This window comes from Myxine glutinosa, chromosome 11 (genome assembly GCF_964187855.1).
Source record: "Myxine glutinosa chromosome 11, kmMyxGlut1.1, whole genome shotgun sequence".
Lineage (NCBI taxonomy): Eukaryota > Metazoa > Chordata > Myxini > Myxiniformes > Myxinidae > Myxine > Myxine glutinosa.
In genome coordinates, this window is record NC_136271.1 from 72,047,073 (window position 1) to 72,119,161 (window position 72,089).

Genomic DNA, 72,089 nt, shown 5'->3' on the forward strand with positions numbered 1-72,089 from the left:
TCCCTCAGGTGGAGAGCCAATTTGACATTTGGAGAATTTCGACATTTGGGAGCCTGGTGTTGGCTTAGCGGTTAGGGTGCCGGCTTGGGATCCTAGGATCCTGGGTTCGAATCCTGGTCGATCGCTGAATTAATGCTAGGGGGGTTGACTCAGCCTGTCATCCTTCTGAGGTCGGCAAATTGAGTACCAGTTCACTGGTAATTCCCTGCGTGTCGCAAGAGGCAACTAACAGGGTTGGTGGCAGGAAGGGCATCTGGCCATTAAAGGTGGCAGGAAGGGCATCTGGCCATTAAACATTGCTTCAAAAAAAGGGACCACGGTGCCCGAAAAAGGCCAACCCCTGCTCTGCGGGGGAAAATGGCCTCTAAAGGAAGTTCCTCAAGTGGAGAGGTACATGGTGGGAAAAACCTTGCATTCAAGGTTCTCTTGCTCTTGGAACAAAGCTCCTGGCCACCTCGCAAACCTGGACGTGGCTCACCCAAACATCGAGGTGATCTTACTGCAGCCCAACACCACCTCCCTCATCCAGCCACTCAACCAAGGTGTAGTTTCAACGTTTAAAATGTATTACACCCGTCGCACCTTTCGCCGCATTTTGGATGCAATGGAGGGCTCACCCAGGGCTCACAGTCGGACAGTGTTGGAAGGATTTTAACATTTCCCAATGCATCGGCACCATCAAGGAGTCGCTGGATGAGGTGAGAGCCTCCACCATCAACGTGTGCTGGCACAACCTGTGGCTACAGGCAGTCAGAAAGTTTACTAGCTTTGCCGATAAAACTGAGGAGAGGCACGTGATTGCACGGCAGTTGGGAGGGGAAGGGTTTGATGACATGCAGCCTAAGGAGTTGGAGGATCTCATTGCCTCACATGGTGACAACCTCATCGAGGAGGAGTTGGAGGCCATTATAACGGTTTCTAGGGAGGAGGCAGGCAGTGATGAGGAAGAGGTGCTGAGGTCTAACCTCACAGTACAGTTCCTGGGCGAGTTGCTGCATGACATGAGGGTGCTTGTCGACAAGTTGGAAGATGCTGACCCAGGCATGGAGTTCAAGAGGGGATTGGATGATTTGTTTCTTCCCGACAAAGAGCTGCATTGAAACCTGCGGCAATCTGCCAGGCAGCTCTCCATTACCCATTTCTTTCACCCTTTCACCCTGCTCCCTCCACCTCAACACCACCAGCACTCTCTTCTCCAGCCGCCCTCTCAGTGTCCTCACCAACATCCTCAACTCATGCCACTCCTGCCTGTCCTGCCTCTCCCCAGTGCACGACAATGCAGGACTATCATTTGGGTCATCCTCAGAGTTCAGGGGAATTCATGGGATTTTAATTCATCACCGTAATCATCACCATCATCATCATTTGAAAGTTGCACGTGTTTGTAAAACTAGGGCATGCCCGTACTATATATATATCTAAAATTATATCCCCCCCCTCTATTTACATGAAATGGTTTGGTCCATTCGCAAAGCCAAAGCGAACGGCTTGCGAGTACGGTGACAATCCCCCCCCCCCCTCTATTTACATGAAATGGTTTGGTCCATTCGCAAAGCCAAAGCGAACGGCTTGCGAGTACGGTGACAATCCCCCCCCCCCCCCTCTATTTACATGAAATGGTTTGGTCCATTCGCAAAGCCAAAGCGAACGGCTTGCGAGTACGGTGACAATCCCCCCCCCTCTATTTACATGAAATGGTTTGGTCCAAAGCGAACGGCTTGCGAGTACGGTGACAATCCCCCCCCTCTATTTACATGAAATGGTTTGGTCCAAAGCGAACGGCTTGCGGAGTTTGGTAAATAAATCGCCATAGCTCGGTAACTACTTGTCCGATTAATATGAAACCTTGAAAAGGCACATCCTCGGGTCCCCAGCAATATACCTGGCAAGTTTCAAGTATATCGGACCCGTGGTTGTCGAGAAACAGCGGTCACAGACAAACACACAAACACACAAACACACAGACACACAGACACACAGAGATTACTGGAATTATAGATAGATAAAAATTTAAAATGGGACATCATGGTGTTGCGTTTTTTTTTGTTTCACGGTGCGGTATGGGTTAAGCTTATTAAGCACTTTTAATCAACTGTAAGCACATTCCTTCAATAAATTGGAAATGGTACATGGTGTTGTGTTTTTTTTATTTATTCGTAAGCATTTTTGGTGAAACTGCAATCATGTGCATTTGCAGTAGAAAACATTTTAAACTTCAAAAATCTCCTATATTAATCAGGAACCGCTAGAAACCTATAATATATTTCACCCTTTCACCCAGGAACAGCCAGAAACGGTTTTCATCGACCTTCACGGAGTTTCATCGACCTTCACGGAGTTTCATCGACCTTCACGGAGTTTCATCGACCTTCACGGAGTTTCATCGACCTTCACGGATTTTCATCGACCTTCACGGAGTTTCATCGACCTTCACGGAGTTTCATCGACCTTCACGGAGTTTCATCGACCTTCACGGATTTTCATCGACCTTCACGAAGTTTCATCGACCTTCACGGAGTTTCATCGACCTTCACGGAGTTTCATCGACCTTCACGGATTTTCATCGACCTTCACGGAGTTTCATCGACCTTCACGGAGTTTCATCGACCTTCACGGATTTTCATCGACCTTCACGGATTTTCATCGACATTCGCGGGATTTTCATCGACATTCGCAGGTTTTGTCTTGCCATTTCCAGGACTTTCATTGACCTTCCCAGATTATCTTCGACATTCTCGGGATTTGCGTCACCATTCGCGGATTTTGCCTCACCATTCGTGGTTTGGTCCTCTCTATTCGCTGATTTTTGCAACTCGGGAACCTATACACCCTTTTTCCATTGAAACAATGCCCCGCTATTTGCGTGTTTCGCTATTCGCGGATTTTCCAGGAACGTATCCCCCACGAATATCAGGGTCCAACTGTATATTTACCGCTGGGATGGCACCACACGCAGCTTCATGCAGGCTTTTCATAAAGTCATGGTCGCCGTCTTCCCAGCCTGAAATGCCACGCCTCCTCACCCTCCGTCAGGTCCGCTCCTCAATGGGCATGGCCAACTCTAACTCCAAAGGTACTCTGTTACCTTCCGGTGCTAGTTGACGTTTTACCACCCGGTTACATACACTACATGGCCAAAAGTATGTGGACACCTGAACATCACACCTGTATGTGCTTGGCGAACATCTCATTTCAAAATCATGGGCATCAATATAGAGTTGGTCCCCTCCTTTGCTGCTATAACAGCCTCCACTCTTCTGGGAAGGCTTTCCACTAGATGTTGGAGCATTGCGGCGGGGATTTGCTTCCATTCAGCCACAAGAGCATTAGTGAGGTCGGGCACTGATGTTGGGCGATTAGGCCTGGCTCGCAGTCGTTTTTCCAATTTATCCCAAAGGTGTTCGATGGGGTTGAGGTCAGGGCTCTGTGCAGGCCAGTCAAGTTCTTCCACACCGATCTCGACAAACCATTTCTGTATGGACCGCTTTATGCACGGGGGCATTGTCATGCTGAAACAGGAAAGGGCCTTCCCCAAACCGTTGCCACAAAGTTGGAAGCACACAATCGTCTAGAATATCATTGTATGCTGTAGCGTTAAGATTTCCCTTCACTGGAACTAAGGGGCCCATCCCGAACCATGAAAAACAGCCCCAAACTTTACAGTTCGCACTATGCATTTGGGCAGGTAGGGTTCTCCTGGTGTCATCCGCCAAACCCAGATTCGTCCATTGGACTACCATATGGTGAAGCGTGATTCATGACTCCAGAGAACGCTTTTCCACTGCTCCAGAATCCAATGGCAGCAATGTGGCAACCCATTTCATGAAGTTCCCGACGAACAGTTGTTGTGCTGACGATGCTTTGAGAGTCAGTTTGGAACTCGGCAGTGAGTGTTGCAACCAAGGACAGATGATTTTTACGCGCTTCAGTACTTGGCGGTCCCATTCTGCGAGCTTGTGTGGCCTACCACTTTGCGGCTGAGCTGTTGTTGCTCCGAGACGTTTCCACTTCACAATAACAGCACTGACAGTTGACCGGGGCAGCTCTAGCAGGGCAGAAATTTGACGAACTGACGTTTTGGAAAGGTGGCATCCTATGACGGTGCCACGTTGAAAGTCACTGAGTTCTTCAGTATGGCCCATTCTACTGCCCTTGTTTGTCTATGGAGATTTCATGGCTGTGTGCTTGATTATGTATACCTGTCAGCAATAGGTGTGGCTGAAACAGCCGAATCCACTAATTATAAGGGGTGTCCGCACACTTTTGGCCATGTATTGTATGTATGACTATTGGAATAAAATTGAAATTCAGCATTGATTGTTTTTAAGACCTCCACTCTTTCATTTCTCTTTTCTCCCGCTGCTGAAACAAACTCCCACACTCTCTTCAATCCCATCCCTCCTCCCTCCAGGTCTTTAAAACAGCTGTTCACCACCATCTCATATCTTCCCCCATCCATACCCTTGATCTTTTCTACCCCCGTTAATCCACCCCAAATCCACCTCCTTCAAATTACGTTTTCTTTCCTGAAAGTCCTTGTGGTGTTCATCTTGTTTATCCCATGTACCCCACCCCATCCCTCTCCCTTCCACAGATCTCCCCCATCTCCCTGTTCCCTGCTGTTGTTGAACTTCCCTCTTCCCCCTCTCCCCCCTCTTGTTTCCCGCTCCCTTTATTATATGTACTCTGTGTTAGCTCTTATACGAGATTCGAATTAGGATACAAACAAAAAATTTGCCCCACTGTGATTTTGTTAACCTACCATCCTCGGCCTTTTCTCTCTTCCATGAACGTCAACTTGTGGAGACGAAAAAATGTAAAACTACTTTGTACTTATCTGTTACAATAAACAAATAGAATACCAACCGTTTCCCCTAAGTACTTGGTATGGAAGGAGGTGCTCATGCAGTGTTGTAATATGTGGAAGTAAAGTTAAAATGTGTAAGAATGTTAAAAGGGTGAGTGGGGAAAGAGGGGAGACATGGGCAGCGGAGAGCATAACAAAGTGTACATTTATTACAAATTAATGATTACTTTAGCTCTTGGGCAATCCACTAAGTCAAGAGAGCTAGATGCGAGGGAGGCCCAACTACGGTATCTGTCACATTTGCGTAAATAATAACTAGATGGCTCTAAAACAAAATTGGCATCTCAGGCCCGTAAGGTCAAATGTCACTGACCATGAGAGTGATGTGGAATGCAACCTTAACCAACAACACAATGACGTCATCATGGTATATATCATCGGAAAGCCTTTACAAAACACAAGTTGAGGTCAAAATTATTGATCCACCTTTTAAATACAGCTCATCAAATTTGCTCTTGCATGCGATTTTCAGAATGGCATAGTCTCTGAAAGCGATGGTCAAAAAAAACATAAAAAGTTGTATTTGCTGCACTTCCGCCATATTAACTAACTGTGATAAATTACTCTTGGAATTTTAGGAGTGAATGCCCGATGTGTTGGATTATCTGACGGGGAATGACCTAAGTCTCCTGTATATGGAAACTCCTTCCAGGGAGCATTCTTTCCCACTCCTCCCTCCAAGGCTTCAAGCAGGTAGTGCTCTGTCACCTCATGTCATCCCTCATCCTGCCCCCATGATCTTCATAACCCCCAATAACCTCTCCTAGCCCAACCACTCTCTCTGATGATAATAATAATAATAATAATTCATTTATTTTGTATAGCGCTTTTCAAGAAGCCCAAAGGCGCTTTGACAGAGTGGCAAACATAATGCATAACAAAACATGAAAACAAAAATTGCAAAAAGACAAGAATCAATAGGGAAATATTTAAAGGAAAAGGAGGGAGAAGGAGAAGAGATAGTCAGGGGTTAAATGCTGTGGGTTGAATGTTGAATGCAGTGCTGAACAGGTGGGTCTTGAGTAATGTTTTGAATGTGGTGAGTGAGGAGGAGTCTCTGATGGTGTGAGGTAGTGAGTTCCAGAGGGTGGGAGCAGCGATGGAGAAGGCCCTGTCCCCCCAGGATCTGAATTTGGTCCGGTTGGAGGGGGTCAGGAGGTTGGTACCAGCAGAGCGGAGGTTGCGGGTGGGAGTGTGTCTGGAGAGGAGGTCAGCCAGGTAGGATGGGGCCAGGTTATGGAGGGCTTTGTATGTCAAGAGGAGGATTTTGTACTGGATTCTCTGGGGGATGGGGAGCCAGTGAAGCTTGTAAAGGACGGGGGTGATGTGGTCACGGGTCCGGGAATGGGTGAGTAGACGGGCAGCGGAGTTCTGAATGTATTGGAGTTTATTGGTGATTGTTGAGGGTGAACCATAGAGGAGGCTATTGCAGTAGTCCAGACGGGAGGTGATGAAGGCGTGGATGAGGGTTTCTGCAGCCGTGGAGGAGAGGGATGAGCGGAGACGGGCAATGTTTTTCAGGTGAAAGAAGGCTGACTTTGTGATCTGTTTAGTGTATTTGTCGAAGGAGAGGGTTTGGTCAAAGATGACGCCAAGATTCCGGATGTGAGGGGAGGTGGATGATGATGATGATGATGCTGACGACCATACTGATGATGACCATGATAATGCTGTTGCCCATGATAATGACCATGATAATGCTGTTGCCCATGATAATGATGATGACCATGATAATGATGGCCATGATAATGATGATGACCATGATAATGATGACCATGATGCTGATGGTGACCATGATAATGATGACCATGATAATGATGACCATGATGATGATAACCATGATAATGATGACCATGATAATGATGACCATGATAATGATGACAATGATAATGATGACAATGATGGTGATGGTGACCATGATGATGATGACCATGATAATGATGACCATGATGTTGATGATGACCATGATGCTGTTGATGACCATGATAATGATGACCATGATGATGACCATGATGCTAATGACCATGATAATGATGACCATGATAATGATGATGATGACCATGATAATGATGCCCATGATAATTAATGATGACCATGATGATAATGGCCATGATAATGATGGTGATGACCATGATGATGATGACAACCATGATGATGATTACCATGATGATAATGATGATGATCGGGATGATTATGACCATGATAATGATAATGATGCTGACACCCATGATGCTGATTATGACCATGATAATGATGATGATGCTGATGCCCATGATGCTGATGATGACCATGATGCTCATGATGACCATGATAATGATGATGACCATGATAATGATGATGACCATGATGCTGATGATGTCCATTATAATGACTATGATGATGATGACTACGATGATGATGATGATGACCATGATAATGATTATGAACATGATGATGATGACAATGACGATGATGCCCAATACCATTATATGGAGTTACCTTTTATGGTCTGCTGCTTATGAACGATTGCACTTTTACACGGTGAGGTCATGGTATAGGGAGCATGAGGGGGTGTGGAGGGAAATCATCCGTTCGGGTGGAAAAACGATTGAACCCGCGTCCAACAGAAGCAGCACAAGAGGAGTGGAAGCACGAGGTAAGGAGGAAAGTGATTGGACGATTTCTGGTGAATAATTGATGGTGAAGGACGGTGCTTTATCATAAACCTGGTGAGAGTGACAAGGTGCCGGGTCACCATGATGTTCAACCCTTTCGTACTAGTTCTATTATTCGGGATCGTCTGGCTGCTCTCAAGGTGGCGAAGCAGAAGCAGGTACCCGGTGATGACTACTGCATTCTTGTATTCCCCTTTGAATTGTCCCAGTTAATTGCTAGGAATGTCTACTTTATGGGAATTATTTTTCATGCTGTTTATACAAATCTTACCAGTAGTCATCTGGAGATCCTCAGATTAAGGGCATGGTAATCTGGAAAGAGTTAAACCTTGTAAAATGCGAGCTCGGTGGCATCCGAAACGAACTTGTCTCTGTGCAAACTTTTTCATTCCCTGCGATAAGGTGTTGCTGACAAAGCTACAACAGCATTCCGTAGAGAGCAAAGCTCCGCCATGCTGAACAATTTAGATTTCGTATCCACTGATAGACCAGATCTGGATGCGACGTGAAACAAAATCTAATCAGCTTGTTCGTGTTGCATAACCAAATCATCCACAAAGTTTTGTCATAACTCGTCCACAAGTTTTAGAGGTATCATGCTGTATATCGTTTTAGGCCCTATCACTCAATGGTGAAGAATCACTCAATTAATTTAAAAATTCTCGTATCCGGATCCGTATTCAGATGTTCACGAAAATCGAATCGAGTTGTCCTTGTCACATACCCGAACTCTCCACCAAATTTCGGCCGAATCCGTCCCCAACTTTTTAAGATATCCTGTTGACAAACAGACAGACAGACAGACAGACAAACAGACATGGATGAAAACATTACCTCTATCCCTTCTGTGGCGGACGTAATGACCAGACTGTCTGAGGTTGTGATAATTAAAGCATACAGTTGCTATGAAATAAGTCGTCGATATTGGAGAAGCCAAAGCATTTTTTGAATAAAGGAAAAAAATAATGAAGAAAATACCATAGAAAGTGACAGATATTTCCCAGGTGAACATTATAGGGCACAAAAGTTAAATGAAAAGGACTTTGTTATGTTTGAGGCTTATCAGAATTTGCTAGCCTTGTAGCAAAGTCCAAGGTCTTTGACATTTGGCATTAGATATTACCTTTTTTAAAAATTTTGTATACAAGCTCGTGTAAGAGCTAACATCAATCACAAAAAAAAACAATCGGACAAACAAACATACAATAAAGGGAGTGGGAGACAAGATGGGGAGAGAGAGGGAAGCACACAAGTACAACAGCAGAGAACACGGACATTGGAAGATCTGTGGGAGGGAGAGGGCTTGGGGGAAGGAGGCATGGGAAGACGGGGTGGGGTGGGGATGGGGGAGGGGGTGGGAGGGGGAGAGGTATCTATAGGCCTTCTATAGATTTAGAATGTTTTTTTTTTTGTACAATGTGTAAAGGCTTATGAATGAGCTAGAACATAGAACAACCAGGATATAATGAAAAGAGAAGAGCAGCAGAAAGAGTGAGAGACAAAGGAGAGGAAGGCAGACACACCAACAGCAGGATTGAGGGACAAAGAAGAGGGGTATGTGGGGAGGAGTCAGGACAAGGGGGGGCCACAGGGGGTATAAAAGCACCTACGCTTTTATATATTGGTTTATACGGTTTATATATTTTATACGGAGATATATACGGTTATATATACGGTTATATATACGGTTTATATATTATATATATTGGTGGCCCCCCAAGAAACCTCGCACAGGGGGCGCTTCTATCGGAGGACCAATCAAATGACAGATCTTCAGGTAAAGAATACATTTGGGGCAAAAAGTCATTACGCAAACACATAACTATCAACGACGTGTGCAATTTCACCTTTCTACTCTTTCTGGACAAAATTGTCAACAACAAGAAGAAAAATACATAAAATGTCATAGCCCCAACCATGGTTTTAATAATTTTGCTGTGCAGCATTAAAGGCTGTCGGCCATATTTAGTCAGATGACAAAACAAAATCGTCTGAATATTATACTCTCATATATTGCCTTTGTACCACGTTTGAACAAAATCGGTCCATGCTTGTCTGAGTAATGGTTGGGGACATATTCAAGTAACAAAATGGCTGCCAGTCAGCCATCTTGGATCTGAACTCGAAAAAAAATGAGGCTCATGTGTAACACATCATTCATTTTCTGTGTGCAAAGTTTGAACAAGATCGGTGAATGCAAGTCCGAGAAATGGTTGAGGACGTGGTCAATATCGTTTTTTTTACAATAAAATGGGCACCAGTCGGCCATCTTTGATCAGATCGCGAAAAAAAATGATGTGCATATGTATACCGTCATGTATTGTCTTTGTGCCACGTATGAACAAAATCGGTCCACTCCGAGATGTGATTGCAGACGCACGAACAGACAGACGTTCGGACAGACCAAATCCATAAGTCCCCATTTCAGACTAAGTCCAACGAGGGCTTATCATATCAAAGGTTGATTGTGCATCCTGAAATTTCCCCACAATACCAAACCTACCTCCGTTACAAAAGAAACAATAGATTTATTCTTTCTCTTATATATATGTGTCAGAATTTTGAACGAGGTACAAATCCCAAAAAACACACATCGATTGCTTTAAACCTATATAACTTTGTCCCAAATGTTCTGAATTAGTACATTTAGGTGTCATCTTGTAGAACACAATCACGGCTTTCAGAAAATGTATAGTTGTATATACTTTTTTTATCAATTATCTACATGTTATAAGCCTCTGAACCTCAAAAAATGGTGAAGAAGGGCATTTTTTTAGTATTTCGTTACCCTTCAAAGCCATGCATTCATTATAAAAGCCTTTTTCAGATACTTTTCACAGCTGGAATAAAAGTAGATCTATATAACTACTCTACTGAATGTGTTTTTGTGTTACTCATGTCAGTTCCTGAGTCACAGCTCCTCCTCATATAGGATGAAGCAGATGAACCGTAACGTAAGAGATATTTATATAAGCCCTGTTTTACACATATCAGGGTGTTCCATAGTTCTTCTTTAGGGCGCAACAAACAGCACTTATACGTATGTATTAACTCTGTAAAAATCATTGACCTCCTTTGTTTCTCTGAGACACAACAAGCTTGAGTGTGAATTTAGAAACCATAACGGTCTCTTACGTTACGCACCGGTCATGCTCCCTGTAAGCCAGGTAAGTGCATATCGAAGTGAAATATACCATCAGACCATCACATTAGCTTGAATTCTATGCCATTTCAAAAGATCGGGACGCTCCTGGTGCGTTAAGTACGCAAAACTAGCCGAAACAGCATCTTCGGGAAGAAGAGGAAGGAATTCATATATCTTATTTTGGTCTCTTACGTTATGCTAACAAGGAAGGGAAACTTTGACCATGAATAAAAACGGAACCTCTGGGCCGATCGGTGTCAGTTTGGCTGCGTTTGATAGCCCAGGCTTAGGGCTTTAAGGATATCAAGGTGATTTTTAGCTATTCCAAAAAAAAAAAATTTGACCCCTGGGAGGCCCAAATGTACCTCGTTCAAAATTCTGACCCATGTATCCTTTCCTTTGTGATGCCTACACCTTTGCGTGGCCTTTGCCTTTGTGGTGTGCGAAATTCCATTAAAAAAATACCTTAACAAAATTCGTCCTAAGATTCGTTCCGGCGTTTTGGTGTAAATTCATTATTCACATGAAGATCTTTCTTCATGCGATTGGTCCTTCGATAGAAGTGCCCCCACCTGAGGATTTTAACTCCGCCACCAAAGGTGGGCAGATGTTATGCTTTCACCCCTGTCTGTCTGTTTGCCTGTGAGCAAGATATCTCAAAATGTTGTGGACAGATTTGGACAAGAAATTTGGTGGAGAGGATGGATGTGTGACAAGGACGAAATGATAGGTTTTGGTGAAGATCCAGATATGGATCCGGTACTAGAATTTTAAGTGATTCTTCACCATCGAGAGATATGGCCAAAAACGATATTTATCAGGATATCTCAAAAAGTTGTGGACGGATTATAACAAAACTTGGTGGATGAGTTGGTTAGGCGGTAAGGACAAGCCAATTTCATCTTGTGCTAGGTCCGAATCCAGATTCATCCCATCAGTGGATACAAAACTGTTGAGCATGGCGAAGGTGTGTGTGCACTACCGAGTGCCGTTCTAGTTTATGTTGTTTGTGATGGGGATCAGCCACCAAGTAACGGAAACGCCATAGGGATGTAGTAATAACACCCATGTACTGGCATCAAATGTTTTTTTCGATGTAATAATACAGCTATACTCCACACTATTATCGTTTATCAGGATTCGGAGTCAACCTTCATCCCGCTTATCATGATCATCATGATCATAGTATACAATGATCATCACTTTTGGCTTCATCACATCACAGTTTACCATCATCACAAGCAATGAAGTGTTTGTTTGGATCATCAGCCATGCATACACATGTTTCTACAGGCAAGGCAATGCACTGGACATGTGCAGTCATGGCAGGAGGCAGAGTTTGCACAGTGACAGGCAACTAAATCCATACGATCTCTGGTTCATTGGCCATCATTTCAGCCTGAAAACTGCCATCTTTGATTTCCAATCCACATCCTGCCTTGCTGTTATTGTTCCTCTCTATACTAGCCTCTAGTAGTTGGCCCATCCAATATGAATGGCCAGAATGTCAGATGTTGGTGGGAATCCTTCATTCCTCGGCTTCTTTTGTCAGAAAACCTGGTACCTGCCATTATCAGTCGTGGTCCTTGTCTTCTTTGCACGTTTGTTGAGGCAGCACACCAACTTCTCACATTTTGCATCTAGACTGCTTCTAGTACAGATAATGTCCTTCCAACTTCTGAAAGTGTTTTCTGATGCTCCTTGATGATTTTGAGAATGTTAAAGGACTTCTTTTTTTTTTTTACAAACTCCTGATGGGGAACTTGTGTCGCATTCTGTGAGTGCATGGTCTGCAGGGAGTGCTGCACACAATGTTGGGCCGGTATTCGCTATGATAGAATGGATGGCTATATGAACCTTCCCAATTGGTGGTCCACGGTCATTTATCATGACCTTTGCCAGTCCATGGTGAGAAAAAGGTTAACAATCAATGATCTACATGATAACATGCGTGTCATGCAACATCATCATGGTGTCAGCTTCTTCAATCGTACATGCATCAAATGTAGGGCAATACCCACCAAAGTTTTGCAGGGAATGGCAGAAATGATCAAGCATGAAAGCCACTCTAGCTGGGCACTCTGTGCCCATCAGGATCCACAAGCTCCACCAGAGATATGTCGACACCAAAGAGTTCAGTTGGACATTGTCTAATAAGAACCCAAGCAAGGGCCATGTTGTAGGAAAATGAATGCAATGAATCCATAACCAGGAACCAGTCTAACAACACCTAAAGAAAGTCAGTAATCTTGGTCCATCATGAAAGTGTCAAAATACCTCCATCAGAATGATTTGCTGTCCAGCTTGGCCCTGGAGGTGTTCCAAGCTGTTCTTTAATAAAATACATAACAAGGCTTGCTGCATGTGTAGTAAGTACAGTATAATTGCCATCCAATGTCAATAATCAATAAACCACGCTCGGAGGGCCGAGGTGGTGGAATTGCTGTAATACACCGACAGGACATCAAGACCAGCCTCATCTCCATCTCATCTGCTCCATCATTTGAACACCTGGCTTTTAAACTTTCTGGTTACACACAGTCAGTCATGGCAGTTGTCTACCGCCCTCCCAAACCACACCCATCATTCCTGTCTGACTTCTCTTACTTTCTGACCCAGCTCTGCTCCTTCTCCCCCTCAACCCTCCTCCTCGGTGATTTCAATATCCACATGGACTCCATTGACTCCACAATAACCGCTGACTTCATTGATATTCTTAATTGCTTTAACCTCACTCAACATGTCAACTTTCCCACCCATAACCGTGGTCACATTCTCGACCTTGTCTGTTCTATTGGACTAAATCTACACCATCTCTCTGGCTCTGACCTCACCCTCTCCGATCACTTAGCCATCACTATGACCATCAACATTCCCACCCCAGCACCAAGGCAAAAACGCATAATCAACTTCCGTAAGCTAAACTCTCTTTCACCTACCTCATTCTCATCTTCCCTCTCCGAAAAGATGTCCACCTCTCCCTTCATTGATTTGCACAGCCCCTCTGACCTCACTGACTACTACAACCACACTCTCTCCTCCTGCCTCGACCAGCTTGCGCCTATAAAAACCAAAACAGTTTCCTTCACCCATTCTGCTCCCTGGTTTACCCCTGAACTCCGCCTGATGAAAACCCGTGCCCGCCAACTTGAAAGACTCCGTAATAAAACAGGTCTCACAATCCACTCCCAAGCCTACAAAGACGACCTGCAGCACTACAAAGATGCCCTCTCCCACGCCCGCTCCACCTACTACTCTCAAATAATCCACTCTGGCTCCGGTAACCCAAAAGCACTCTTCTCCACAATAAACAAACTCCTCAGCCCCCTGGATACCACCACCCAGTCATTCACAGTAGACAACTGCATCTCCTTCCTTTCATTCTTCCAAAGCAAGATAGACAACATCTACAGCAGCTTAACCACCACCTCACCTGCTCCCCCTCAAACCATCTGCCCCCCCTTATCCTGCCAACCCCGATCTCGGTTTTCCCCAGTCTCCCCTACTGACCTCTCTGAACTCCTCACAGGAATGAAAACTGCCACCTGCACTCTGGACCCCATCCCCTCCAGCTTTGTTAAGGCTTGCCTTCCTGCTCTTTCTCCACTTATGACTGCAACGATAAACTCCTCCCTGTCTACTGGCATCGTCCCACCATCCCTCAAAGTCGCTGCTGTCACCCCCATTCTGAAAAAACCTGGACTCAACCCTGACACCCCAAATAACTTCAGACCCATCTCCAACCTACCCTTTCTGTCAAAAGTTTTGGAACGCGCTGTAGCCACTCAACTCAAACATCACATCTCTGCCAATAACCTGTATGAAACATTCTAATCCGGATTCCGCCTCAACCACAGTACGGAAACTGCACTCCTCAAAATCACCAACGACCTTCTCCTCTCCTCCGACGCCGGTAACCTCAACATTCTCATCCTTCTCGACCTCAGCGCCACCTTTGACACCATCAATCACATCATCCTCCTTACCCGACTTGAAACCACATTTAACATCACTGGCACTGCCCTTTCTTGGATCAAATCATACCTCTCCGACAGGCACCAGTTCATCTCCATCAATAACTGCAAATCCCCCCACCGCTCCCCTCCCCCAAGGTGTCCCCCAAGGTTCAGTTCTCGGGCCCCTCCTCTTCATCCTGTACCTGTTCCCCCTTGTTCACTTAATCCATCGTCATGGTCTCCAATTCCACTGCTTTGCCGATGACATCCAGCTTTTCATTTCCGCCAAGTCAATTTCCACCGTCACCCACTCTATCCTGACAAACTGCATCACTGAAATAAAATCCTGGCTTCAAATCAACTTCCTCAAACTAAACTGTGATAAATCCGAAATAATCATTATTGGACCAAAAACGCTCACCAAATCCACCCACAACTTCACCCTCAACATCGACGGTATCCCAGTATCCACTATCCACCTCCCCTCACATCCGGAATCTTGGCATCATCTTTGACCAAACCCTCTCCTTCGACAAACACACTGAACAGATCACCAAGACAGCCTTCTTTCATCTGAAAAACATTGCCCGTCTCCATCCATCCCTCTCCTCCACAGCTGCAGAAACCCTCATCCATGCCTTCATCACTTCCCGTCTGGGCTACTGCAACAGCCTCCTCTATGGTTCACCCTCAAATATCATCAATAAACTTCAATACATTCAGAACTCCGCTGCCCGTCTACTCACCCACTCCCGGGACCACATCACCCCCGTCCTTCACAAGCTCCACTGGCTCCCTATCTCCCAGAGAATCCAGTACAAAATCCTCCTCCTGACCTACAAAGCCCTCCATAACCTGGCCCCATCCTACCTGACTGACCTCCTCCCCAGACACACTCCCACCCACACCCTCTGCTCTGCTGCTGCCAACCTCCTGTCCCCCCCTGTCTCCCCCTCCCCATCCGGACCAAACTCAGATCCTGGGGGGCAGGGCCTTCTCCATCACCGCTCCCACACTCTGGAACTCACTACCTCAAACCATCAGAGACTCCTCCTCACTCACCACATTCAAATCATCACTCAAGACCCACCTGTTCAACACCACATTCAACCCCTGACCGTCTCTTCTCCTTCTCCTTCCTTTCTGTTTGGTTATTTAATTATGTATTTTTGTCTTTTTTGTCTTTGTTTTACGTACTATGTCAAAGCGTCTTTGGGTTTCTTGAAAAGCGCTATACAAAATAAATGTATTATTATTATTATTATTATTAATGTTTCCTCAATTATAACATTGTCACTGGCAATCTGAACAAATGCACCAGGACAAATATAACCTGGTATGACAATCCCACGTTCTTCTGTGCTAAGAGTTCCTTGGCTGGACTAGTATCCATCACTTCTGTCTCATCATAGGAGGAACAATACCCCATTCTGTGTGGCAAGGTGATCAGTTATTTTGAGCCTGATACAGTGCCTTCAGAAAGTATCCACACCCCTTGACATTTTTCACATTTTGTTGTGTTACGGCTTGAATTTAAAATGTATTAAACTGAGATTTTTTGTCACTGATCTCCACATAATTCCCCATAATGTCAAAGTGGAATAGTTTTATTAGAATTTTTCACAAATTAATTAAAAATGGAAAGCTGAAATGTCTTGAGTCAATAAGTATTCAACCACTTTGCTATGACACTCCAAATTGAGCTCAGGTGCATCCATTTTCCTTTGATCATCCAGGAGATGTCTCTACAACTTGATTGGAGTCCACCTGTGGCTAATTCAATTGATTGGACATGATTGAGAAAGAAACAACTTTTGTATAAGATCCCCCAGTTGACAGTGCATGTCAGAGCAGAAACTCGACCATGAAGTCCAAGGAAGTGTCCGAAGAACTCCGAGACAGAATTGTGAGGAGGCATAGATCTGAGAAAGGGTATAAAACACTTTCTAGTGTTGAATGTTCCCCAAGAGCACAGTGAGCTCCCTCATTAGGAACTGGAAAGAATATGGAACAAAGACTTTTCCTAGAGCTGGTCGTCTGACCAAACTGAGCAACCGGGCAAGAAGGACCTTGGTCAGGGAGGTGAACCAGAATCCAATGACCACTCTGACAGAACTACAGAATTCCTGGGCTGAGATGGGAGAACCTGCCGGAAGGACAATTCTCTGCAGCACTTCACAAATCTGGGCTTTATGGTAGAGTGACCAGATGGAAGCCACTCCGAAGAAAAAAGCACATTACAGCATTCCTGGAGTTTGCAAAAATGCACGTGAAAGACTCTGAGAGCATGAGGCAAATATTCTGTGATCTGATGAGATGAAAATTGAACTCTTTGTCCTGAATGCAAAGCACTACATCTAGCGGAAACCGAGCACAGCTCATCACCCATCTAACACCATTCCTACCAAGAAGCATGGTGGTGGCAGCATCATGCTATGGGGATGCTTTTCAGTGGCAGGCACTGGGAGACTTATATAGATAGAGGGAACAATTATTGGAGCCAAATACAGGCAAATATTTGAGGAGAACCTGCTTCAGAGATCAAAAGATCAAAAGACAATGACCCCAAGAATACAGCCTGAGCAACACTGGAATGGCTTCAGAACAAGAACATGAAAGTCCATTTGTGGCCCAGCCAAAGCCCAGACTTGAATCCCATTGAGAATCTGTGGAAAGACTTGAAGATTGCTGTTCACCAATGCTTCCCATCCAACTTGACAGAGCTTGAGCAAATCTTTATGGAAGAATAGGAGAAACTCCCCAAATCCAGATGTGCAAAGCTGATACAGACATACCCAGGAAGACTCAAAGCTGTAATCGCTGCCAAGGGGGCTTCTTTGAAGTATTGACTCAGGTGGATGAATAAATTTATGGAAATTACATATTTCTGTACTTCATTTTAAATATTTTTGTAAAAATTATTTTTAAAATTTCACTTTGACATTTTGGGGTATTATGTGTAGATCAACAACAAACCATCTCAATTTCGTCCATTTTAAATTCAGCCTGTAACAACAAAATGTGAAAAAAAATCAAGGGGTATGAATACTTTCTGAAGGCACTGTGTGTGCTTACGCGTCTTGATCCTTGCATATGAAGCACAATGTGCATATCCTGAGCCACCATAATCATTCTTCTTTAGTCTGATTGGTTTTTACGGTCTGGAGAGAACTCATTTTCTCTGGTATCATCAGATGAAATGATCCATCTTATAAGTCAGTACAGACTATCATGAAATGATCCATCTTATAAGTCAGTACAGACGTGTGTGTGGCTTTCGCTGATATGAGACTTGATCTGTTATCTTTCCGAGTCTGGGACCAATACCTTCACATTGAGAAATGTCACCTTTGATCATCAGTGCTGTCTGATACAAAACTTTTTGATCATTTGTCTATTAAGGAACTGCAGACTGGTCACCTATAAGCTTTCCAGACATAGAATGAGACGTTGTCTTCCTGAAACCTGCATTGAGAACATCTTTTAGGGGGAATGAGCTGGTACATCCCAATTCTGTTACCAAAAAGTTTCAACATCCGGAGCTTCAGATATCACTTCCTGCAGCAACCAGCTTTTCTGAGGGTCGTGCACTCGTTAAGAAGTTCCGTTCATGTCCTAGGATCTGCCAGCTGAATATTTTCAACTACATCATTGAAAGCTTTAGCATACCGGTACTTGTCTTGTTTGTCTTCCTTGAACATTTGAAGCTCCAGCTTCACTTTATCCCAAAACATTGACCATGTTTCAACCTTCCTTCTTACAGATTACTGTTTCCTTCCCTCCGATCTCCTCTTCCTATTCATTAGTTTCCTTCCTTGTTGCGTCCACCCGTTGTTCCATTGTCAGTCGGTCGTCTTTGTACCCTCGGTCGTATTTTTACCCTCGGTCGTCTTTGTACCCCTGGTCGTCTTTGTACCCCCAGTCGTCTTTGTACCCTCGGTCGTCTTTGTACCCTCGGTCGCCTTTTTACCCTCGGTTGTCTTTTTACCCTCAGTCTTCTTGTTACGCTCGGTCGTCTTTTTACCCTCGGTCGTCTTTGTACCCTCGGTCGACTTTTTACCCTCAGTCGTCTTTTTATCCTCGGTCGTCTTTGTACCCTCAGTCGTCTTTTTACCCTCGGTCGTCTTTTTACCCTCGGTCGTCTTTTTACCCTCGGTCGTCTTTTTACCCTCGGTCGTATTTTTACCCTCGGTCGACTTTTTACCCTCGGTCGTATTTTTATCCTCGGTCGTCTTTGTACCCTCGGTCGTCTTTTTACCCTCGGTCGTCTTTTTACCCTCGGTCGTCTTTTTACCCTCGGTCGTCTTTTTACCCTCGGTCGTCTTTTTACCCTCGGTCGACCTTTTACCCTCGGTTGTCTTTGTACCCTCGGTCGTCTTTTTACCCCCTGGTCGTCTTTGTACCCTCAGTCGTCTTTGTACCCTCGGTCGTCTTTTTACCCTCAGTCGTCTTTTTACCCTCAGTCGTCTTTTTACCCTCAGTCGTCTTTTTACCCTCGGTCGTCTTTTTACCCCCTGGTCGTCTTTTTACCCTCAGTCGCTTCGCTCTTCTATCAGTGTAGAATTTGTGTACAAAATAATGACTTCTGTTTCCAGGAACTCAGGCGAACCACCGTTGGTGTCAGGATGGTTACCTTACGTTGGTGTGTCCCGAGAGTTTGCAACTAAACGCCTGGCTTTCCTGCAAGAATGTAAGCGCCGCCACGGCAATGTGTTTACCTGCCTGTTGTCTGGCCAACACATCACCTTCATCACCGACCCGTTTGCATACGGTCCAGCCTCCCGCCTTGGGCCTTTCCTGGATTTCCATGCGTTTGCAGGGAAATTGTTGCGCAAGGTGAGACGGCACTGACTGTTAGAGTTGAAATCAATTTGGATGTTATAACTGGGAAGGATTTAAGTTGAATATCATCAGAAAGATAAATTTGAAAATCTATCAACTTAACACAATCTTTAGTTTCCAAACACGTTTGCCATCAATCACGGTTATCTCCTTCGGTCCTGGATGTTAATCGTCTTGTGTAGGAACATTTCAATTATATAATGCGATGTATGGTCTCCGTGCATTTTGGCAATCAGGTGTTTCCCATTTCTGGCGGCCACTTCCGGTGCTGCTTTTGAAAAGTTCCCCATGAATGCAAATCTCAACATTTGACCAGAATAAAGGCATGATACCAAACGAGATACATTTTACATGCATAGATACAACATGGAGTCGCAGTTTGTTAATTACCTCCACCGCTGAAGGTGGACAGAGGTTGAGTTTTCACCCGCTTGTCTGTTTGGTTGGATGTGAGCAGGATATCTCCAAAGGTTGTGGATGGATTCGGACAGAATTTGATGCATAGGCTGGGTGTATAACAAGAACAAATACATGCAATTTTGTTGAAGATCCAGATACGGATCCGGCTCCAAGAATTTTTAAGTGAGTCATCACCATTTGAGAGATAGGGCTAAACACAACATACGTATAGCACAATATCTCAAATCGTGAAGGACGGATTTGGATGAAACCTGGTGAACAGGTTAGGTGTGTGACAAGAACACATTGATTCAATTTTGGTGAAAATCCAAACAAGAGAAGCTTTTAATTTTTAAGTGATTCTTCACAATATATATATATATATATTGTTGCCGTTTTGAGAACCCACACAAGTAACATCATTAAAGGTTAAAGGTTGCACCCCATAGTTAGGCCACAAGCAACACGTAGGTCACCTTAGAACGTTAGTATGTGTATGTGTTTAGGATAAGGCCATTTCCAATAGTTGCATCTGCGTTGTGTAAAACAAATAAGAGTAGGCCCCATCCATTTTGCACCCTCCCTCCAATCGACTCCATTGAGCACTATCCAGTCTGCACCCCATTGCCCCTCGCAGTTTGTTACGCTTTGGCTGCCAGCAGCGTTTGCTGCTCTTGGTTTGCTGGTTTGCTGGAACTAGCCCAGCCACGAGGTAAGGCCCATAAAGGGGGTGGAGTGGCAGCGAGGCTGAGATCGGATCGGCAGCAGGAGGGACGGTAAGGGCCACCAGCCAATCAGGGCTGAGGCGACATCGCCTGACAGGGTGTGGCTAGAGATTCCAGAGGGTTCGCTGGGCGTGGCAATAAAACCCTTTGCGCGAGGCCCCCACCTTAGTTATGAGAAGGGAGAGGTGCTCGTCAGTTGCAGTATCAAGATGAGAAGAGAGAGGCGCTCGTGAGTTCACAGTGACAAGTTATGAGGAGGACATGCGCTGAGTGTTGAGCTGAAGTTATGAGCCGGGGTCCTCTGTTGAACGAGTTATGAGAAGGGAGAGGCAGGCGCTCGAGTATTGAGAAGGACTGCAGCGTTGTAAAGGACGCGTGAGGGAAGCAAAGCATTGGCATTCGTGGAAGGCGCCAGTATTGAAGGACTTTTGTGGAAAGGCGCTTTGGTGACATCATTGGGGAAGTGGCGCATTGTACATAGCGATACCGGGAGCGTGTATAAAGGCGCCGGTACAACTATTATGTACGCAGTATAATCGCCAGCCTACCTTCCCCCCAGTATAACTGTCCGATCCGTGCCACCGACCCGCGGCGATCTCGCCTGCCGTCTGCCATCTACCATCACCAGCTGCTTCGTGGTATGAGTCGGGGACCGGAGCGAGCTGTGGACGCCATCGGTGGACCCTCAACCCGACCATCTACAACCCTGTGTGAGTGAGTCTGAGAGTGAGTCTGAGTGCGAACGGGCCCGTGTCCAGGGATAAGTATAAGACTGTATAAGGCTGCCTGTGTATCTGCTTCTTCCTCTTCCCTGTACATTGCTTTTTCTTCCTCTTCTTATTTGTACAAAGTGTGTACATCTCTTCCTTCCCATACAATTGTAAATAAATTACCTGTTCTTCCTGTTTTTCCTCTTAATTCGACCGTCTTAGTGATTTCTCCATTGGGTAAGCGTGGCACGATTGACAACCGCTCGAATCGGGTTTAGTGCCTGTTAACGGCCCGAATCGCGGCTCGCTTCGCTCGGCGTGTCCACTAATGCCGTGGTTTGGGTGGGGTTATTTCCTTGCTTCACGGCCGGTGTTAGTACTTAGGTAATAAGACTAATTCGGCTTACAACCCTATTTAACACCGACCGGAAGGAACGTGATAGCCCCGGGATCGCGTCGGCTCGTAAAAAGACAAGAGGATTAATCCCCCCTTGATAAGGGGGAGGCCGACGTTAGAGATCCGCAACAATATATATATATATATATATATATATACAGGGTGGGACAAAAGTAACCATACATAGGGAAAATAAACACTTTTATGAAATTACTCCAATAACGTAAGTTTTGCCGATTAACCTCTCCATTGACGTAAAAATTGGCTTCATCGGTAAACAAGATCCCAGATGAGAAGTTTGCGTCATCGTTCAATTTGCTTAATGCCCATTCACAAAATTCCATCTGTCTATCCGGGTCGTCTTCACTCAGATGCTGCGCCATATGCAATTTGTATGGATGCCATTTGTTTGCTTTCAAAATGCACCTGATACTCGATCTGCTGACACCGCTTTCTGCAGACAACCGTCGTGTACTTTTTAGGGGACTCCGTGTAAGCTTTGTTAGTATTTATTTTATTTTTATTTTTTTATTTTTTTGTATACAAGATCGAGGCTCGTGAAAGAGCGAACATTAATCACACAGAAAGACAAACCGACACATAAAACATATAACATAGGGAGCGGTAGACAAGATGGGGAGAGAGGGGGAAGGACACAAACACAACATTTGAGAGCAGGGACCGAGAGACATGGAGACATCGAGAGATCTGAGAGAGGGCGAGGGCTTTGGGGCGGGGGGGGGAGTGGGAAGGGGGCGGTGGGAGAGGTATAAAACATATGGACACTGCCAGGACTTCCAGGAAAGAAGTTGGAATTTCAAACAAGGTGGATCTGGGGTGAATTAGCGGGGGTAGAAAAGATCAAGGTTTTGGATGGGGGAAGATAAGAGATGGTGGTGAACAGCTGTTTTAAAGACCTGGAGGGAGGAGTGGGATTGAAGGGAGTGAGGGAGTTTGTTCCAGAGGCGGGAGAAAAGAGGAATGAAAGAGTGAAGGTGAGCAGAGAGCCGAGATTTCGGCAGTTTAACCATCAGAGGGTTGCTGGCAGATCTTGTGCGACCTGTAGGAATATTTGGGGGACAGAGCACAGAGAGAGCTGGGGGTGCAAGGTCGGAGAGGAGTCGGTAGAAGACAGAAAGACCACCTACCTGCCTGCGGTGAGTGAGTGAAAGGCCCTCAGAGATAGCTTCATCGCGGGAGATTCCAATAATTCTGAAAGCTTTGGTTTCAACAGCGTGAAGCCGAGCTAGGTGTGAGGCAGGAGCACCGGCCCATAGGGGAGAACAGTATTCCATTGAGCTGCGGATGAAAGCCTTGTATGTGGTGAGGAGCTCAGGTGTGCCGAGGAAGGACTTCGCACGACGGAGGATGCCCAGTCGGCGACTGGCTTTGGAGGCCAGCTTGGAAATGTGGTTTTCCCAAGAAAGATCATGGCAGATAGTGAGACCCAAAATCTTGAGCGACAGAACTTCTTGGAGAGGATTGTTGAGAAAGTAGATGGGAGGGTTGTCCAGTCGATCTTTTCGGAGAGACATAGTAAGAGTGTGAGATTTGTCAGGATTGAAAGACATGTTCCACTTGTTTGACCAGTCTGTGATTTTGTCCAGGTCTTCAGAGAGTGAGGAGGCAGCAGACTGCCGATCTGAGGGAAGAGGAATGGAGCGGCAGAGAGTGGAGTCATCAGCAAAGAGATAGAGAGGATTTTCGAGAGAGTCAGAGAGATCATTGATGAAGACCAGAAAAAGCACGGGGCCCAGAACACTGCCTTGGGGAACTCCAGCCTGAACAGGAAGAGGAGATGAGAGAAACCCATTCAGGGCCACACGTTGACGACGACTAGAGAGGAAGTCCGCCAGCCATGCGTGGAGATTTCCATGGATACCAAAGGAGGAGAGTTTGGTGAGCAGAGCGGGGTGCCAGACCGTGTCGAAGGCACGTGATATGTCGAGGGAGACAGCTCTAATTTCCTGTTTGGCATTGAGGACCTCCATCCATTGTTGAGACAGCAGAAGCAGCATGTCCAGAGTAGAGTGACCTGGTCTGAAACCAAATTGATGATCAGAGATCAAGCCATTGGAGAAGAGGAAAGATTTCATATCCGAAGCAATGATGGATTCCATGACTTTGCTGATAATTGGTAGAAGGCTGATTGGTCTGTAGTTGCTAGGATCTGTTTTTGCACCTTTTTTGTGCAAAGCGGTGATGTTGGCTGATTTCCAAGCAGATGGCAGTTGACCTTGAGCAAAAGAGAGGGTGAAGAGAACAGAGAGAGGGTGAGATAGAGCAGCAGAGCAGGATTTTAGGACCCGTGGGCTGATGCCGTCGGGTCCAGTTGCAGAATCAGAGTCGAGGGTTGACAGAAACTTTTCCACCTTGTCAGGAGGAAAGGACACGGAGTCCAGGAGCAGCAGGGTACGACTGGGTATGGTGGGTACAGAGAGGGATGGGTTTGGGACACAAGATTTAGAGGCAAACACAGAGTTGAGGCATTCAGCTTTTTCACGTGCGGAGTCAGCTGTGTAGCCGTTTGAGGTAAGGGAGGGGATGGAGGGGGAACAAACACCAGAAACGGATTTGACCAGATGCCACCAGGATTTGGAAGAGGGAGACAGATAAGAGAGTTCGGTCTTGAGAACGGAGAGATATTGTTTCCTGGCTCTCCTGAGGGTGGACACACACTTGTTTCGGGCTTTGTGAAAGGAAATGAGATTTCCTTCCGTTGGATTTGCTTTCCAGGAGACGAAGGCAAGTTGTTTCTGGGCAACAGCCTCACCACAAGATTCCGTGTACCATGGACGGGAGGAAGGGTATGACAACTGAAGACGAGATGGGATAAATCTGTGCATGAGAGAGAGCAATTTACTTTGGAAGAATTCCCAGGATGAGTTGATGTCAGAGGTATTCTGTCCGTTGTATCTTCATTTGTGGCTGTGCGTCTACGACCACTTTTAAAAACCCTATGTATGGCTACTTATGGCCCACCCTGTATATATATATATATATATATATATATATATATATATATATATATATATATATATATATATATATATATATAGTGGTTTTGAAATAAAGAATAAACCCCCTCGTAGGTAGATGCACCACAACATGAAGCCTCGCGATAGTTCAGTTATTTCTTAGTGAATGTAAGTGTAGTCCCGTCCTGTGTTAGTTTTGCGTTGAGCAGGCCCGTGAGTAGGGCAGTCTTTTGGCAATAGCATGCCACGTGGCAGGCCTGAACAAGTCTGGCGAGGCCGAAGGGAGGCGCTGCAGGAGGGAGTGGCCGGTAAGCAATGAGCCGCCAATCAGGGCTCGAGGGGAGTGGCTAACCACGACGATGAGAGGTGGGGTTTTGGAACATTCGAGTAGGGCCGGGGCAGAGCCATATAACCCTGCTCCAAGCCCCCCCCCCCCCACCTCAGTTCCCTGTGAGAGTGAGTGGAGTTGAGTTGAGCATGAGAACGCACGAGAATGCGCCGCCAAACGAGTGCATTGAATTGCCGGTTATCGAGATTGTACACGAACTTTCCCCGTGCCCCGTGCCCTGCGCTGTATTAATCGTGCGCTCGAGAGGAGACCCGTGCCGGGCCACAGACGCGCGATTTCCTCCTGCCTGCCTTCTCCTGCATACGTGCCGTGAACATCCGAGAGCCACGCCGGGCGAGCTGCCCCGGAGCGACTGACGACAAAGCGCGTTTGGCGCGCGAACTTCTTCTCTTCTTCTCCCCGTGTGCGTGAGTGGGCCCTGTGTCTGGGTATTAGTTAAGATTGATTAAGCTTCTGCTCTGTGTCCCCTTTCCTTCGGCGAATCATTGTACTTAAATAATAAATCGTGTTATTCCTCTGATTTGACTGTTCCCGTCCCTTCCATTGATTGGCCTCGCATGGTACGACTAGAACCGCTCGAATCGGGTTCCATAAAAGTAACGGCACGAGTCACGTGATACGCATACCGCTCGGGCGTACTCAATTAAGCGTGGCTTGTGTGAGGTTCGGTCCCCGCTTTCGTGGCAGCGTGGGTTAAAGGTACGTGTGACGTTGACCCGATACCCTTTTTCACGCTTGCTCCAGAAGTGGTGATTCGGCCTCGTGGACACGAAGACCCAGGGGGGGAAAAGGGGTTTAATCCCCCCTTTGTAATGGGAATGGGCTTCGGGTGATTCGCAACAAATTGGTAGTCAGGAGTGGGATTTTAACCCTGAAATTATTTTTGGGACAAATTGGCCGCAACAAATTGGTGTCTGGGAGAGTGGGATAATTGGACCTAGAGTGCGCTTCACGCACTCAAAAATTACGAGTGGATAAAATTTAGTGTTAAAATCAAAATTTATATTCGTACTATGGCTGGCCAAGATGGTCAAATGCCGGTGGGGGTAGTAGAAGAAGAAAAATTAATGGCTCAGGACCAACAGGGACAGTTGGTAGTGGAGGAAGAAGTTGAAGTAGGGGCGGCAGCAGGGGAAGAAAATGGCGGCGCCTCGCACGTGGCGGCGGAAGCCGAGCCCGCGGTGCCAAGGTACATGCAATTGTTTATGGCGCAAATGACAGCATCCATGAAAATAAAGGGGGATCGATTGGCTCAAATAAAAGCATCCTTGGACATGCAGGGGGACAAATCCACCCGGGAATTGAAAGAAATGAAGGAGAGATTGGAAAACAAAATGGACACCCAGAGGGACGAAGCAAGTTGTAACATGGAGGGTTTGGAAAACAAAATGGGTGGTGAAATGGAAAAGATGATGGCAGAGTCAAAGAGGGACATGAAAAAGGCAGGGGAGGACATTGGGCACATGTTGAGCGGGAAGGTCGCGGTGGTGCGCGACGAGGTGACGCGGTGTGGAGAACGCGTGGGGAGCGAGCTTGAGCGAAGCACAGCCAAGTTGACTGGGGCTATGGGAATCGCGACGCGGGGTGTAGAGCAGCCGGCGATCGTCGCATTGGAAAACCAAATTTTGGGGGCGCTGGCCGAGTTGGAAAAGAGAATTTCAGGGGTGCCGACGATCGTCGAGGAAAAATAAATAATTGGGGCTGAAGAGACGGGAGAGAAAGTGAACAAATCGCGGGAGAAAGAGATGGAATGTGAACAAAGTCTGTATTTGCACCGTGATGCCGGGCTTGCTAATGAAATAAAAAGTTTGCAGGTGCCAGCGGAGAAGGAGGGCCCGTCCGAGCTGAGTAGCGAAAATGGCGCGAATGTGTTTGGCACGAACGGGTTTTCGGCGCGCATGGGAGAAAGGCGAGACCCGGGCGTTCGTGATGGGCCCATTGTGCGGTATGAGAGGGAGTCCATACCCGAGTGTGTGAGAGAAAAGTGTGCGCCGGAGTGTGCAGGAAAAGAGTGTGTTACGCAGTGTTAGTAACGGGAGAGTGCGCACCTGGGGGTGTGGAAAAAGAGTGTGCGATGGCTGAGTGTGTTACGGAGTGTGTAACAGGAGAGTGCACACCTGGGGGTGTAGAAAAAGAGTGTGCGATGGCCGAGTGTGTTACAGAGTGTGAGGGAGAATGCACACCAGACTGTGTGCGGAAAGAGTGCATAACCGAGTGTGTGAAAGGCGTGAGTGCGCCAAGGTGTGCAGGTACGAGTACGGAGTGTGAGGGAAAGTGCACACCTGAGTGTGTAAAAAAGAGTGCATAACGGGATGTGTGAGAGGCACGGGTGCACCTGGGTGTGCGAGTGTGGAGTGGGTCGCGAAGTGTGAGGACGCGGCTCAAGCATCGAAACCGACCGGGGTAGCGCCTAGCGGGACGGGTAGCAGACGCGAGCCCCCGGTGAGTTGTGTGCTGCAGGGACTGGAGGGGATCGGTGCCGCGTCGGTCTCACATGGACCGGCGTGCACGATTCGTACCGGCCCCCTCACTGTATGGTTGGTGCCGTATGGCGGCAAGGGTGATCGGCGAGGTTCAAGGGGAGGTAGAAGTTTTCGGAGCCGCGCACCTTGTCGGGTGCGGTGCTCCGACCGTGGCCGGCTGGGTCACCGTGCGTGGGACCGCGAGGCCCCGCACAGGGATGGAGCCCTGCACCTCGGCCCATCAATCCCTCCCCGCTTGGATCGAAAATGCCGGACGGACATCCCATACAGGCGACCAACCACCCGCATGGATCGCTCAGGCCCTTCGAGGCCGAGCTGTGACAATGAACATCCACTTGAAGAGGCTCATAGTGTAGCGGACTGTGAGAGTAGTGTACTACGCTGCAAATTAAATAAACCACACGGAAAACTGCGTTCAGATATATGCAGAAAAATAATACAAGGGTTTATTTTACAATGAATAGTGGGACAGGAAAATCACGCGCCGGTAAATAGATGGCCTAATCGGGACGTCCACACTCACAGATTTCGGATACAGACAAGGGAAAATGAATTAAGGAAAATAAAACGTTCGTTATGTATGGGGAAATGTGGTGTGCGGCCTTATCTGTCTGTCGTCTTGTCCACACGCGGGTCCAAGCTCTGGCGCGAAGAAACCCTTCGTCCGCTTGCATGCTTCGCCAGGCCCCGACGTTACTCGCTCCGCTGCACACCAAGAGGTCCTGCCCGCTCAGCACCAACACTCGCTCCCTGCACCAACAGCACCGCGAAGGGCGGAGCACGACTCCAAGCTCTGGAAGGACCGCTCCAAAGCACCACTCCACACCAAGAGCAAACCGTCAGCACGAAGAAGAGAGCGCAGAGAGCAAAATATGTCGTGCAGCGCCAAGAGACCAGCGAAGAACCAAGAGCAAGAGGGAGAGACAAAATGTCGTGCGGCGCGCCCTTTTATCACCTTCGTCGACTCTCCTCCAATGTTCTCTTTTGCTGGTGCCCTGTCATTGGCCGAGTGCCTCCTGCACTGGTGTTGCTCGCCCCTCCCCCTGCCCAATCAACAGACCTCCTGGGTATGGCTCCCGGCCTTGCCACGAGGCTGTTTGCTTGGCTAGCTGGTGGTGTGGCTGGCTGCGTTTCCATCGGCGGCGCCCCGTTCTGGCTTTCTGCCTGTTTTCCACAGTCTTTGTAAGGGAAGGGAATTTAATTAATGTGTGCACTAAAGGACCTATCTAAGTGTTATAGGAGTGCGTTGCCATTAGGGACAAAGGAATGATTTCCAGGTCTGACACACAGGGGTTTATCTTAGTCCCTACACTATTTAACACCCGAACATCCTTGTATGTTCACAGGTATACTCTTATCCCGACAAACCGCCTAAAAACACAGAACTTATTACAAGGTAGATTCCCTATCGCGACAGTCGAATACCTACCTATACAGATCTACCTGGCTCTAAACATTCCTTTACCCCCTGACAAAACAATATATATATATATATCTATATATACTATATATATATATATATATATATATATATATATATATATATATATATATATATATATATATATATATGATTATGTCTATTTTGCAAAATCCTGATAACACTCGAACACAATCTTAAAAAAAATAGCTCACTACAGGTAAAAAGTAAGTACACCCCATGTAAAGTTTTGACTTTTTCAACATATTTCAACATACAGCTATTTGATCTTCATTTCAACAATATTGATAGATAAAGGTGATGTAACATAACAAATATCATGAAACATTTACATTTTGTAGTCCATTGTATAATTTAAATAAACATAAATGCAAATTTCGCATGTGGAAAAAGTAAGTACACCCTTGGCTCTAATAGGTGGTATTGCCCACTTTGGCAGAAACAACCTCAAGTAGGCGTTTCTTATAACTGTTTACCAGTCTCTGACATTGACCGGGAGAAATTTTTGCCCACTCCTCCATGCAGATTTATTTCAGCTGTGCGATGTTTGAGGGGTTTCATCGCATGCACAGCTCGTTTCAAATCCCCCCACATCTCGATGGGATTTAGATCCGGGCTTTGACTTGGCCATTCCAGAACCCTCCATTTCTTTCTTTTCAGCCATTCCTTGGTGGATTTATTGGTATGTTTAGGGTCATTGTCATGTTGCAAGGTCCACCTTCAGTTTAGCTTCAACTCTCCGACAGATGGCCTCACATTATCCTCAAGCACCCTCTGGTACAATGAAGAATTCATAGTGGATTCTATGATGGTGAGCTGCCCAGACCCTGATGCAGCAAAGCTGCCCCCAATCCATTATATTTCCACCACCATGCTTTACAGTTGGTATCAGCTTCTTGTGGTCAAATGCTGTCTTTGGTTTTCGCCAAACATGTCTTCTGGTACTGTGGCCAAATAGCTCTACCTTTGACTCATCTGTCCAGAGCACATTGTTCCAGAAGTGCGGGTCTGTGCCTAGGTGTTCATTGGTAAACTTTAGTCTTGCCCTGATGTTCTTTCTGGACAGCAAAGGTTTCCTCCTGGCACACCTCCCATGTAGATCAAATTTGTGCAGCCTCTTTCTCATGGGAGACTCGTGCACATTGACATCAACAGTGGCAAGAGCTACCTGTAGGTCCCGTGATGACATTCTGGGGTTCTTCGAGACTTCTTTCAGCATCTTGCGGTCTGCTCTCAGGCTGAACTTGCTGGGGCAGCCTGGCCTGAACAAGTTGGCAATTGTTTGGAATCTTCTCCACTTGTAGATGATCTTCCGGACAGTCGAATGATTGATTTCAAATTGTTTGGAGATCTTTTTAAATCCCTTCCCAGACTCGTGGGCATCTATAACCTTCTTTCTGAAGGCCTCAGAGAGCTCTTTTGATCTAGGCATGGTGACCCCGCACACTTCAACAACGAAGAGCAAACCAAACGAAATGTCTGAGGCTTAAATAAGACAGGTTCCTCCAAGATCCTCTCTAACGATGTTCTAATCATTTGCACCTGAGCTGGTGCACCTGATTCCAATTTTAGATATTTGAAGTAGTGATAAATGTAGGGGTGTACTTACTTTTTCCACATGCAAAATTTACATTTATGTTTATTTAAGTTATACAATGGACAACAAAATGTAAATGTTTCATGATATTTGTTATATTATATCACCTTTATCTATCAATATTGTTGAAATGAAGATCAAATAGCTGTATTTTGAAACATGTTGAAAAAGTCAAAACTTTACATAGGGTGTACTTACTTTTTCACGTGACTGTATTATATACAGACTTGGCATTTAATATGGAATATATATTTTTTCTTGACTTGGGTTTACTTTCTGAACTCAGTGTATCAATCTGGTGAGTTTCCTTTACCCTTCGGTGATGTCTTTGTTGAAAGAACCATGTCACTGATTGTCTTTCGCAGCAAGAAGTCAATAACAGGATTATATCACAGGTGGCGTGACAAAATGTAAGGACAGGTACATTTGACGATTGGCTTCACAATCGGGTATATAAGGGTTGTTGCATTCTGTATTAGTGGAAAACAACTGCTGCACGTCTACAATAGATATTGCCGCTTCCTCTGGAGATGGTCCGTCAACTTGACAATCCTGTTTGTCATGGAGTGGTGGCTTTACGAAATTCTGGCATGAAACAGCGTGCTATTTCTCGGCAGTATGGCATCACTCAAGGTCAGGTGTCAAAGATCCTGAAACGAAATGCTCAGAGGGGTGTCCCTACTCCAATACCGAGGCCAGGACGTCCACACAGAATCACAAGGATGGATGATCGCCAGCTGCACCGGTTAGTCTGCAATGGCCGTACCAAGTCAGCTAATCGGCTTAGGGCTGAGTGGCAGCAACTGACAAATGTGCCTGTATCCAGAAGGCTAGTCAACCAACGACTGGTTCAAGCAGGCTATCGTGCCAGGCATCCCCTAAGAAAGCCACGCCTGACCAGACAACACAGCCAGCGCCGATTGCAGTGGGCCAGAGAGCACCGTCAATGGCAGCCAGGACACTGGAATCACATGACCTTCAGTGACAAGTCTAGATTTCTAGTCTATCATCAATATGGCCGCGTCCGAGTGCACAGTCAAGTGCATGAAGCCCACAACGAAGATTGTATAGTGCCAAGAGTCCAAGCTGGAGGTGGTGGGGTGACCGTTTGGGCTGCTTTTCATGCAGGGGGCAAAACTGACCTGGTTGTTCTGAATGGAAACCTGAACCAGTTCAAGTACAGGGTCATTCTGGAAGAAACATTGCTTCCATTTGCTCGTGCAGCCTTTCAAAGAAACTTTGTCTTCCAAGATGACAATGCACGGCCTCATCATGCTCGCATGATCCAACACTTTCTTGCTGACTGTGGTGTCGAGCATATGGAGTGGCCTGCCATGTTCCCGGGTATGAATCCGATAGAGAACTTGTGGGCAGAATTAACGTGTCAAATCGCCAACTTGGACCAGCAGCCTACCTCTGTGCGTGAATTGCAGCAGACTATTGTTACTGCATGGCAAGCGATTCCTGTCCAAACCTTGGCAAATCTCATGAACAGCATGCCTCGACGTGTACGTGCTCTCCTGAATGCTCGTGGGGGTTACACAAAGTACTGAACTGTAATTTTACTGTCCTTAATCCCAGTCATAATTTAGCTTTTGTTTTTGTTGAATTTTTTTTTGGCTAATGTGCAAAATAAAGAGATACGTCTGGAAAACGTACAGAAGTTTAACACAGTACTGTCCGTGAATTGAGTTCGATATCAGTTTACATCACTTTCAACGATCAATTTAATGGCTTCGAAATGTCAAATGTGGTTTTTGTTTCTTTTAAAGGTCACATTAACAAAATCTAGAATAATTTCAACATAATTCCAATGAACTTTTGGTTCTATGTCATCTTGAAAAGTAAGTTCACCCCCACAAAAAAAATATTCCATATTAAATGCCAAGTCTGTATATTGATATTTCAAAAAGTTGTGGACGGATTATGACAAAACTTGGTGAATGCGGTGGTTAGGTAACATAAACAAGCGGATTTGGTTTTGGTTGAGTGACGGATGCAGATCTGGCCTGTTAGTGGGATACAAAATGTAAACTGTTCAGCCTGGCGGTAGTGGCAGCAGAAACAGAAAAAAGTGCAAAGGTGCCAATATTTTTGGCCACGACTGTATCTGTGAGAGGATTCTCTTTAAAACATGAATGTCTTTGTTCTTCCTCAACCGACAACCACGACCCTGCCCCAAAGTAATAAGATGAAGTCCTGGTGATCTCTTTGTGCATGCTCCACTGTTTTTCCACCCATCCCCGAACCTCACGTTCTCACTCCACACAGTGAAATTGGGTAAAGAAAATGAGATTGAATTGATGTGCTGTTGATCCTCCTGTGTCATGTTCCTTGCATTTCCTTGTAAAAGTAGTCATGTTTTTTTGGGGAATTTCATCAAGTACAGTTTCTCTACAGGTATTTGCCATTGTCGACTACTCTGATCCAAAGTACAATATATCGGAGCAGGAACTGCATCGCCTCAACGCTCGCGCACTGCAAGGAGCAGCACTGGCAGATCTCACAAAGAGCGTTCGGAAAACATTACACAGTGTAATTCAACAAGGTATGGCTTCGATTGATCTTTTTCATGCTTATTTTAATAATAATTCAGCATCATTTTTACTGATGTGCAACTCTTTCACCACGGTGTGTTAGTGTGTTACTCTCAAGAAGGATATTTAGGATCTCCATATTAAACAAGAGGAGCAGCTTGTAAGGCCTTGTTGCATTTCCCTCACAGGTGTGGTCTGCATTTGTCTTAAGTAGCAACTTGGCCAAGATCACCGTTCTAGCCTGAGGAAATGTTCACAACATGTCACGTGCACTCCAGGTAGTCTTAGGCACCACCACCATAACCTTGTTGCACACACAATGTGGTGTTATGGGTTCATCCTAGTGACTTTTTCCCCAGGTTGAGAGTTTTTATTATTTAATAAATGCAGGGGCATTCATTTCATGTCGTCATAAAGATGTGTGATGAGAAACGATAACATAAACTAATCCAAAAAGCCGCATGAACTCCCCCTGCTTTTTACGCTCCTAAATACCCCTTATCGACCGCATCCTCAAAGTACTACATGGAAGTCAATGGCAAACCACCCAGTATAACCATTGCAAAGAAACTGCTTCAGCAGAACCGACGCTCTGCAACAGAGTATGGTACATCAGGATCAGGAGTCGAGTCCATCAGGTGACTCTTGTCCAATCAGGGAAGCCATTTCTCTCGTGGCCCAGCATGTGATAACAGAATGTGCTGGAAACATCTAGTTTAGTTAGGTTAAGGAACAGAATGAACAAGAGAGGTGTGAGTGCTTGTGTAGTGTGTCGACCTACGATGCGCCCCAGCCCCTAACATGATATACAACATGGAAAATGTTAATTATCTGCCAAATTCCATGTATTTTTTTTTAACACTGTGGTGTCTTGTGCACGTTTCTTTTAGAAATGGAGGAATTGAGGCAAAGATGCAGCCATGATGGTTGGCACGAGGAGGGTCTCCACTCCTTCTGCTCCAGGATTATGCTCCACGCTGGATTTGTGACTCTGTTTGGTCACAATAAATCTCTTTCCTCAACAACCATGAAAAATGCCCGAGATGACTTTCAGACATTTGATGACGCATTCTCAAAGGTCATGGCAGGGATTCCACTGTGGTTATTACGCGGCGCGTTCAAGGCCCGAGTCGCACTGGAACAGCGTTTTCTGCCCGAGAATGTGGAAACGTTGTCAGAGCCGTCGGCTCTCATTGCGGAACGGATCGCCATATTCAACCGATGCAACACCCTCAGTGAGGTCCAGAAGGCCCGCGCACACTTGTCTGTCCTATGGGCAGCCCATGCCAACACTTTGCCCTTGGCCTTCTGGGTCCTCTTCTACCTATTACGGTATGGACCTACCTTGTTCAAAATAAACGAGTGTTCTGCTAATTGAAGTTATGAGATGTAAAGGGATAGCAAATTCAAGACCATCTACCTATTACGTATGCACATGAGGGGAGGTGTTGTGATTCGAATCTAAAAAAAAAAATCGCAATACCCCTGGGTGCTCACTTGGTAGAATAAAACAGTGCACTACACCGACTTAAGGTATTTTATACAGTATTACAGTATTCTTCAAAGATGATGAGCTTTATTGTAATCAATCCTCCACATCATCGACAAAAGAATAATAACATATTTAGTATGCGTTCATAGAATATGCCCTATGTAAAGCAAGCCATATGAAAGATGCCTCATTTTAACTTACCAGCTCAAATTCAGTCACAAGTAGAATGTAATCCACTCACTCTCGAGCCAACCCTCTTATCGGCACATCTTACCGCCAGAGAGGGAACTACAACAACAGATCTTCGCCTTTATTTCATCACATTCTCCCTCCAATTAGATTTCCAGCAAGCTCGCATTGGAATAATACAAAACTACTGAGTATAAAAAGCACCAAGAATCCAATGTTCACTAACTGAGGATAAAGCAACCTACAATCCCAAACGAACCGGCTTTCTATTCTCTCAGCCGTTCGGGTGCGATAACTGCCAGAACCGGTTTCAGAATCAGCAATGTTGGGCAACACCGGACTAGGGGGATTTACTCCCAGCCCGGGCACCGACGGTTCTACACGAATCGGGTCGCCATCGGGCAGGGTCGGACCCAATGAAGAAGAAGAGTCCACAGCCGGTCCCAATGCGGACGGCTCAAGTGCGGTAAACTCATCCGACCCCACCACATTGCCCTCACTCATGCCGGGACATGGATCCTCTCCAGAAGGAGCTAGATGTTGCACCAAAACGGTAGCCATGCGTCCGTCAGGCATCCGAACATGGACATAATCCGGGTTAGCCTCTAACACGTGTACCCGATCGACGAACGGTTCGTACTTGCCATGTCGGACCATCCGTTTCAAGAAAGCGGGCCCGGGCTCGGACAGCCAGCCTGGCAAAGGTTGACCACTAGCGCTGCATCTTTGGTAACGAAACATTCGATCGTGCGGAGTTTCATTTGTAGCAGTGCACAACAGAGTACAGATCGCGTGTAAAGCTTCGGGTTAAACCTGTCCCCACTGATGAGGACCCAACCTCCGAGTCCTCAATGCCATTTCCACAGCCTTCCAGACAATTGAATTGAATCGCTCGACCTGACCATTCCCTTGGGGATTATACGGAGTAGTCCGGCTGGCCGAGATGCCCTGTTCTAGAAGGAAGGTCTTCAACTCCTGAGACATAAATGCAGCACCCCTGTCAGAATGGATGAAAGCCGGATATCCGAACAGTAGAAACACCTGGCGCAAGCATTGGAGGATCGTCGCGGATGACATGTCAGGGCAGGGGAACGCAAAGGGAAATCGTGAATACTCGTCTACAATCGTGAGCATATAGCGATGCGGCCCCGACGGGGGGTAGAGGTCCCTTAAAATAAATTCCCAACCTCTCCCAAGGACGGCCAGCTTGAAACAAAGACCCCATTGGCGGTTTGTAGAAACTTGTCTTTAATTCAGCACACACCGAACATGAACGGCATAATCGTCGGACATCATCTACTGAGAAAGGCAAGTTACGGCAACGAACAAAATGAGCGAAACGCGTCACTCCCGGGTGGCATCGAGATTCGTGAATGACTCGCATATCGTCAGACGTCATGCCCGCACAGACCGGTCTAGACAGCGCATCGGCTGCCAAATTGTCGTGACCCAGGTGATAGAATATCTTAAAAACAATAATCTGCCAATTCAATCCACCATCTCAATATCTTCTCATTCTTAATGAGTCGAGTGTGCCGATAATCGTACATAAAAGCCACAGACTGTTGATCAGTCATTAATGGAAACCATTAGCCTAAAATAAAATGTCGCCATCGGCTAATTGCCTCAACGATAACGTACGCCTCCTTTTCGATAGCAGAGTGTCTTCGTTCACTGTCGGTCAAGGTGCGCGAGAAGAAGGCCACCGGCTTTCCCCCCTGGGTGAGCGTCGCTGCGATTGCACAATCTGAGGCGTCTGTCTCGACCAGGAATGGTAATGTCTCGTCAATGGAGGTCATGCAGGTGGCCTGCTATGTCTTCCTTCAATTGTTGAAAGGCGACCTTGGCACTCATCGTTAGAGGAAAAGCCTTACAATCCACAAGAGGCCAAATCTTTTCTGAGTAGCCTTGCACACACCGTGAATAATGAGCAAATAACCCCAAGGTGAGACGCAAGCACGCATGATCACACGGAGCTGCCATGTCGAGCAAAGGCCGAAGTCGCCTGGCATCCGGCTTTATCTCGCCCCTGGTCACCATGTACCCGAGAAGATCTATCGTCTTGACCGCATATTAACATTTTTCCTCGATGAAGATCAAATTGTACTGTTGCGCTACTCACAAGAATCGTCGCAAGTTAGCATCATGGTTCTCTTGATCGTGGCCGCAAACCGTCACATTATCAATGTACACAAAAATGTCTTTCAATTGCTCTTTAGCAATAATGTCATCCATGGCGCGCTGTAAGCAACATACGCCATTTGTTACACTGAAAGGGATGCGACGAAATTGATATAGCCTTTGCCCAGATTCGAACCCAGTATAGGGCCTGTCAGACTCACGTATCGGTATCTGATGATACGCGCTTCTAAGATCCAAGGTGCTGAATACTCGGTACTTCGCCACGTCCCGTACCATATCATCCATTCTGGGCAATGGATACGCATCAAGCTGTGTGAATCTATTAATAGTTTGAGAATAATCCACCACCATGCGCTTCCGGTGATTATCCGTATGCACCACCAGCACATGCGCTCTGCACGGAGAACTACTCGGCTCTATAATATCTATTTATTACATATGTATGCATTGGGAAATGTTGAAAGGGTTAAACAAATGCATACATGACATGTATAGGTGGGGGTGGGGGGTTAGTGATAGAGTCACAAATTCATCCCTACAGTGTTAGAGTACATAACACATGGTCCTTAAGGTTTCTTTCACTGTAAATGGTACAAGCTGAAAGCCCTACTCTTTTGAAAGTACTATTTTAGGATAATTAGCGACATCACCCTTTAAAAGATTTTGTTAACTCTCACATTGAATCGTTTGAACATCCTCTTGTACAATACTCAAATATTGTAGGAAGTTGTTAAAAAAAACATTTGAATAAACATTCATTTAACAGGAGAACAGTGAGATATGAGATTTCCTCTTCCATAATTCCATTAGGAGTCCTGAGGCCCAGGAAGCTGTACGAGCTGAGGTGGAAGAACTTTGCGGAGGAGACCTGGACCTGTCTGAGACCCGAATTCCACTGGACCAGAAGCAGCTCAATGGCCTTGTGAACTTGAGTAAGCAAAGCATGATAAATAATTAGGAATGACAAGCTGCACTGTGTTATAATTTGTTAGCTTATTGGTAACATGCTGATTGTTGACGTGCCATCTGGTTATCCACCTGGAGGAATAAAATGCCAAGTTGTTCTTTCCCTTCAGGAACATTTTTGGAATGCTGCTGTATAGTACAACAGACCCTTTTTACCTGTGACGTGTCACAGGTCTACAAAAGTTCCGCATGGTTGTTGTTGTTGCTGTTCTTGTTGGCGGTCGATTTTTGAAATGTGCACCCATTGGTTGGACAAATGCCGGACCTCACCCACATTTGTCACTTGACTCCATCCACCATGACATCCAGACCAAATAATATGGCCGCCATATTGGTTTTCTGGTGGGCCTTAGGCATCAGGCCTATAGGTCTCTGGTAATTATACACTGCGTCAGGTTTGTTGCATCAGATTTCCATTGGCTTTATTTGGGCCGAGTGTTATTCATGACGAGGGACACCTAAAAATCTAATGAAGGTTGAATAAAAATTATAAGGTTTAACTAAGCCTGTCAGCACGCACGGTATGCGGCTTTCTAAACGACATTGAGTTACGTAATTTTTGAACAGCCTCATATTGGAGTTAAGCAATTCGTGATGAATCAGCTCATTCTGATACAACCGTGGTGGAGGGTGACATGGATGAGAGGTGTTGAGTTAATCTTTTAATAGCACGTTAAATGTGTGTTTCCCATTTGCACTGTTCAGCTTTTAAGAGTGTGTTTGGTTGCAACCAAAAGTTGCTAACCTTAGGGTTAGGGTTGTTTGGGTTAGGGTTGTTAGGGTTAGGGTTAAGGTTGTTAGGGTTAGGGTTAGGGTTAGGATTAGGGTTGTTTGTTAGGGTTAGGGTTAAGGTTAGGGTTAGGGTTAGAGTTAGGGTTAGGGTTAGGATTAGGGTTGTTAGTTAGGATTAGGGTTAGGGTTGTTAGGGTTAGGGTTGTTAGGGTTAGGGTTGTTAGGGTTAGGGTTGTTAGGGTTTGGGTTAGGGTTAGGGTTAGGGTTACGTTGCAACCATGATGCGGTAATTCTTGTTTTGGAAGGTGTGAGACGTATACTATCCCATCTGCAATCATTTGGATGATGTAAAATATACTGTTACGTATAGGCCCCTGTTAAGAAGTAATGCACATGTTGTGGCTCCACCCTCAAGTTAAGCAGAGGTCTGATTGCTCAAATTTGAATGCCTCTGGCAGGGCCTGCTGTCCCAACCAAACAATGGCTTTGACAACACTCGCAGGACCTTCCCACCAAGATGCAGAGCTAAAGGGCTGCCTCACCCTTAAACAATGTGGGACGTGTGCAGATGGGGGAAAGGCCGCTTCACACTTCCTTGCATTGTGTGTTCTTACACGTTCCTCCTCTCGACCCAGGGCAATTGCCGGGATTGGTATTTGGTCCATGGGGCAGAAAGGGCATTTTTTGAAATGAGGAAAGGAGAATGGGGGGGAGGAATCACAATGTGCAGCCTATACACTAAAATAGTCCCTGAATTGCATTTGGCCTCATATGTGCCCATTCAGGAGAGCACATACACAGACATGGCATCATACATAGGAACATGAACACAATGTGGGAGATGGGAGATGGGAGGGGGGAGGAGTGACTGTGCTATTGAATACCTGAGTTCAGCGAACTCAATAACAGGCGCCATGTTGTTACCCAACTGTTCTCGTGTGTGTCTCATTAACTAAATGCTACTAGAATGCACCTTTTTTTTGTGTACAAGATCGAGGCATGTGTAAGAGCAAAAAAAATTAAATAAATAAATAAATAAATATATACTCTGTGTTCAAAAAGTATCCGACCTTCATTTTTCGTGCGTAAAAAAAAAGAAGCTAGGGAGGCGTTGATTGGTGCACGTATGTAGGCGATCCTAATGCGCACGCGTGAATTTTTTCCCACCTGCAGAAGCTGTCATTCGACGGCAGACCGCCGATGAGTGAGGACATGTCAGTGAGCGCCGTCGGATTTTCGTTTTTGACAAAATGACGGAAAAACTTGAACAATGCTACTGCATCAAATTTTGTGTAAAGCTTGGCGATTCCCAAGTGGAAACGATCCGTAAGATTCAACACCGTTCATTCCATTATGAAGGAGGATTTGGGCTTCAGAAGAATCTCAGCTAAGTTCGTACCAAAGCTGCTAACGATTGAGCAGAAGCAACTCCGTTTGGAGATCGCACAGGACATGCTGGAGACTGTGAACAGCGATCCCAGCTTCCTCAACACAGTGATCACTGGCGATGAGTCCTGGGTTTATGGGTACGACCCAGAAACCAAGTTGCAGTCATCACAATGGAAGCATCCAACATCGCCAAGCTTTACACAAAATTTGATGCAGTAGCGTTTTTCAAGTTTTTCCGTCATTTTGTCAAAAACGAAAATCCGACGGCGCTCACTTACATGTCCTCACTCATCGGCGGTCTGCCGTCGAATGACAGCTTCTGCAGGTGGGAAACAATTCACGCGTGTGCATTAGGATCGCCTACATACGTGCACCAATCAACGCCTCCCTAGCTTCTTTTTTTTTTACGCACGAAAAATAAAGGTCGGATACTTTTTGAACACACTACGTATATCTATATATATATATATATATATATATATTTATATATATATATATATATATATATATATATATATATATATATATATATGTATATGTATATATTCTTAGAAATACCAAGAAATGAAATGTGACCTTCTGTACTCTTGCCTCATATTAATATTTTGATCTCAAATCCAAATTTCTTGAGTATATAGCGTTATTAACAAATTTGACTTGACTGCTCCAATATTAAGCAATATTATGCACTGCTGTCGTGTTACATGACATGCATGTTGGTGCACACAGAAGATTTTATTATTTGGACCACAAGTCATGTTACATCCATAACAAGATAGATTGACCATTATAACATCTTATTATGATAACACCAGAAAAAACCTCCACGCCAGTGACAGGAAAAGTTGAAATTAATCCATCAATTTAAATGATCTCTTGGACTTTAAAAAGGTAAATTATGTTACACTCTTGGTTTCTCTCAGAGACAAATCTCTGAGCTACTTATACCGCCCAAAGAGAAATGGTGGTGCAACATCGGGCGGCGGAGGATATCCTGCTTGTCAAATGAAATTTGGCATCGACATTATTCATGCCTGTTCTCCTGTCATTTCAAAAACTAAAAGTTGAGATTTACCCTTGCAATGCGGGAAGTGACCGCCGTAAACGGTAGACAGACACCACAGTTTGCAATATATAATAGATGACCTCCCTTCCAAGGAACTTCAACACAAAACTTTTCGGCCCATCAAGCCTGTACAATGGTTGTAGACTTTTAGGGCCTAGACCATCCTTTCAGCCTCATTACAATATAATGTAATGGTATTTGTAACATGTTTTAAAAGTTAAATTTGCCCCAAAAAAAAAAAACTGTTTAAATTGCTCTTTTTGAGATGTGAAGTGATTAATAAAAAAATCATATAGTATTGTAACAAACGCCTGGTGTTGGCTTAGCGGTTAGGGTGTCGGCTTGGGATCCTAGGATCCTGGGTTCGTAATCCCGGTCGATCGCTGAATTAACACTAGGGGGGTTGACTCAGCCTGTCATCCTTCCGAGGTCGGCAAATTGAGTACCAGTTGACTGGTAATTCCCTGTGTGTCGCAGGAGGCGACTGACAGGGTTGGCGGCAGGAAGGGCATCCGGCCATAACACATTGCTTCAAAAAGGGGACCACGGTGCCCGAAAAAGGCCAACCCCTGCCCTGTGGGGAAAAATGGCCTCTAAAGACGGTTTTTATATTCAGACTTGGCATTTAATATGGAATTTTTTTTTTCTTGACGGGTTTACTTTCTGAACTCGGTATATCAATCTGGTGAGTTTCTTTTACGCTTCAGTGATTTCTTTGTTAAAAGAACCATGTCACTGATTGTCTGTCGCAGCAAGAAGTCAATAACAGGATTATATCACAGGTGGCGTGACAAAATGTACGGACAGGTACATTTGACGATTGGCTTCACAATCGGGTATATAAGGGTTGTTGCGTTCTGTATTAGTGGAAAACAACTGCTGCACGTCGACAAAAGTTATTGCCGCTTCCTCTGGAGATGGTCCGTCAACTCGACAATGCTGTTTGTCATGGAGTGGTGGCTTTACGAAATTCCGGCATGAAACAGCATGCTATTGCTCAGCAGTATGGCATCACTCAAGGTCAGGTGTCAAAGATCCCGAAACGAAATGCTCAGAGGGGTGTCCCTACTCCAATACCGAGGCCAGGACGTCCCCACAGAACCCCAAGGAGGGATGATTGCCAGCTGCCCCGGTTAGTCCGCAATGGCCATACCAAGTCAGCTAATCGGCTTAGGGCTGAGTGGCAGCAACTGACAAATGTTCCTGTATCCAGAAGGCTAGTCAACCAATGACTGGTTCAAGCAGGCTATCGTGCCAGGCGTCCCCTGAGAAAGCCACGCCTGACAAGACAACACCGCCAGCGCCGATTGTAGTGGGCCAGAGAGCACCGTCAATGGCAGCCAGGACACTGGAATCACGTGATCTTCAGTGACGAGTCTTGATTTCTGGTCTATCGTCAAGATGGCCATGTCCGAGTGCGCAGACAAGTGCATGAAGCCTACAACGAAGATTGTATAGTGCCAAGAGTCCAAGCTGGAGGTGGTGTGGTGACCGTTTGGGCTGCTTTTCATACAGGGGGCAAAACTGACCTGGTTGTTCTGAATGGAAACCTGAACCAGTTCAAGCACAGGGCCATTCTGGAAGAAACATTGCTTACATTTGCTCGTGCAGCCTTTCGAGAAAACTTTGTCTTCCAAGATGACAATGCATGGCCTCATCATGCTCGCATGATCCAACACTTTCTTGCTGACCGTGCTGTAGAGCATATGAAGTGGCCTGCCATGTCCCCGGATATGAATCCGATAGAGAACCTGTGGGCAGAATTAACGCGTCAAATCGACAACTTGGACCAGCAGCCTACCTCTGTGCGTGAATTGCAGCAGGCTATTGTCACTGCATGGCAAGAGATTCCTGTCCAAACCTTGGACAGGAATCTCGTGAACAGCATTCCTCAACGTGTACGTGCTCTCCTGAATGCTCGTGGGGGTTGCACGACGTACTGAACTCTAATTTTACTGTCCGTAATCCCAGTCGTAATTTAACTTTTGTTTTTGATAAAAAAATCTTTGGCTAATGTGCAAAATAAAGAAATACTTCTGGAAAACGCACAGAAGTTTAACACAGTACTGTCCGTGAATTGAGTTCGATATCAGTTTACATCACTTTCAAGGATCAATTTATTTGCTTCGAAATGTCAAATGTGGTTTTTGTTTCTTTTAAAGGCCACATTAACAAAATCTAGAATAATTTCAACATAATTCCAATGAACTTTTGGTTCTAAGTCAACTTGAAAAGTAAGTTCACCCCCACAAAAAAATATTCCATATTAAATGCCAAGTCTGTAGTATCGTAACGGTCGTCAGAGTATCGCCGTACTAACAGCCTGGTGGGTTAGGGACAAGAGGTTACCACGTCCACCTTTAATGTGTATGCAGGTCAGTGGTTTGAAAACAACATGGCTGTGGCAAATATACCTGTTGAAATGGCCGAGCAAACCGAGACAGGTGTCCAAATTTGAATTGCGCCTTAAATGCATGAACCAAATTCACCTTCCTAACGGGCTTATTCCAACTCACTATTGGGTTTTAGAGTTCCACGTTCCCCCAACGGCCACAAAATGGGTTCTCATTAACAAGCGCAACTTTATTATTCAAGAAAATGGCAAGGCTGGCATTGTGGTGCTTCCGGTTCGGTCTTGTGGTGCACTGTGTGTCTCCAGTTGTTTGTCGTGCATCAGCGAACTGCAAAGGACGAAGCAGCAACCACAGTACGGCAGGCAGGAATCAACCGGGGATGGCATGGGCCGATGATAACCTTCCCTAACTCACACCCACTAGCAAACCCTCGCCTTTATTCGTTGTGGGCGGGGAGGACGCCCGTGGCACATACTGATTGGGCATGACGCATTGAGCCATTGCAAATGGCGTCTTCTGTCATCGAGCCGGCAAGCTGGGAGCAACAACTAGCATTTTGGCCACATCTGATGCAATTTACATGCTCTAATGGTGGCGAGGTGCTCCATTTGAAACTGTTTGTTCGATATATTTAGCTTTTCGATGCTGAGGGTCTCCAAGAAAAATTTGTATTTGTGTCAAAGCTCAAAGCCATTGACCAATTGTAAATAAATAGTGGGATTTCCCATTTACTCAAAAGCTATTTCCGTAACTATTATTCAATGAGCTCAACATGTCATATTTCTCATTGATGAGACTTGATTGACATAGAGTTCATGAAATCAGAAAAGAGCTCGCTTCGATTTCTAATTCTCCACAGAACAGGACAAGCGTTGGCCTTGCTCAACTGTCAGGTCCATCTCGAGTCCTTGACATGATGATGACCCAACATTGGTGAAACTGGTAGCTCGGTTACCTTGGGATACCTGTTGGCACATTATGTTTGTTTCTGATGATTTGCTGAACGATTTCTTTCTTGTTAAAACTTCCCCTGGGAGAATAGCTGAGAGGCTGCTCTGCTAGTGCAAAATGTAGGCCGCAGATTGTGATTTAATGACGTATTCCTGCACAATTGCTCATATAAAAGAAGCAAATGACATGTTCATATGCCGTGATGACTGAAGACCAATGTGCGACTGACACCTTGCATAATCACAGAAGGTTCATAGGTTTTCTCTCACGTGAAACGATGATTACTTAATTTTCTGCTGATTGCATTGCAGGTAGTGCCGTGAAGGAAACTCTGAGACTCGTCAGTAGTGCTATGCACGTCAGAGTTGTGAAGCAGAATTTCAACCTGGACCTCGGCTCAGGACAGACCTATGCTATCCGCCATGGCGACATGCTAGCGATGGTTCCAGAAATGACGTACATGGATCCTGAGATCTACGCAAATCCAGAGGTATGACATTATATGCATAATCCCAGGTGTTGTCCCAGAAACTCACATCTAGATAACTAATCATGGAGCAATCTCTCCAGTGCCGACTCGTAAATTTTCACTAACCCCGACTAGCAACCTCTTACAAACCCTTAATACAAATACCCGATACCTGCCACTCTCCTGAGGAGGGAATGGGTGGGCGGTTGTAGAATAGCTATTGGTTGTAAGTAAGGAAGTAAAATTTTCAACATTTTCTAACTGTCGGAACGATATTTCACCAGGAATTCCACCATGATCGTTACATCGACGAGTTCGGGAAGGAGCGAACATCTTTCCAGTACCGGGGTCGGGAACTCAAACACTTCTTGATGCCCTTTGGCTCGGGTTCGAGTATGTGTCCTGGGCGGTTTTTTGCCCTCAACGAGATCAGGCAGATGATGGTGTTGTTGTTCTGTCACCTCGACATGGAGCTCATACACCCTGAAGATCCCCCACCCAAATCACGTGGTTACATCGGCATACAACCCCCCAGGGAAGATGTCCTGTTCCGCTTCCGGTGCAAAGTCGAGTTGCTCAGCCAATGATCATTTACACGCTCGATGACCACTTCTCCTCCACCATCTTTATTAGTGCAATGGTGAAAAGATCTCCAACCAACATCTTCACTATTCCCTGTCAATTAATGATCAAAATCTTACATAGTTCAGCATGCTTCAATATTGCTGTCATATTTGGCCAAACAAAATAAATTATTAGTTTCTCGTCTGGGCTTTTCAAAAAAATATTTATATATCGCACCCGTGTCCGAAGGAAGCGGTTCAGTTTGACATTTTTGATATGAAATGGGCAAAGCCTAGAAACAAATGAAACCCTTTAGAATTACTAAATTATTATTATTATTATTATTATTATTAACGGGGTTAGAAAAGATCACGTTTTGCATGGGGGAAGAAAAGAGACGGTGGTGAACAGCTGTTTTAAAGACCTGGAGGGAGGAGTGCGATTGAAGAGATTGAGGGAGTTTGTTCCAGAGGTGGGAAAATAGGGGAATGAAAGAGTGAAGGTGAGCAGGGAGTCTTGATTTTGGCAGTTTCACCAGGAGAGGGTTGCTGGCAGATCTTGTGCGTCCTGTAGGAATATTTGTGGGGCAGAGCACAGACAGAGCATGGGGAGCTAGGAGAGGACCACCGGAGAGGAGTCGTTCGAAGACAGAAAGACCACCAACCTGCCTGAGGTGAGAGAGTGAAAGGTCTTCGGAGTTAGCTTCATCGCGGGAGATTCCAATGATTCTGAAAGCTTTGGTTTCGACAGCGTGAAGCAGAGCTAGGTGTGAGGCAGGAGCACCATCCCAGATGGGAGAGCAGTATTTCATTGAGCTGCGGATGAAAGCCTTGTACGTGGTGAGGAGCTCAGAAGTGCCCAGAAAGGACTTCGCACGACGGATGATGCCCAGACGGCGACTGGCTTTGGAGGCCAGCTTGGAAATGTGGTTTTCCCAGGAAAGATCATGGCAGAGAGTGAGACCCAAAAGCTTGGGTGACAGAATTTCTTCAAGAGGATTATTGAGAAAGTAGATGGGAGGGTTTTCCAGACGGTCTTTTCGGAGAGACAAAGTGAGAGTGTGAGATTTGTCAGGATTGAAAGACATGTTCCACTTGTTTGACCAGTTTGTGATTTTTATCCAGGTCTGCAGAAAGTGAAGAGGCTGCTGCCTGCCGATCTGAGGATTGAGATATGGAGCGGCAGAGAGTGGGGTCATCAGCAAAGAGATAGAGAGGATATTCCAGAGAGTCGGAGAGATCATTAAGATTAGAAAAAACACAGGGCCCATTACACTGCCTTGAGGAACTCCAGCATGGATAGGAAGAGGAGATGAAAGAATTCCATTTAGAGCCACACGTTGACTGGGACCGGAGAGGAAGTCCACGAGCCATGCATGGAGATTTCCATGGATACCATAGAAGGAGAGTTTGGTGAGCAGAGCGGGGTGCCAGACCGTATCGAAGGCACGTGATATGTCAAGGGAGACAGCTCTGATTTCCTGTTTGGCATTGAGGACCTCCATCCATTGTTGAGACAGCAGAAGCAGCTTGTCCAGAGTAGAATGACCTGGTCTGAATCCAAATTGATGATCAGAGATCAAGCCATTGGAGAAGAGGAAGGATTTGATATCCGAAGCGATGATGGATTCCATGACCTTGCTGATGATTGGGAGCAGGCCGATTGGTCTGGCGTTGCAAGGATCTGTTTTTGCACATTTTTTTAATGTCAAGCGGTAAGGTTGGCTGATGTCCAAGCAGATGGCAGATTACCTTGAGCAAAAGAGAGGGTGAAGAGAACAGAGAGAGGGTGAGATAGAGCGGCAGAGCAGGATTTTAGGACCCGTGGCCTGATGCTGTCTGTTCCAGTTGCAAAATCAGAGTCGAGGTTTGACAGATCCTCTCCACCTTGTCGGGAGAGAAGGACAGAGTCCAGGAGCATCTGCGTACGACTGAGTAAGGTTGGTAAGGTTCTTCATTTTTGACAGATGGATGGAAGGAAGGACATGCAAATATTGAAGCGGCTTCATTGCTTAAAAAAGGAGAAGACGCATTACCATTTGATATTTTCCAGATTTTTGACATTTTTCCCAAGATGGTCCTCCACATTGTGAAGTCCACCAGACCAAAGACTAGCACTACCACCAACACACATTCAATATACCATTAAAAATGACATTGGTCATATACCGATACGACCACATCTACTGCAGCATTGCCACTGTCTGCCATACTGTGCGCTTGTGCATACTGAACCGGTACTAGATACTTGCACTACTGACCTGAGCTGTCTGGTAGTTGTCGTCGATGTGTGATCCCTGGTCTCACTCCGCATTTGCAAATTCGATGAAAATATCCCTCGGAGTCGTGGTTCCATCGAACACCATAAGAGTAAGCGTACCATGGCTTCAAAAACTTTCTACCAGCCTTCCGGATGCATACATAAATACAACAAACAACAGGCATTTTAAGGCCATTTTCCCTGCAAGAGCGGGGGTTAGCCTTGAAGTCCCCATGACAATGCATATGGATGCATACATAAATGAAGATCATTTTAAGACCTCGGTCTACTGTACTTCGTCAGTAGCTCAATTACCGTAAAAGTTCATTCTTGAAATTGATAATGCACGAGCTATCACTAGAGCTAGCTAGTTAACTTGACGACATGTTATGTACATTGTACATACACATGTCTTGAAAATCTCATTCGCTGAGCGTGTGGTGCGGCGCGAGCAAGTGTATTAAAGACGAGATTGATTTCATTTACGTGAGCACTAAGCCCACCGTGACCGAAAAATAATGATGTCTTTTTAAAGATCTGCTGAGAAAATAGTAAATATCCCCAAAAAAGGAGGCGGTCATCAAATAGGAAGCAGGCGAGGACGAGATACTAATAATTTATTTTACTTGGCCTTATTACTGACCATCAAATACCACCAGTCGATTAGTTGATGGGAATAACAAGAGAGGGGGGGATGTGGAAGGGTGGAGAGAGGGAGAGGGAGAAAAAGAGAGAGAGGAGGGGAGAGGGAGAGGGAGAGGGAGAGGGAGAGGGAGAGGGAGAGAGAGAGAGAGAGAGAGAGAGAGAGAGAGAGAGAGAGAGAAAGGATGGCGGAGGGGGGAGGGGAGAGAGAACTCAAATGGTGAATAATTTTCTAATTTCTGCAAATATGCCTTGTCAATGCATCCTTGGTGGTTGTAGTAATACAACTAACTTCCCTGATGTTTTCATCTCCACTACTAACACCTCCATCTTCACCAACACCATCTTCATCTGAATCGCTCACACAAGGCTCAAAACGATATGGCTCCACAATTCCCCAAAAGCATTTCCATCACTAATTTTATCTCCAATAGTTTCTTCAAAATCCCACTGATGAGTTTCAACATGCTGCAGACCATAAGAATTATTGCTAATGACGGAGGAATCAGTATTGGAATCCGAGCTCGACGTCCACTGTTTCTCCATGGGAAACCGCCATTTTTATAAAGTTGCGTTCATCGTGTGACATCACTGGCAAAATCGAAAATCGACACTTTAGGGCTGTTTTTGACACTTCTGATTGACAAATAAAATAAATATATATTCCCTTCAAATCAGACAATGATTAATGATTTTCAGGAAAAAAATTGCATTTGGGTTCCCATTTTAAACCAGGGTATCTTTTGATTGGTCGAGAATCAAACATGACCATCACCTCCTCACATCAACACAGAGCGCCATTTCCTGTGTGTTTTGTATTTTACGGCGATGGCGTCGCTTTGGCCTCTACTTCTATCTTCCTGTTCTACCTTTCTTCTTCCTTCTTCTGTTTTTTTCTCCTCCTTCTGTGTTCCTCTTTCTGTCTTTATTCTCTTTCCTCTTTCTGCCTTCTTCAGCACTGAGGATTTCACATCATATTTTGCTATCACTTTTTTTTTTATCCCCGTAGAGCTTCCAGATAGACAATGTTGCATGTTTTTCCATGTGGTTTCAAGATTTTCTCTGAACCCAAAGTCTCTGTCCCCTCCTGCTCATTCAAGCGAAAGGGCATTCCTACATGGATCATTATACATATTTAATATTGTCACCACAATCTCCGAGTTTGAAGTTGTATTATTTGGAACCTCCTTATCATTACTCGTCAATAAATGGCTATCTCACTCTGTGTGGTGTTTTGTGTCACAGTGAATAAATCAGTTTTAGCCAAGTTGGGGAAAAAATAATTATTATTCAAATAAAACCCACTTTAGATTCCTACCAAACCACGTGTCATGTCAAGATGGGTCCCCGAGGGACAAATTCATAGATATGGCCGGAATAAGTCGTGGTATAAGATTGTATCCTCATCACCATGTAAATAATGTGGGGTGTGCGCAGTTATCAAGTTTCTTGTAGAGTGCTCACAAAGTGGCTTAAGCACTCCAGCAAGCACTCCTTTTGAAACCATTGATAAGGAACAGCTGGCTTGCAAATGCTCGCTGGTGAAAAGCGAAGGAAACCACAAAGGGATCTTTAATGTCCACCAACTAATTCCGACACATGTAACGCCCAGTTTAACGTTCATCTGAGGGAGGCACACACATTGATCAATTACCCAAATTGTGAAACACTGAGATGACGGTTTATAGCTGGGTTGAGATTCGAACCCAGGCTAAACAGCTTTGAGCGAGTGTGCATACCTCTCAGCCACCCTGCCGTGGTGTGATGCATGGTGTTGATAATTAGTCAGACAGAGGCTCAAGGTTGTCTGCCACTTCCTCCATGTCTGTCGACTCCATAAGAGGACATGCTGGCTTCTTCTTTGCACTTCTGGGTGATGGAATTGATGTTGATGTTGTAAAAATAAGTTGAGGATGTTGATGCTGTAGGTTCATCAGCTCGAGGCCTTAAGCCTTCTGGAAGAAGCTAAATAAGAGTCGTCTGCACTGCTCTCTTCTTTTTTTGCTTTGTAGGCACTGTGGCCATGAGCCGAGTCATTCTATCGTTCAATTCCGTTACGTATCAAAAGCAAATAAGTGCATTTAATTGTGAATATTACCTCAGCATGTATTAAGTCTAAATCTGCAGTTCCACACTCAATATTCTACCACAAAAGGTTATTATTTAGCCCGAGCTCAATATTCTACAGAAAGGAACGTAAACAATGCGGAGTCCGATACATTTCTGTCTAAAAAAAAAAATAGTGGAAATATGATTGAATTCATAGCAAAGAGCAGGGAAAGAGTGCGAAAATTCCCCTCAAAATGGGATATGTATAGCAATGGGAACCACATCACCATGGTTTTTGTTTTAATCGTTCAGACATTCACCTTAGTGTTCCACTTACCCCTCAGCGTCGCTTTCGACTTTTAGTCCAGTCATTCTAGCGAACTTTTACCCCTAACCCACCACTAATTGCAAGAGAAAAAAAATGATATTTTTCTGAAACCTGTCGATCCTCTGAACAAATACATAAAATTATACTCAATTATAATGAGTGGATCATACTTTATTTTCAGATTGAACGAGAGCCGTGAATGAGAGGTGGAGTGACGCTTGCAGTGAGAGATTTGATCAGTGTGCTGAGGACAGTTAAACGCTGTGGTCATTGTGAATTAAGTCGTATTATATTTAATTAATGATTGTTTAAGGTTTTATTTTTATTTTTAAAAGCAGTTTTTTAACATTTAATTTTCTAATAAACATGTTCAAATTTTGTATTTTTATGAACCTATACATTTATAGTAGGACAACACAGGGAATAAAATGTAATCCTAAGTTCCCTCTCTTTTCAGCAACATGGGTGATATCGACTGTGTCTTCTGTAAGAAACCCCTCTCCAGTGATCCAACCAGTACACTGACGGATAAAGGTTGTACGAGGATCGAAGAAGCTGGACGTGAGCGTGGTGAAGAAGTCCAAGTCCATCCAGGACAGGCAGTTCATACAGATTGTCGTAGGGTGTTCTGCAATGTGAGAGACATTGAACTTTCTCTGAAGCGAAAACGTGTTTCGTCTGAGGCAGACAAAGGGAGGTGCCTTCATTCAATGGATTCAGCGTTTGACTACAGAACCAGTGTCTTTTCTGTGGTAATCCTGACAAGTACCAGGGGAGGAAAAAGGACTATATGTTGATCCAGGTTAAGACATTCACTTCCAAAATCATGTGTCTGCTGACTGTGAAAATCGATCTGACAACTGGTCGGGTACTGTGAGGAGCAGAATGGCATTTGTTGGCGATCTACACGCAGCAGATGCGGTATACCATAAGGTGTGCAGTGTTAACTTTCATACAAAGAAACAGATACCACTCAAATTCCAATCGGAAGAGGCGTCTTCATCAAAAAAGCAGAAGCTTGGTCGACCCAAGGACCAGATCAGACATGAAGCGTTCCTGAAGGTGGCAAAGTACCTTGAGGAAAATGATGAGGAACTAACCACAATTAGTGATTTAATTGGGAAAATGGAGGACTTCCTAGTAGACACTGGCTGTGATGCATATGGTTTTTCATACATGAAGGATAACCTTTTCAATCACTTTGGTGATAAGATCATAATTGCAGACATTAATGGAAAATCAAATGTTGTGACATTTAGGGGTGTGGCATCGTCGATTCTTCATGACTTCTATCGTCAGCAAAAGGAAAGGGACCCTGAAACAGAAAAGTTGCGCCTGATCAAGACAGCTGCTGATCTCATTAGAAGTGACATAAAAGAGGTATCTCAAAATAAGGACATTTACCCGACTACTCTCGATATGTCCACTGTCAATGCTGCAACCAAGTTCCTACCTGAGTCACTAAAGCTCTTGCTCGAAATGCTGTTTGTGGGGAAAGGAAAAGACTTAAAAATCTGCTCACCGGGACAGGCGATCATGCAAGCCGCGAGGCCTAGGATCCTTCAAGCTCCACTGTTGGTGGGTCTTGGAATCCAAATGCACTTCCATTTTGGTTCTCGATTTCTCATAGACACGCTCTTTGCACATGGGTATAGTTGTTCATACACGGAGGTGCAAACGTATGAGCGCAGCGCAGCAGTCACGTGTGGAACAGACATCCCTGGTTTTACCCCTGGACATTTCATCCAATATGTGGCGGACAATGTTGACCATGACATCTGCACATTAAATGGGAGAAACACATTCCATGGTATGGGCATTATTGCGAGTGTGACCCCGAAAACAGTCCCGACACTTCAGATTGCCCATAGAGCTGTCTCAGCAGAGGACATCGCACAAGTGGGGCGAATCAATATACGACCTTTCACATCAGCATGTGGAGGAATGCAGTCCTTTCTCTACGAGAAGCTTCCAGCCTGTACCGACTTGAGACAAATCAGCTCAAATGTTGACCTCCTCTGGAAGGTTTCGCTTACTGTTCGATCACCTCGGCCCTCTTGGACAGGAATGATGCAGATGGTACACAAGGGAGAACATCCGGGTGAGGCATCAATAATGTTTCTGCCCATGATTGATCTCAGTCCAAGTGACTTGGACTGCATCAACTCCACACTGCATTTCGTTTGTGAACATGCGCAGAGATATGGTGTAACCCCGATACTGACATTTGATCAGCCACTTTGGTGGAAAGCTCTCACCATAGTCAAGAGCGAGCCAGCTGACAGCAAACTTCACTCGATTGTTCTAAGACTAGGAGGATTCCATACACTCATGAGTTTTCTTGGGTGTATTGGCCACCTGATGTCTGGTACTGGACTCAAGGAGCTTCTGGAAGTTGCATATGCCAGCAACACTACAACCCACATGATGAGTGGCAAAGCCGTGTCTAGAGCTATACGTGGACATCTACTCGTTGATGCAGCACTCAATGCAAAACTTGCTTCGAAGGTATTTCAGATGAACCTCCCAAGTGATGGAGACAGCGAGCGTACAGTTCCAGCAGAGCTCAATGATGCAGGCGACTTGTTTGACGGTCTGATGTCGGGTGACCAAGCAGTGTCATACATCGAGTCATCGAAGGTGATGGAGGTCATTGGAGACAAAATCAATCAGGTGATTGATACAATAAGGCATCAACGGACAGCGAGACTGTGGTTACAATACATGGAAATGGTGGACATTATCCGTTTTTTTCTGAAATCTGAAAGAACAGGGGATTGGATGCTTCACTTGCATGTCCTGCGCGCCATGCTTCCATATCTTGCAGCTTCCGGACACAGACACTACACAAAGTGCCTGCACATATATCTGCAACTGATGACCGAGTTACCAAAGGACCATCCAGAAGTACATCAGAAATTTCTCCAAGGATTCCAAGTTGTCCGACGGAGCGACAGATACTGGGCTGGTCTGTCTACAGATTTAGTCATCGAACAAGTACTTATGAGAAGTCTGAAGACATCAGGTGGTCTGACCAGGGAACGAGGGATGACAGAGACACAACGCTCAGTCTGGGTCATGGCTAGTCCTTTCTTTGCAGAGGTGAACAACGCCCTCCAACACCTCACTGATGTGATGTATGTGACAAGTGAACAGCACAAGGATATTCTTGACCGCTACCTGAAATATGTTAGTAGGCATTACGGGCATGCTATCGTAATGTTTGATGGCTATCGTGAAGGTCCCTCAACGAAAGACTGTGCCCATCAGAAAAGGGGTGAGCGACCATCAGTGAAGGTATCTTTTTCTCAAACCATGACGCTTTCTGTCAAGAATGAAGAGTTTCTTCGGAACAAGGAGAACAAGCAACAATTCATAGACATTCTTGGTAAGAAACTGGAAGAATCTCATTGTGAAGTGCTTCATGCGAGTGGGGATGCGGACCTACTCATAGCAACAACTGCAGTTTGTAGCTCTTCAAAATCCAACACTGTTCTTGTTGGCGAAGACACTGACTTGTTGATACTACTGTGCTACTATTTTCGCAAGAATACTGCGCACACTCTCTACTTAATGTCGGAGCCGAAAAAGGGTTCATTGAATCCAAGACAATACTTGGACATTGGCAAAGTCAGAGAGGCTCTGGGTGATACTGTCTGTGAAAACATTCTCTTCATCCACGCGTACCTGGGATGCGACACGACATCAAGGGTCTTTGGGATCGGCAAAGGCACTGGACTCAAACTGTTCAAGGACAATGAAATGTTCCAGCAAGAGGCCCTAATTTTCGGCAATAAAGAGTCAACACAGGATGAGGTCATTGCTGCAGGAGACAGAGCAATGGTTTGTTTGTACGGAGGCAAACCATCAGACAATTTGAACGAATTGAGGGTAGCAAAATTTCATGCTAAGGTGACAACAAACAAAACATCGTTGCACCCACGGGTACTTCCGCCCACGAGCTCAGCTTCCAAATATCACAGCCTACGGGTATTCCAACAGGTTCAGGAGTGGAAAGGACACAAACTCAACCCGCTTGACTGGGGATGGAGGATCATGGACACCAGGATGATCCCTATGCATTCTGACCTCGCTGCAGCACCAGACTATCTCCTAAAGCTGGTTAGGTGTTCTTGCAAGGGTGGTTGCAGTGATAAACGTTGTGGTTGTTGGAAACTTGGGCTGCCTTGCACATTTGCATGTAGGGAGTGCAGAGGTATTTGTGCAAATGCAGACGAATCAGTGGACGTTTTCGAGGATGCTGATGATAGTGACCATGGAAGAGACGAAGTGACGTGTTAAATATTGTGAACGGACAGAAGGACATTGGGTACAAATAGTTGTGGTAGTGTATTCAAACATGGTTAAATAAATAATTTAGAGTTGATTAGGTGTATTATTAAGAGTGATAGTGTCATATAATTAATTTCCAAACATTGCGGTAGTCCGAAAAGTTCCCAAATCGGAAAGGACCTGAAAAACCATGTTCCACTCAATATATTTAAGTATAATTTTGGGCAGATATTTAGTAGACATCAAGGTCTCAGAAAAGTATTACTTCGTTTCTCTTGCAATTAGTGGCGGGTCCATTCACATTTTGACTGGACTATTTGTTTTGTACCAAATTCAATTCACACATTTAATGCGACTGTGGAAATGGTGGGATGCACCCCCACACCTTCCTTTGAATTGATCTTTCTTTGTCTTTAAATTCCCAATGGAAGGAAAATGTCTTTAAATCCCCAATAGAAGGAAAATGTCTTTAAATTCCCAATGGAAGGAAAATGTCTTTAAATTCCCTTCCCAATGGAAGGAAAATGTCTTTAAATTCCCACCATGTTTTTACGTGCACCACAATAAAGAATATGAATATGAACAGGTGGGTTGACTCGGCCCGTTATCATTCCAAAGTCGGCAAAATGAGTACCAGCTTCCTGGAAACCACTGCATCAGCTGCACAGTCACATTCCCAGCAATGATGCAACCAGCAGCCAGAGACCGAATACGGAATAATGAAAATAAAAATGAAAAAAATCTATATATTTATACACACACTACATGGTCAAAAGTATATGGACACTCAAACATCACACCCGGACGTGCTCGTTGAACATCTCATTCCAAAATCATGGGCATTAATATGGAGTTTGTCCCCCCTTTGCTGCTAAAACAGCCTCCACTCTTCTGGGAAGACTTTCCACGATATGTTGGAACACTACTGCGGGGATTTGCTTCCATCCAGCCACAAGAGCATTAGTGAGGTCGGGCAGTGATGTTGGGCAATTAGGCCAAGCTCGCAGTCAGCGTTCCAATTCATCCCAAAGGTGTTTGATGGGGTTGAGGTCAGGGCTCTGTACAGGCCAGTCAAGTTCTTCCACACCGAGGGGGATGGGAGGGGAGGTGGAGTGGGGGGGGGGGGGGGTGGGCACTGTCGTGCTGAAACCAGAAAGGGTCTTCCCCAAACTGTTGCCACGAAGTTGGAAGCACACAATCGTCTCGAATGTCATTGCATGCTGTAGCGTTAACATTTCCCTTCACTGGAACAAAGGGGCCGAGCACGAACCCTGAAAAACAGCCCCAAACCATTATTCCTCCTCCACCAAACTTTACAGTTGGCACTATGCATTCAGGCAGGTAGCGTTCTCTGGGCGGGAATCCGCCAAACCCAGATTCGTCCATCGGACTGCCAGATGGTGAAGCGTGATTCATCACTCCAGAGAATGGTTTTCCACTGCTCCAGAGTCCAATGACGGCGAGCTTTGCACCACTCCAGCCGACGCCTGGCATTGCGCATGGTGATCTTAGGCTTGTGTGTGGGTGCTCGGCCATGGAAACCCATTTCATGAAGCTCCCGACGAACAGTTGTTGTGCTGACGTTGCTTCCAGAGGCAGTTTGGAACTCGGTAGTTGGTGTTGCAACCGAGGACAGATTATTTTTACGCGCTACGTGCTTCAGCACTCGGCGGTCCCGTTCTCTGAGCTTGTGTGACCTACCACTTCGTGGCTGAGCTGTTGTTGCTCCAAGAAGTTTCCAGTTCACAATAGCAGCACTTACAGTTGACCGGCGCAGCTCCAGCAGGGCAGAAATTTGATGAACTGACTTGTTGGAAATGTGGCATCCTATGACGGCATCATGTTAAAAGTCACTGAGCTCTTCAGTATGGCCTATTATACTGCTAATGTTTGTCTATGGAGATTGCATGGCTGTGTGCTTGATTATATTTACACCTGTCAGCAATGGGTGTGGCTGAAACAGCAGACTCCACTAATTAGGTGTGTCCGCATACTTTTGGCCATGTAGTGTATATATATGATTTCGTGTAAGCAATAATGAACCGTGCTTTGTATGGAGGTACGTAATAAATAGAAGCTTTATGACTAGGCAAGCATCACCAATATCAATTTTGTCATATCACCAATATGTTGATACATATCAATTTTGTTAATTTATTTATTTTATGGACACGGTTATGGTTTTTACGTAAATTATCACTGAGATTTTTATTTCACAGTTTACACATAGAAATTACAATTTTCGAATGCTAGATATCGATTGAGGTTTGTTTTTCTTTTTTAAATGGATGCGTTTACGGTTTTTTACGTAAATTTTAATTTACGGACACTTTCTTTTTTTCATTTACAGACGTTATTGTCATGTTTATTTCACAGTTATATAAATTACAATTTTTCAATGCTAGCTATTGATTGGAATTTATAAATTTTTTTGCATATGCATTTCCAGTTATTTTACATACATTTTCATATCCGGACGCTTTCCGACAGTTCTTTGATTTTTCCCGGCGTACTGGCTTCAGTGTGTGTCGGCAAGCCAAATTTCAGCTTTCGACGACACCCGGAACATGCCGAAAATTCATATCAGTCAGTCAGTTGCTAGAAGGACGTTTATATATATATATATATATATATATATATATATATATATATATATATATATATATATATATATATATATACATATATATATATATATATATATACATATATATATATATATATATATACATATATATATATACATATATATATATATATATATATACATGTGTATATATATATATATATACATATATATATATATATATATATATATATATATATATATATATATATATATATATATATATTGTTGCGGATTTGAGAATCCTGTTTGTAAATATGCCGCTCTAGTGATCCTTGTAAATACCTACGTTAATTGTAAAGGTCAAAGGTCGTCCCCTTAGCTAGTCCATGTACAAGCACGTAGGCCACCATATACCCTTCTAAATAGTTATTTCTTATTCTATGTAGTTTGAGGCTCTGTTTCCCACTAGTTGACTCTGCATTGCACCAAACGACATAAGATAGATCCCTCCGACACCCCCATGGCCTCTTCAAAGTGCCAGTAACATTGGGCGGTTTTCTGCGGCGTTCGCCACTACTGCTTTGGGCGGTTTTCTTCACCCCAAGACTCCATTGAACACGAGGTCATCTCGGAGCAGAAGGTGGAAGGAGTCAGCCAAGCGCCAGGAACAAGGCGTGGCTTTGCCAACGCCTGCTCAAGGGGCGGGATCGGTGAGCCCTCGCGACCAATCAAGGCCGAGGCGAGCTCACCGATGGGCGTTTCCAACAGGCCGGCGGTTGGATCGCCACGCGCCTCATAAAAGGGGGTGGGGAAGGACTGCGGGGTCAGATGCGTGAGATGCGGCGGACGAGTCAGATAAGCGAGAGACCTCCAATGAGCTTTGAATCCACCGCAGCTTTGAATCCACCGCAACTTTGAATCCACCGCAGCTTTTTTGAGCTTTGACGGCAGTTTCGACCGCGGCCGCGAAGCAGCGCCGCCGTGCGAACACGATTGAGGAGGGTCGGCGGCTGCTCACCTCGAGCCGCGCCGTCACACCAACCGGACCCGCATCCTTCCCGCCCTGTGATCCTACCTTCTCATCCGTCCAGCCATCCACCTCCTGCCATTCATTTCTGCATTCATTCCCCGTGTAAGTCTGACTGTCGTCTGTCCTTTGTGTTGTCCCTGGGAATAAGTAAGACTATAAATAAGTAGTATTGCACTGTGTCTTCCTCTTCTGTCATTATTTTCGTTTCTTTCCTCCTCCTTGGTTTCTTTGGTCTTGTAAATATTAGTAATAAATCCCTGTTCTTCCTACCTTGCCTTCTTTCCTTTACATCCGTTTCGTCTTTGTGATTTCTCGATTGAGTACCTGTGGCACGATTTTTGCCAACGTTTCGGAATCGGGTTAGTGAATGCTAATGACTCGAACTTCGGGTTGCTAAAAAACGCTCGGCAACTAGACCATCTAAAACCGTGGTTCGAGCGGGAGTCCCTCCCCTGCTTCGTGGTCAGGAGTGGCACTCAGGTCCTTGGGACTTTTCGTAGACCAAATACCCTGGCTGCTCCCGACCGGAAGGAGCGTTGGGACCCCCAGGACTCACGTCGGTCAGTCGCGGACAAGGGGATTAATCCCCCCTTGGTAAGGGGAAAAGGGGTCGACGTTGAGATCCGTAACAATATATATATATATACAGTGAAACCTTGACTTACGAGTGCACCAACTTACGAGTTTTCCGAGATACGAGCCGTCGCTCGGTCGATTTTTTGCTTTGTGATGCGAGCCGAGATCTGAGTTACGAGTGAGCGAGCTTGGATATAAAACACGTAATCGTCGAAAAACATGAGCGAGGTGTGCGTGTTGTCGACTTGGCGAGGCAGTACGATCGTAGTACTTCTACGATATGTACGATTTTGAAGCAGGAGGAGTCGATAAAGGCTATAACGCCAGCCAAGGGCGTTAAGATTATTTCAAAGCTCCGGACCTCTGTCCATGAAGAGATGGAGAAGTTGTTGTTTGTGTGGTTGACGGAGAAGCAGCTCGCAGGAAATACCGTGACCGAGAGCATCATCTGTGAGAAGGCACGAGACATTTACGGGGATTTGGTGCAGCAGACGGCGGGAACATCAACGGACATCATCGGAAGAGTCATTCAAAGCCAGTCGGGGATGGTTTGATAATTTTAAGAAGAGGACCGGCATTCACTCCGTCGTCAGGAATGGTGAGGCAGCAAGCTCGGATGTGAAGGCAGCTGAAGATTTTATTATAACTTTTGCCGAACTGATATAAGCCGAAGGATACATCCCCCAGCAAATCTTCAACTGTGACGAGACAGGGCTCTTCTGGAAAAAGATGCCGAGGAGGACGAATATAACGGCAGAGGAGAAGAGCATGCCAGGCCACAACTTGTTCGGAGTGCCGGCGATAGCTCGCCTTCTCTTTGTGGAAGACACGGTGAGATCCTTAACATCCAACAACTAATGGGACGCAAACGGGGCGCCCAGTTTAGCGGTACACACATTGATGAATCACCCTGCCTGTGAAACACCGACATGACAGGTTATAGCTGGGTCGGGATTCAAACCCAGGCTGGACAGTTTAGAGTCAAGTGTGCGTACCTCCAGTCCAGGCCATCCTGCCAACTTGTATGCTGCATACAGGTGAAATATAAAGCGCGAGATATTTATATATATATATATTTCAAAAAAAATTGGTGTGGTTTTTTGGGGGCTGGAACGGATTAATAGCATTTCAATTCATTTTAATGGGGAAATTTAATTTGAGAAACGAGCAAATTGAGTTACGAGCTCGGTCACAGAACGATTTAAACTCGTAAGTCAAGGTTTCACTGTGTGTGTGTGTATGTATATATGTATGTATATATATATATGTATATATATATATGTATATATATATATGTATATATATATATGTATATATATATATATATATATGTATATATATATGTATATATATATATATATATATATATATATATATATATATATATATATATATATATATATATATATACATATACACACTGTATATATTGTTGCGGTTTTGAGAACGCACACAGATAACATCAATAAGGTTAAAGGTTGCACCCCATAGGCCACAGCAACACGTAGGTCACCTTAGGACGTCAGTTATTTCATCGTCTGTGTTTAGATAAGGCCATTTCCAGTAGTTGCATCTGCGTTGCGTCAAACAAATAAGAGGAGGCAATACCGTTCATTTTGGCAGCCTCCCTTCCAAGCGACGCCATTAAGCGCTCCCCAGTCTGTGCCCCATGGCCCCTCCCAATTGGTTACGCGCCTTTGCCAGCAGCGTTCGCAACCTCGCTGGGCTTCCGCCCAAACCAGCCCAGAAACCCACGAGGTAAGGCCCGAAAAGGGGGCGGAGCGCCAGGATGGAGGTGCGGCCACGTCAACCAGCCATCAGGGCGGGCCCGGTAAGCCATAACCTTTCAAATCACAACCTTCCCCTCCTAATCTTCCCCATCACCCCTTCCCTCCAAAACTTCCCCATCACACCACCCATCTCTTTCAAATCTTCCCCCTCCCCTCCAAATCTTCCCCATCACCCATCCCTTTCAAATCTCACCCCTTGCCCCTTCCCTCCTAAACTCCCCCCACACCCCTCACCTCCGAGACTCTCCCTCGCTCCTCCCCTCTCACCACTCCTCCTCAAAGCGTCCTCCCCGCTTCTTCCCCCTTCCAACTTTCACCTTCATCTCCCCCAACCTTCTGCCTCGCTCTTCCCCCTCCTCAAATAACACCTCACTGTGCCTCACCCAAACACCATCAAACCTTTTGTCCGCCCCATTCTTCCCTTTCTCCAAGCTATTCTGAAATCTCAGACACACCTTCAACAGCTCTCCCTACCACTTCCTCCTCTTCCACATCTTATCCTCCCCCTCCCCCCCCCCCCCCCCCCCCGTTCTGTATCCGATGCTCCCACTTCCTCTTCATTAACGGTATGGACCGCAAACATCCGGGGCCTTTGCTCAATCTTGACTGATCTCTCCATACAGGTTGCTTCTGACAAACCAGACGTGATCTGCTTAACAGAAACTTTCCTCCTTCATGATGTCTCTGATTCCTTGGTATCTCTCCCAGGTTAATCCCTCCTCCGGTATGATAGACCTGAGCCTCGTCCTGGAGGTGGGGTTGCTATCTTTATTAAAAAAACTCTCTTCCTCACTCACCCTGCACTGCCCTCTCTCCACCTCACCCCCAGGAAAACCTTTGGCTACGGCTTCCCCTTCGTTCCCACCTTTTGTTCAGATGTGTGTTGTACCGTCCACCAAACACGGAGGACTCCATCTACATCTCGCTGTCTGATAATATGGACCAACTTCTATCTACCCATCCCAACTCTCTCTTCCTCATATGTGGTGATTTCCATTGTCACAATGCCAGTTGGCTGGGTGTGGGTACCCCTCTCACCAGCCATGGCTCTTCAGCAAAGGACTTCTGCGACTCACTGGGACTGACACATTCTGTCAATTTCCCGACCCGGATCTCAGTCAACGGAGCATCTTCTCTTCTGGACTTGGTTATGACTAACTTCCCTGAAAATGTCTGCTGCTCTTCTTCTGCTCCAATCGGCTCATCTGATCATGTGCTTGTTAAAGTGGACATCTGTCTGACCATTCTCAGAGAGCCTCCTCAGCGTCGACGAGTCTGGCATTTCACTCAGGCCAACTGGCACGGTCTTCAAGCAGCCATCAATCATCTGGACTGGTCTCCCATCTCTACCGCCTCTGACATCAATTCATCCTGGGAATTCTTCCAAAGTAAATTGCTCTCTCTCATGCACAGATTTATCCCATCTCGTCTTCAGTTGTCATACCCTTACTCCCGTCCATGGTACACGGAATATTGTGGTGAGGCTGTTGCCCAGAAACAACTTGCTTTTGTCTCCTGGAAAGCAAATCCAACGGAAGGAAATCTCATTTCCTTTCACAAAGCCCGAAACAAGTGTGTCCACCCTCAGGAGAGCCAGGAAACAATATCTCTCCGTTCTCAAGCCCGAACTCTCTTATCTGCAGCCTCCTCACTCTCTGCAGACCTGGACAAAATCACAGACTGGGCAAACAAGTGGAACATGTCTTTCAATCCTGACATATCTCACACTCTTACGATGTCTCTCCAAAAAGACCGACTGGACAACCCTCCCATCCACTTTCTGAATAATCCTCTCGAAGAAGTTCTGTCACTCAAGCTTTTGGGTCTCACTATCTGCCATGATCTTTCCTGGGAAAACCACATTTCAAATCTGGCCTCCAAAGCCAGTCGCCGACTGGGCATCCTCCGTCATGCGAAGTCCTTCCTTGGCACACCTGAACTCCTCACCACATACAAGGCTTTCATCCGCAGCTCAATGGAATACTGCTCTCCCCTCTGGGCTGGTGCTCCTGCCTCACACCTAGCTCGTCTTCACGCTGTTGAAACCAAAGCGTTCAGAATCATTGGAATCTCCCGCGATGAAGCTAACTCCAAGGGCCTTTCACTCACTCACCGCAGGCAGGTTGGTGGTCTTTCCGTCTTCTACCGACTCCTCTCTGGCCTTTCCCCCCGCAGCTCTCTCTGGGCTCTGTCCCCCAAATATTCCTACAGGTCACACAAGATCTGCCTGCAACCCTCTTATGGTTAAACTGCCAAAATCAAGACTCTCTGCTCACCTTCACTCCTTCATTCCTCTTTTCTCCCAGCTCTGGAACAAACTCCCTCACTCTCTTCAACCCCACTCCACCCTCCAGGTCTTTAAAACAGCTGTTCACCACCATCTCTTATCTTCCCCCATCCAAAACCTTGATCTTTTCTACCCTCGCTAATTTCACCCCAAATCGACTTTTTTGAAATACCAACTTCTGTCCTGGAAGTCCTTAGTGTCCTTGTGTTTTATACTTCTCCCACGCCTCCTCCCCCCAAGCCCTCTCCCTCCCACACATCTACCTGCTCTCAAATGTTGTGTTTGTGTGCTTCCCCTTCTCTCCCCATCTTGTCTTCCGCTCCCTCTTTTTATATATTTTGTTTGGCTGTTTGATTAGTTTGTGAAATAAATGTTAGCTCTTCCACGAGCCTCGATTCTGTATACAAAAAAAACAAAAGTACAGAAAACCACATCATTGGATCTCTTTTGGTTTCGTTGTAATAAAATTTTACAACTGAACAACACTTTGTGGACAGACTGTACTTTTTTCCTTAGACTAAAATTATCTTCATGTGATCCACAACAGGTTTACCCAATCAAATTACTTCAATAAACCAATGTTGATAAACTCATTTTACTCTTTTCTTTACTTTAAGCGCCAGGTGCATACAACTCAAGACATTCCTTATTGTATCTCCTGCTTTTGAGCTCTTTTGACCAGCACAAGGACAAAAGGCTATTCTTTTTCCTGTTGTGGTATTTTACCACAGACTTCTGTTAGTTGGTGATAATGGTTTACGTACACCCCCATGTACCGCAAACTTGAATTGTCGAATTTAAATTAACAATAATCCAGTGCGGATGAAAAACAGAACCTGCACCGATTGAACTAGCTTGGGCAGCGTTTTATTCGGACAACTCAGGTGCCAATGTAAGGCATTTACCCCAACAGGGCAAAGGAACACATAATTTGAGATTAATGCAGATATTTGCTTTTCAAACCAAGGTAACTCCGCATGTTCTTTATTTCTACCAGCAGTGTTGTTTAACAATCGTTAAACGCTAACCTGCACAAGGACTACAACAACACGAAACTGGCAAAAACTCAGCAATTTAAACCCCGCTCAGGACAGCAAATCCAAACAAAATCGAATATCAACGATTCCACGAACACGACCACCACCACAACCCAATCGTGGCGAGATAAAAACACGACTTCATCCTGCCAAAGCCTACCCTTCCGAGATGAGCATGGGCTTTGGCTCGTGCTAAGACTCGGCCCGAAAAAGAAAAGAAATGAAAACAAAAAAAAATGAAAGAAAAAATAGAGTGGGATGATATCCAAACTTGAAGGCCCTGGCACAACAAAGGAAATCTTCTTCACTTGACACGTTGCACAATAACAGCATTGAGGAGGTTCAGCTGCTGAAGTGTTTGCTCGTCATCATTTAGTTCCTTATTCGGGAATGTCGTCATGAGCACAAAGCAACGAGACGAAGCCGGACGAGCTTGCTCAACAAACCTTCTTAAATCGGCAAGCCTGTAAAACATGTCCATCACAATCAACCTCTCACCATCCCCACCATAAACCTCCAGCATCATTTAAACTACTACTGACTCCCCCAATACCCCATATTACATCATTTAAACCACTACTGACTCCCCCAATACCCCATATTACATCATTTAAACCACTACTGACTCCCCCAATACCCCATATTACATCATTTAAACCATGACTCACTCCCCCAATACCCCCATATTACATCATTTAAACCATGACTCACTCCCCCAATACCCCCATATTACATCATTTAAACCACGACTGACTCCCCCAATACCCCATATTACATCATTTAAACCACTACTGACTCCCCCAATACCCCATATTACATCATTTAAACCACTACCGGCTCCCTCAATACCCCATATTACATCATTTAAACCACGACTGACTCCCCCAATACCCCATATTACATCATTTAAACCATGACTCACTCCCCCAATACCCCCATATTACATCATTTAAACCATGACTCACTCCCCCAATACCCCCATATTACATCATTTAAACCACTACTGACTCCCCCAATACCCCATATTACATCATTTAAACCACTACTGACTCCCCCAATACCCCATATTACATCATTTAAACCACTACCGGCTCCCTCAATACCCCATATTACATCATTTAAACCACTACTGACTCCCCCAATACCCCATATTACATCATTTAAACCACTACTGACTCCCCCAATACCCCATATTACATCATTTAAACCACTACTGACTCCCCCAATACCCCATATTACATCATTTAAACCACTACTGACTCCCCCAATACCCCATATTACATCATTTAAACCACTACTGACTCCCCCAATACCCCATATTACATCATTTAAACCATGACTCACTCCCCCAATACCCCCATATTACATCATTTAAACCATGACTCACTCCCCCAATACCCCCATATTACATCATTTAAACCACTACTGACTCCCCCAATACCCCATATTACATCATTTAAACCACTACCGGCTCCCTCAATACCCCATATTACATCATTTAAACCACGACTGACTCCCCCAATACCCCATATTACATCATTTAAACCACTACTGACTCCCCCAATACCCCATATTACATCATTTAAACCACTACTGACTCCCCCAATACCCCCCCCCCCCATATTACATCATTTAAACCACTACTGACTCCCCCAATACCCCATATTACATCATTTAAACCACTACTGACTCCCCCAATACCCCATATTACATCATTTAAACCACTACTGACTCCCCCAATACCCCATATTACATCATTTAAACCACTACTGACTCCCCCAATACCCCCCCCCCCCATATTACATCATTTAAACCACTACTGACTCCCCCAATACCCCATATTACATCATTTAAACCACTACTGACTCCCCCAATACCCCATATTACATCATTTAAACCACTACTGACTCCCCCAATACCCCATATTACATCATTTAAACCACTACTGACTCCCCCAATACCCCCATATTACATCATTTAAACCACTACCGGCTCCCTCAATACCCCATATTACATCATTTAAACCACGACTGACTCCCCCAATACCCCATATTACATCATTTAAACCACTACTGACTCCCCCAATACCCCAGATTACATCATTTAAACCACTACCGGCTCCCTCAATACCCCAGATTACATCATTTAAACCACTACCGGCTCCCCCAATACCCCATATTACATCATTTAAACCACTACCGGCTCCCTCAATACCCCATATTACATCATTTAAACCACCACCAACTCCCCCAATACCCCATATTACATCATTTAAACCACTACTGACTCCCCCAATACCCCATATTACATCATTTAAACCACTACCCCATATTACATCATTTAAACCACTACTGACTCCCCCAATACCCCATATTACATCATTTAAACCACAACTGACTCCCCCAATACCCCCATACTACATCATTTAAACCACTACTGACTCCCCCAATACCCCATATTACATCATTTAAACCACTACTGACTAGCCCAATACCCCATATTACATCATTTAAACCACTACTGACTCCCCAAATACCCCATATTACATCATTTAAACCACTACTGACCCCCCCAATACCCCATATTACATCATTTAAACCACTACTGACTCCCCCAATACCCCATATTACATCATTTAAACCACTACTGACTCCCCCAATACCCCATATTACATCATTTAAACCACTACTGACTCCCCTAACACCCCATATTACATCATTTAAACCACGACTGACTCCCCCAATACCCCATATTACATCATTTAAACCACTATTGGCTCCCCCAGTACCCCATATTACATCATTTGAACCACTACCGGCTACCTCAATGCCCCCCATTACATCATTTCAACCACTCCTGACTCCCTCAATGTCCCCATTACATCATTTAAACCACCACCGGCTATCTCAATGCCCCCGATTACATCATTTAATCCACTACTGACTCCCTCAATGCCCCCAATTACATCATTTAATCCACTACTGACTCCCTCAATGCCCCCTATTATGTCATTTCAACCACTGCCGGCTACCTCAATGCCCCCATTACATCATTTAATCCACTACTGACTCCCTCAATGCCCCTTATTACATCATTTAATCCACTACTGACTCCCTCAATGCCCCCTATTACATCATTTAAACCACGGCCAGCTACTGCATTACCCCCTTTTCCATCATTGAAACCACAAGCGGGTCCCTCAATACCCCCCTTTTATATCTCAACGATGGTACTTCAGATTTCTTTTTTTTAATGGAGATAACTTTAAAAAAAGTGTTTCAGGAGAATCCAGGAACAATTAGTGATCTGAAGTATTTTGTGATTACAGCCATCACCAATATTTGGCGTGAGACTCTGTAATCAGCAACTGTGCCGCGCGTATAACGCACGTCTGCTCAACGTCACTCCGACTCCCTGGAAAATCCTCTCTATCTCTTTGCTGATGACTCCACTCTCTGCCGCTCCATTCCTCTTCCCTCAGATCGGCAGTCTGCAGCCTCCTCACTCTCTGAAGACCTGGACAAAATCACAGACTGGTCAAACAAGTGGAACATGTCTTTCAATCCTGACAAATCTCACACTCTTACTATGTCTCTCCGAAAAGATCGACTGGACAACCCTCCCATCTACTTTCTCAACAATCCTCTCCAAGAAGTTCTGTCGCTCAAGCTTTTGGGTCTCACTATCTGCCATGATCTTTCTTGGGAAAACCACATTTCCAAGCTGGCCTCCAAAGCCAGTCGCCGACTGGGCATCCTCCGTCGTGCGAAGTCCTTCCTAGGCACACCTCAGCTCCTCACCACATACAAGGCTTTCATCCGCCGCTCAATGGAATACTGTTCTCCCCTATGGGCTGGTGCTCCTGCCTCACACCTGGCTCGGCTTCACGCTGTTGAATCCAAAGCTTTCAGAATCATTGGAATCTCCCGCGATGAAGCTATCTCTGAGGGCCTTTCACTCACTCACCGCAGGCAGGTAGGTGGTCTTTCTGTCTTCTACCGACTCCTCTCCGGCCTTGCTCCCCCAGCTCTCTCTGTGCTCTGTCCCCCAAATATTCCTGCAGGTCGCACAAGATCTGCCAGCCACCCTCTGATGGTTAAACTGCCGAAATCTCGGCTCTCTGCTCACCTTCACTCTTTCATTCCTCTTTTCTCCCGCCTCTGGAACAAACTCCCACACTCACTTCAATCACACTCCTCCCTCCAGGTCTTTAAAACAGCTGTTCACCACCATCTCTTATCTTCCCCCATCCAAAACCTTGATCTTTTCTACCCCCACTAATTCACCCCAGATCCACCTTGTTTGAAATTCCAACTTCTTTCCTGGAAGTCCTGGCAGTGTCCATATGTTTTATACCTCTCCCACCCCCCCCCCCCCCCCTTCACATGCCTCCCCCCCAAAGCCCTCTCCCTCCCACAGATCTCTCGATGTCTCCATGTCTCTCGGTCCCTGCTCTCAAATGTTGTGTTTGTGTCCTTTCCCCTCTCTCCCCATCTTGTCTACCTCTCCCGATGTTATTTGTTTTGTGTGTCTGTTTGTCTTTCTGTGTGATTAATGTTCGCTCTTTCATGAGCCTCGATCTTGTATACCAAAAAAAAAAAAAAAAAAAAGTGATGGAAGACATTTTGAAAATCTGTATTAATGGAAATAAACTTGAAATTTCCCTCCATTATTTAGTTTTTGTTTCACACTCAGAGTTAATTTAATTTCAGAATTTATACATATACATACAAAACATATGCAGATACATGCACACATATACATATATACACACACAGGGAGCCCTCCATACACATCCTATATTCGTTCCTGTGAAATGCTATTCATAGCAAAACAGTGTATATTGAAATGTATTTTTCTGCAGGAATACATGTTATAAGGGGGGGGGGGGGGGGGGAGGGAGGGGGTGTCGCATTCATGGGAAATTCTGGTTCCGTTAGACAAGTTACACAATATATTTTTCAACAATGAATAAAGTAAAATGAATGTTTCAAAAATTGCCTCGCCTGTCATGTTCATGTTATGAAGGTTAATGTGCTGCTTCAACTGTTCAAACGATTAAAGGTTTAATTTTGACTTGATTCATTTCGCTCGTCCTTCAGGTCGGTAAATAAATTGCGGCCTTTCGCCCGGGTCGCAAGCAAACTTGTTGGATCATCATGTTGGTTTTGGTCTTCGATCCAGACTAATCATAAACGATCCATATTCTCCATCACCAAACTGATTGCGTACATTCCTAGAAGCACCCAGTGGCGTATTGCCCTTCCAAGTGGCTCTCACCTTGTCCTTGTTTGCCCTGATTGTCCTCACAGTCGACACGGGTATCCCAATGATGGTGGCTGCATGTATTGCACGATCACCAGCATCGAATTGCGTCAACACACATCTAATTTAGTCTGCAAGATGACTACACGGCGTTTCCTCTTGCTCACAGACGCACTAGCCTCACTCAACGATCATTTATCGCTCATACTGTATTAAAATGCAAATAAATACACTACTGAAAGTGAATAAAATGAAGCTGGTAACGCATATTCGACAAATATGGTGACGCAACACTGCTGTACACGACAGAGAGAGAGACAGAGCTTCACATTTTTATATCGAAACACACCTACTTATATAAATATAATTAAAAAAAAGTGTCAATTCATCAACAAACATTATACTGAAGGAACGCATTACGGGACTACTTACATCGAGGAGCGTGTGTGTGTGTGTGTGCGTATGTGTATGTGTGTGCGTGTATGTGCATGTGCGTGTGTGTGTGTGTGTGTGCGCGTGTGTGTGCGTGCGTGTGTGCGTATGTGTGCACATGTCACTTCCGCTTCCGGTCTTGCCGGCGAGGTTACGTTTTTTCGAAGCTGTCCACGCTCTCCACGCTATCGAAGTTAAGTAATTGTTCCCATTTGTATTTTCGTCAAAACTGTATTTATTTTATGGTGTGTGTACCGACAGTGGATCCCGAGGAAATTCTCGGTGTAAATCTTTCATACCTGCATAGAAAATCGTGTTAATTCGTGTCGTGTCTTTTGAGGCCTTGTACCGTGTCCTACCCTGAGGCTTTGTTTTTCTCTCAGCGGTCCGTCGATTGTGCTCCAATTACTTTCGTTCTCTGTTTTTCCCAGTCTTTTCACCACATACTTCCTTGTTTAAAATCTCAACTAAAGAAAAACCAAAAAAAAAAACATTTCCTTCTCTGTTCTTTTTCGTTTATTCGTTGTTCTTATTCGTTTGTTCGTTCTTCAACCACGTGTTTCACCCCCATTTCCTCAGATAGTTTTCACTGTTAAACTTTAAAATGTTTAAACTTTCCGCTGAAGTACTGTATTCTGTCATATATTATAACACCTTTTTCTTCTTCTTCTTCTTTAAAAGGTTGCTTTTGACTTGCTCACCAAATCTATTCATTGCAAATAAAAATTCCATCTCTTATAGTGCCTCTTTCATACATTCCCGAAACTCACCTGCACTCCACCCACCCACCAGCGTCCTTAAACGTATCTTTGACTTGAAGGTCACAAGAAACTCATTTTGCAATAAATGTTCGTTTCCCATTAATCGTACTCTCTCTAAAATCCAATCTCGCCCTTCCCCTCCAAATCTCCCCCCTTGCCCCTCCCCTCCAAATCTTCCCTATCACCCCTCCCCTCCAAATCTTCCCAATCACCCCTCCCCTCCAAATCTTCCCCATCACCCCTCCCCTCCAAATCTTCCCCATCACCCATCCCCTCCTCGACTCCCCTCCTCGCCCTCCCCTCCAAATCTCCCCCATCTCCCATCCCTTTCAAATCCCTCCCCTTGTCCCTTCCCTCTTAAACTCCCCCCTAACCCCTCCCCTCATAAATCCCTCATGACCCCTCCCCTTCAAATCTCCCCACCCTCATCTCTTCTCCATTTCCCCCCTCACCCCTCCTCCTCAAAGCATCCTCCCTGCTTCTTCCCCCTTCCAACTCTCACCTCCATCTCCCCCAACCTTCTGCCTCACTCTTTCCCCCTCCTCAAATAACACCTCATTGTGCCTCACCCAATCACCATCAAACCTTTTGTCCGCCCCATCCTTCCCTTTCTCCGAGCTATTCTGAAATCTCTCACACACCTTCAACAGCTCTCCCTACCTCTTCCTCCTCTTCCACATCTTACCCTACCCCTCCCCCACCACCCCTCCCCCACCACCCCCCCTGTTCTGTATCCGATGCTCCCCCTTCCTCTTCATTAACGGTATGGACCTCAAACATCCAGGGCCTTCGTTCAAACTTAACTAATCTCTCCATACAGGTAGGTTGCTTCTGACAAACCAGACGTGATCTGCTTAACAGAAACTTTCCTCCTTCATGATGTCTCTGATTCCTTAGTATCTCTCCCGGGGTACTCCCTCCTCCGGTATGATAGACCCGAGTCTCGTCCTGGAGGTGGGGTTGCTATCTTTATCAAAAACACTCTTCCTCTCACGCCCTGCACTGCCCTCTCTCCACCTCACCCTCAGGAATACCTCTGGCTACGGCTTCCCCTTCGCTCCCACCTCTTGTTCATATGTGTGTTGTACCGTCCACCATCATCTACATCTCGCTGTCTGATAATATGGACCAACTTCTATCTACTCATCCCAACTCTCTCTTCCTCATATGTGGCGATGTCAATTGTCACCATGCCAGTTGGCTGGGTGTGGGCACCTCTCTCACCAGCCATGGCTTCTCAGCAAAGGACTTCTGCGACTCACTGGGACTGACACAATCTGTCAATTTCCCGACCCGGGAAATGTGCGTTTCTCAGTAAAGTAAATTTCTCAGTCAACGGAGCATCTTCTCTTCTGGACTTGGTTATGACCAACTTCC

The 72,089-nt window shown here is 45.2% G+C and overlaps 2 protein-coding genes across 4 annotated transcripts in view; one reads left to right on the forward strand and one right to left on the reverse strand.

Annotated features, from left to right (window-relative positions):
- Window positions 1–7,464: 7,464 nt before the first annotated feature.
- LOC137436756 (cytochrome P450 7A1-like) lies at window positions 7,465–49,517 on the forward strand. 2 transcript variants are annotated; one of them, XR_013624987.1, is made up of 8 exons: window positions 7,465–7,679; window positions 19,218–19,458; window positions 32,944–33,091; window positions 33,971–34,412; window positions 37,714–37,835; window positions 44,673–44,851; window positions 45,115–46,230; window positions 46,425–49,517. XR_013624987.1 is itself a non-coding variant. In XM_068130823.2 (7 exons), the coding sequence occupies exons 1-7, from the start codon at window positions 7,603–7,605 to the stop codon at window positions 45,415–45,417; spliced, it is 1,512 nt and encodes a 503-aa protein (XP_067986924.1). In that variant the 5' UTR covers window positions 7,465–7,602; the 3' UTR covers window positions 45,418–49,517. The 2 variants fall into 2 exon arrangements, 1 of the variants encoding a protein (XP_067986924.1); XM_068130823.2 differs by having other exon boundaries at window positions 45,115–49,517.
- Window positions 49,518–64,062: 14,545 nt separating this feature from the next.
- The window catches only part of LOC137436757 (NSFL1 cofactor p47), an 86,930-nt gene continuing 78,903 nt past the window's right edge, over window positions 64,063–72,089 (reverse strand). For both annotated transcript variants that reach the window (XM_068130824.2, XM_068130825.2), the window contains one exon: window positions 64,063–64,718. In XM_068130824.2, the coding sequence (XP_067986925.1) occupies window positions 64,559–64,718 (160 nt within the window). In that variant the 3' untranslated portion in view covers window positions 64,063–64,558. The remainder of the gene's footprint in view (window positions 64,719–72,089) is intronic.

What these genes read in the sequence shown, in the direction of transcription:
- LOC137436756 (XM_068130823.2), top strand. Translation starts at nt 7,603, where the DNA reads ATGATGTTCAACCCTTTCGTACTAGTTCTATTATTCGGGATCGTCTGG. An exon ending in AGGTGGCGAAGCAGAAGCAG is followed by an intron (nt 7,680 to 19,217) that starts GTACCCGGTGAT and finishes TTCTGTTTCCAG; the next exon opens with GAACTCAGGCGAACCACCGT. An exon ending in CAATGGCCTTGTGAACTTGA is followed by an intron (nt 37,836 to 44,672) that starts GTAAGCAAAGCA and finishes ATTGCATTGCAG; the next exon opens with GTAGTGCCGTGAAGGAAACT.